Source organism: Ptychodera flava, chromosome 21 (assembly GCF_041260155.1).
Source record: "Ptychodera flava strain L36383 chromosome 21, AS_Pfla_20210202, whole genome shotgun sequence".
Taxonomy (NCBI): Eukaryota; Metazoa; Hemichordata; class Enteropneusta; family Ptychoderidae; genus Ptychodera; species Ptychodera flava.
In genome coordinates this window covers 1,171,160-1,243,248 of record NC_091948.1, presented here as the reverse complement: position 1 = coordinate 1,243,248, position 72,089 = coordinate 1,171,160, and the positions used below count along the sequence as shown (strand labels likewise).

General features: G+C 38.8%; 3 protein-coding genes across 6 annotated transcripts in view; all 3 read right to left on the bottom strand.

Annotated features, from left to right (window-relative positions):
• LOC139121038 (putative nuclease HARBI1) overlaps nucleotides 1-1,329 on the bottom strand; it is a 3,478-nt gene extending 2,149 nt beyond the window's left edge. Inside the window, exon 1 of the mRNA XM_070685629.1 lies at nucleotides 744-1,329. Within this exon, the coding sequence (XP_070541730.1) occupies nucleotides 744-1,199 (456 nt within the window). The 5' untranslated portion in view covers nucleotides 1,200-1,329. The remainder of the gene's footprint in view (nucleotides 1-743) is intronic.
• Nucleotides 1,330-44,586: 43,257 nt separating this feature from the next.
• LOC139121037 (uncharacterized) lies at nucleotides 44,587-65,390 on the bottom strand. Of its 4 annotated transcripts, none has more exons than XM_070685625.1 (3): nucleotides 64,635-65,003; nucleotides 64,184-64,267; nucleotides 44,587-46,698 (listed from the first exon to the last, which is right to left on the bottom strand). In XM_070685625.1, exon 3 carries the CDS (start codon nucleotides 46,561-46,563, stop codon nucleotides 45,298-45,300), a length of 1,266 nt encoding a protein of 421 aa, XP_070541726.1. In that variant the 5' UTR covers nucleotides 46,564-46,698; nucleotides 64,184-64,267; nucleotides 64,635-65,003; the 3' UTR covers nucleotides 44,587-45,297. The 4 variants fall into 4 exon arrangements, with proteins under 4 accessions (XP_070541726.1, XP_070541727.1, XP_070541725.1 ...); XM_070685626.1 differs by lacking the exons at nucleotides 64,184-64,267; nucleotides 64,635-65,003 and adding exons at nucleotides 51,485-51,729; nucleotides 52,735-52,843; XM_070685624.1 differs by lacking the exon at nucleotides 64,184-64,267 and having other exon boundaries at nucleotides 64,635-65,390.
• Nucleotides 50,782-51,177, bottom strand: LOC139122165 (protein PBMUCL2-like). Its single transcript, XM_070687583.1, has one exon. The coding sequence runs from the start codon at nucleotides 51,175-51,177 to the stop codon at nucleotides 50,782-50,784; it is 396 nt and encodes a 131-aa protein (XP_070543684.1).
• Nucleotides 65,391-72,089: the final 6,699 nt, after the last annotated feature.

Here is a 72,089-nt window from a genome sequence, read left to right as displayed (position 1 = left end):
TGTAAGTTTTTAACCTTACTTTAAAATTATCAAATTACTGAGGTGCACAAAGGTGTGACGGTGTGCGGTAAAGAATTCCACAGATGAGGCACACAAATTGAAAAAGCTCTCTATCTCCGTAGTAAGATGTGCGACCAATGGGTTGACGTAAGTTAATTTCCCCATTAGAATGTGAACGTAAGGTGTGACTGGTACAACGTCTAATCAAAAGCTCATCAAGATAAGATGGTACATGGCTACAGATAGCTGTGGGTCCACAGCTGTGGTGTTTTCGGACGGGATTTCCACCTTTTAGGGACTAGTTTTTACTTTTCCAATACCGGGTTAAAGAATCGGAAAAGTCAAAACCAGCCCCTAAAAGGTGGAAATCCCGTCCGAAAACACCACAGCTGTGGACCCACAGCTAGGCTACAGATAACTTTGAAAGTAATACAAAGAATTTTGAAATAGATGTGTTGGACAGGCAGCCAATGGAGGTCACAAAGAATGGGCTATGATCACTTTTCTTCTTCCTGGTGGCAAGTCGAGCTGCCGAATTTTGAATTGTTTGCAGTTTGCGTATTCCAAATGAAGGGAGGCCGAAAAGTAAACTATTGCAATAATCCAAGCGAGATACAATGAAAGCATGACTTGAGGGCCGATCTCATACATTACGGATTTTGCCTATCTTTAATTAATGCTAAATATAGTTCTGTTCCCAAATATACCATAAAAACAATACAGAAAATAGAATGTGTACTTACATCTTTCATCGTAGCAATGACAGCTTTGGTTACACGCTTTACCAAAGAATGAACTGTCGATTTTGAGAGATTGAAAATGTGCCCAACTTCCCTGATTGATTCTTGATTTACCATGTACCAAATCCACACCAACAGCTGTTTTTCCGGGCTCACTTGAGGTCGGCCACCAGGATGCTCAATTGAAATAACACGGGAGATTCTACCCAGTACAATGGTGAAGATATCTTTGCAGATACGGAAGTGTATGCAGAAATCTTGCAAAGAATACTGTGGTACGACATTTTCTGCAAAGTTTGTAATCCGTGGGACACATTTTCGGCGCAAAAACAAACAACTCAGAGCGACAATGATAGCAGTATTTGTCCGGAGTTGAATAACTGCTGCGGAGTCTAAAGCTTGGTCACAATCCTCAAAAAAATTTCGAAAAACTAGAAATTCATTAAACTCGGTCGCCATTATTGTTTACATAGGTTGCTACTCTGTTGTCGTTCGTTTCGTATCTCCCGGGTTACATTTCTGCGCATGCTAAGTAGTGTCCAATGACGTAAGCGTTAGCTACCCGGGTCGCTACCCGGGTCAGAATCGAACTCAGACCCTTTACCACGTAGGTCGCAGTGCGCCGGAGCGCCCGCACGCGACTGAATCTTTCAGTCTAACAAAGACCATACATGTTTAGATGTTTTCGAGATAAAATTCATGAAATGTGACAAAGTGTTTAATTATAGTTCTAGCTAACATTATACTAGAAAATGGATGACATTTACATGTTATTCAGTTTTCATTGAATTACCTGACAAACCTTGGAATTGGGGAATGTAAAGGTAAGAAACTAAAAAACTTAGTCCCCCTATAGGCAGTGAAAAACTTTCATATCCCTCCTCCACTACCCCTAAAATTTTCGAATCCCCTGAATTCCTCCAGCCCCCTCCCCCCGCGCTTTTTGTGTATGTAGCCTAAAGACTGTACGTTTTAAAGGAATTTGTCTCACGTTTGCCATTCCATGTTCCAACAATTTAATCGACTTGAGGGTGACGCATAGTCAAATAAATTTGGGCCATCGGTCAATCAGAAATTCATCTCCAATGTTTTTAATCTTTACGGTCTGGATATGGCTTTTGCAGATCGAGGTCGTACGGCGGAGAAGGGCCCGAGCGTGCTCGGGCCCTTACGCCGCCGGCGTACGCTGTACGAAAAAGGTCCACATTAGCCGTATCAAGGCTGTAAAGATTTTATCAAACGGTAGTGCAAGTGTACATTTCCTTCTAACTACGTGATCGGCAGCATCACGATTATCAGGAAGCTGTTTGTTTGTTCGTGTGTCTATTCCAATTACAGGTGTTCATGGCAACTTATAATCTTGTTATTCGTGAGAAATATAAGATTAGGGAATAGGGCCTAATTTATCTCCTGCAGTGACATTTAAATGACGCGTAAATATTTTTAGAATCTCAGTAACACCCTTATTAGCGAATCTTTGCTTTATCACCTAAACAATTAAGGCATGTAGGATCAGAAGGCTATCCGGTCAAGGGTCACATTCTTTCATTAGGAAAAATCCTGCACCAAATCATTTATCATTTAAAGACATGCATGACATTTTGACAGTTTTTTTGTATTTTTAAAGCCCACCCTGCAGGTTCGGAAATTGCTAAGGCACCAGGCATTATATGGAATGATGTCAAATATGTAATAGAAAGTGTAACACTACTTTAGAAAATAGCTGCACGAGGTTTTAAGAATAAAAGCCGCGGTAGTGGTAACTTTTCTGATGAATTTTCCATTTTGGGTGTAAAATACAGTTCCTTGTCTAGATATCAGTTTATTCTTCCTAGTGTTCAACTATTCAGCACGGCCTTAATTTGTTCATTGTCCCTTGTCTAGCTTACCTCTAAAAATTGCATATTTACACAAATGTAAAGTCCTTAGGGGAACACTTGAAGCTGGTTCCATTCTCACTTTTTAGTCTGTAATATTTTCTATATAAAGCACGCTTTTTCCAAAAACTCAGAGTTGCTCTCTGCTCTTAATTTACTGAATAGTTTGTTTTCAACTCTTGATCTGTCGGTTACACAAATGCCGCCTAGTAGTAGTCTTCATCCAGACGCTATACCGCAGCCACATTTTAGCTGCAATTCCGCCCTTCTCCTAAGCGCCCTACAGACGTATGTATATACACACGTCTATACACAGTATGCACAGTTTACTGCAATATACACAAGAGACGACGGTTGTGTTTATGCTTGAAGCTTCTCTAAAAATGTTGTCAGGCGGGCAGTCCTGTCTACTGTAATACCAGCGACGTAGAGTGACATTTTCACATTAAGTCGTTTAATTTAACGGATGTTTGTTCATGTTTTTCTCTGATTGACAGAATCCAAAATGAGCATAAGTTGACTTCATTTTAACATCAGTTTACCACGACATTCTATTTGAAATATGTCCCTAAACTGAAATTACTGCAACACTTCTGTACTCCCCACGAGTTATTCAACAACTTATCGAAAAACGTCTTTCCTATGTAATGGCGTCTATATATATATCTCGAAGCAAGGATAGTACTCGTAAACAATATACTGTATATTTGCATTTTATAATTCCGGCCGTTTCCTGGTGGAATATCGGCAGAATTCATGGGTCAAATTACTTCTGCCATAAAGAAAATGAAATATAAAGTATTTCATTGCTCTAACGCCGCCAACTAAATGGCAAGTGATAAAATGTTTTACAAGGACTTTTCAAACATTCAAACATGATGTTGTTTGCCGTCATTGCGTGTCATCCTCCTCCCGGGGTACGCTTTACGATTAATGAAATCACTATACATGGAATACTAAGCTGATTGCCACTCCTTTGTGTGTCCCTGGCAACGGACCAGTTGAGGAATGGCACTGGACATTGTCTGTCACCGTAACTACCGAGAAATGTCTCGAGGCGCTTAAAGTAATACGTGCATCGAAACTGAAATACTTACACTTCTGTTGAAACTTTCCGCAAAGAAACTTTCCAACTTTCTCCTACGGAATCAAGAATAAAAGTGGTCAACAGTCAAATTTTGGTGCTAGAGAAACAAATTACCTTACATTTACCAATCATAAATTTGAAATAGCCGCAATTCCTGAGTTACTCTGTGGGGGAAAAGTTATGTTAAAGGGCCATTATTTGTAACTTTTGACCATTTTTTACCTCGGAAAATTCCATGTTGGAGGCTCATATTTGTTGCAAAATGTCGTCTTACGAAGAAACAAACATGATTAGTGATGTTATAGCCACATAAAACTGCTAATTTTTGTTCAAACGTGTTGCCCTTCCGAGCTCGTTTGTTGACGTCTGGCATGCTCAGCGTGCTGGGGAGAACGCAGATAATGTTGACGCCGCGATCACGCCAGATGTACAAGTTCACGTTTATTGTGGGATCAAAACAACATTGCGTCGTGGATTGCCAGACATCTGGCTACGCAACGTGCTCGGACAATGGACTATGACGTGATACCGGGCATAAGCAATGAATATTTATTTTGAAATCGCTGTGAATGGCTCGCGCAGGTGCAGAAGAATGCCTACGTTGCAATCCGCGTGTCAACAGAGTTTGTATTTCTGTCCGGACAAAAATTGAAAATTTCGTTGTAAAATCACATGTTATTTAGTTGTAGGGCACGTAATGTTTCCGAATAATATGCGATTCTCTGTTATTTGACAGGCTATTCAACATGAGCCAGTGATCATTTCAATCAAAACTAACGGAAAAATCGCAAGAAGATACAGCTAATGGAACTTTAAACTAAAGAGGTGAACATTTTACTTACTCAAAGAACTTAAAAATGCCCTCACGCCTCTTCCCGCTAGGTCACAATATACTAGAGTTAGCTTAATGGTCACTTGCAGTTTCCAATCTGCTATTAATGCCGCGGGGTAACTGCTTATCGGTGATTTGTACGTGCTATCACTCTTATAACGCTCATATGACGACACGGTAATCTTCTGTGTAAATTCCACACTTTACAAACTCACAGGAACAAAAACAGCCGATCGGCCACTTTCTGGTGGGCAACAAAATTCTATCACCCTTCATACTCTCTACATTATGTAAATATAGCTAGGACTCGATTAGCTTTGACAGTAATTTTCACCGTGTACGGTGCCAAAGATTAATTCGTAAAATGGCTACATGCTCGAGAAATGCGAAAGACACGATATTCTTACTTACAAACAATGTATAGCGACATTACAGACGGTAAAAATTGACCCTATTCACTGTTGAAAATAACCACTACTGGTAACCGTCAGGCACTTTCGATCGTCCGTAAACGCCTATATTATTATGGATTTCAAGGCATGCCATTTTCAAATTCTAGTTCATGTTAGTATCTTCTCGGGGATAGGGTGAACAAAAAATGCAAGCATAATGACATGACTTCATTAAACGCCAGAGAGCGGTTAAAATATAGTGTTTAAAAATGGGGAAATGATCAATTGCTCAACCTACTGGTTGGTTTAACAGAATAACAATATATGTTCAAAATCAAAATTCTGTACAGAAATTATAAGGGAAGACTGCATTTGTTTGCCAATTTGTTTTTTTTTTCAAAATTTCAAAGGAATAATAACATAACTTCAACAATATTTTCAAATATTATTTTATCAAACAACGTTAAGTGGACTGCAACAATATATTGAAAATTCGTGTGCTCTATTGGTTATCGTAAAAAAATCAAAATTTCAGGAAAAGCTATGATAATGACACTGAATATTTTGTCAACGTATGCGATTGCATCACTTGAGGAAAGTATTGAAGATGTTGGGAAAGTAAGAAATTATGTTGAAACTGACGGGATCAATTAAGGAATAAACTCATCGACAGAGTATTTTGTTAGTTCCTAACACTGAGTGTCACGTATTCGATAGAAATGAAACAGAATTTCGGATTTCGTTCAGCTTAGCAGTTCTCACCTAAGAAGTCTCTGAGAACCATGAATCGCCTTTACACATGAGCTCATAAGGGAATCCGAAAAGAAATGAGTGGGATATAAGATACATCAACACGTTCACCAAGGCTTGTGTGAGTGAGTGTTTAAAATGATACTTACCTGTACGTCGCTACGATTCCGCCACTGTCAGATGCACAGAGTTACTAGTCATGTTGGGCGATCGAGACAGTTCTCCCTGCATACTGAGTCGCCCGGAAACTTCCTGCTGCATCGTTTGATTGACTTATCACGTGACAGAATCAATATGACCGCCCATCGCGGAAACGACCCCCTCCCAAAAGGCCAGAATAGTCTTGGCTCCATTCCGAGTTTGCTGTTCTTGTCAAGAAATCAAGACATAATAGACGAAGGGTACATTTCGCCGGAATATGATGATACGTAGTCGTAAGATTACAAGATTGTTTATGGTAATGTGCACCTCAAAAACCGAAAGTTTTTAAACCTTTGCTCAAATTTTCCTAAGAATCTTTGAACTATTCTTATTCACAGAGTAGAATTTCACCGTGCGAATGTTGGAATTAGAGAAACACATTACTCAAAATTTACTAGTAGCTGAAATTCACAATGGCGGCTATCCCTGTGTTAACTGTAAAGTGAAATACTAAATTTCCAATTTCCACAGAAACATAAGAGCGTATCTTTAGGGTAATCTACAAGCTTCAAAATGAGTTCTCACAAGCAGTAGACTAGGGCAACTTTATTAAAAAGTTGAAAATCCAAATATATGCCCCTGAGGCGCATTCCACCTGAACGATGAATACATTTGTTAATTGTGAAGAGAGTTGCTGACACAGAGTGTGCGATCAGTCTTCTTAATACTATTTCAATGCGACCGTACCGACAATGTTACGGACACACCGGTCAGCGAAGTCGGCCTACTGAAGTACATGTATGACATCATCAAGGTGAACACTCTACGGACTTGTTTACAGGGAGACGGTGGCAAGAAAAGGTTTGTGGAGAAGTACTGTCTATCAATGCTGCACAGCTCAGAGCGATGTGTGCAGGAAGTAATGTCCTATGACTCAGTATCATCAAAGCACACAGGCTTTTTCAGTACACGGACTACCATGGTGAGAATTTTGAAAATCGACCAAAATATTATTGTTACTAGTATCTTTCCGAATGTCATTTTTTTAATATTTTGAAAATTAATCAGTTCTGCTAAACTAGGAGATCAAAGCTGCAAAGTTCAAAAAAATCTATGTGTTCCCGTAAACTTTTATGTGCGAGAGACGGGCTTGCACTGGATCTGGAACATTGACAAACTACGGTGAAATATTGAAAACAACGCTTTTACTTACAATGTATTCGAGAATAATACTTGATCTCATATCTGCGCTTTTTTGTCGGGGGGGGGGGGGTTGCCACCATCACTGACTGTAAGAGTTCGTTGACCCAGAACGTACATGAAAGTTGCAGGACGTAGCGATGTCGATAGGAGTATAAACCTAAATTAAAGGAATCTTTCAGTAATAAGATTTGTTAACGTGCCCAAGCGTTACGATGATTTACGATTCTCCGCATGAGCTCGGTATCTGCATCTGAACGTAAGGTAGTGACGGTAAACGGAACAGTGTGAGTCCGTTCGCTGTACTGTCGGGAACAGGCTTGTGGCTGGCCATATTTAAAGTAAAAAGAAAATAATAACTGTGAATATTGCAGCCAGCCGATTCAGTCAATCAGCACATTTCATTTTGAATAGATGTAGGCTACCTGCATTTCTTTTATTCATCATCCCCGTCAGATTTCGATATGTAAGAAAACATAAACACCTACAAAGGGATCTACCTATTTACCTATTTGTAGGGCTTAAGCTTGTGATTCCTACACTGATTTTCAACTGAGACAGCTCATTGGCATCAAAATTACTGAGACAAGGATACACAACAAAAAGACTCGTTGGGACTTTCAAAAAGTGCTACTGTCGATATGACGACATCGTGGCCAAATATGACACCTCGGTCACTCAAATGATTAACGACAGCATTCCCGGCTTTGACTTATTACAGTGATTCACATCCCTGTATCTTTTCATACAATATTTAGACAATGTTGGGACCAATCCTGATGGTGTAGCATGCTAGCAGGGTATGCTTACCCATTCCGGACACCTGGTACCACCACTATCTATCAGTGGTTCAGGATGGTCCTACTTAAATTTGTAAATCACAATTGTCCCATGGACCTGGTAATATATTACCTTGAATGGAAATGATTATTGGACTAGTTTTATGTCATTTTGGTACGTAGGCCTATAGTTTCACTTATTTAATCATTTAATGTCAAAGTATATAATCACACTCAAAATAATATTATTTACATTGCATCAAACTTCTGAACTTGATGTGTAACATAGCACATCAATGTCATTGTCTTGTGAATTTGTGTGGCATGTGTGGGGAATGCCATAGCATTGTTAACATTCAGAGTACTTCTCAAGTGATAGTCATTTGAACTCAAAATATACATTTCACGGAGTTGTGATCAGAATTTACGTAGTTTATGAACAACTTTCAGCAGTTATAATGTTCATAATATCTAAGAAGCATTTTCCAAACGTACAACTTGCAAGTTTTAAGCTTATATTATCTACGCGGCCTACCACGCGACTTGTAATCATCATCTGTGAGCCACGAAATTAATTGCTGATTATTGTCAAGTTGAAAACTCGGATTGATTCATAATATCATAAGGAAAATATTAGGATGTAAACTCATGAAAAAGGTAGGAGATAAAAGTTACTCAGCGTCGAAATTTTTCATGGAACATGAAGTAGTAATTATTTGCAGACGCGACGATGCTACACAAAATCGATTTGAAGTTCAACCGATATTTAGAGTCAGACAAAAGCACAACATCGTAGTCGTCAAATTAAAATTCTTCATAGTCGGGAAAATGTTAATAAAATGGCCGACTTTGTCCCTTTAATACTCTATAAAATTTATGATTAAACCGAAACATTAAAATAACTGTGTTTGCCTAGAGTCCCCCGATCTTCGCCGTAATGCGGTATGTAAGTTGAGTTTAATTAAACAAATGCAGATTAATTCAGATTGGTTTTGGTACAGTCACTTTTGATGTATCAGGTGTACATTATATATGCGGTTAAGCTTAGTTGTTCGGTATTCTGATTCAGCGCGCTATAATGAATCCAGTTACACCGAGCCGATTGCGCTACGTATGAGACGAAAGTTGCAATTTGTAAACCACTTGTCACCCGATCAGAGACCTCCTTGTGTTGACAATAATAATAATAATAATAATAATATTTTTATGCTTGCTTGTAAATATAGGATTTACATCACATTTGTGCAATAAAAGTGTGATACAAAAATAAGTTAAAATTTTCTTCAATAAAGATAAAGTATTACAGTATAATAATAGTAGCTAATAATAAATATAACTAGGTATTTCTTTGTTTATATAAAGTAAAAATATAATCTGCAAGTTGTTCATTAAAAGATAACTCTTGTTTTGTTAGTAGAGAAATAAGCTGATTTCAGTATCGTCGTTTGGGAAATTGATTTTACTGAAAAAGTTCGTTCTTTGGACTTTGTATTTCTGACAGACTAATAAAAAGTGTGTTTCATCTTCAATACTGTTGGTGTTACACTGATTGCAGTATCTTTCAGTAATTGGGGTTTTTGGAACAGTGTGTCTCCCTTTTTCAATTGCTAGATCATGATTGCTAATGCGAAGTTTGGTGAGCAATTTTCTTTTCTCACCTTGCAACTGTGTTAAGTAGGGTTCTAATCTAAAATTACGTTTTATTTTGGCATACATTCTTAGTTTATTATTTTCATCAGAGATCAACTTTTTCAAAAGACTTCATATTGTTTGTTAAATTTGTTTTCATTAAACCAGTTATAACTTTGTGGTGTTTAAGTGATGGAGCTTTATCAAGGAGAAAGTCCATTCCATTGTCTTTAATTAAAGCACTTAAACAGTTAAACCAGGATCTATTGTTAGTGTTGTTTACCATTTGCTCCAGAAAAGCTTCTTTAGCAAGATTACAATGTGGCAGTTGTACGATATGAAGCCAGTATTTAACAATATTAAGTTTGATCTCAAGTAGAAGTGGGAATTGTCCTAGTCTCACAGCGGCATTACAAGCTTGTCTATTACACTGTAAAATGTTCTTACAAAATTTGAGGTGAGTTTTTTTCAATTGCTGATTTATCCCACTTCTTGTAATCCATGAAATCTTGTCCCCAAATCTCTGAGCCATACAGTAAAACAGGTTTAATGAAACATTGAATAGATGTAGGGAAAATTTTATCTTTTTGTTGTGCAATAAAACCCTTTTTAAACTATACAAAGATTTCGCTGCTTTATCAGCCAAATTTGTAATTGTCTCACTAAAACTACCGTTTGATTTAATTGTCAGTCCTAAGTATGTATAGCTCTTCACAGATTTGATGCATGTACTACCATAGTTAAATAAGTGTTTATCTATCAAAGGAGATTTACTAAAATTAATTGCTTGAGTTTTCTGTAAATTAACATCAAGTTTCCAATTAGAGCAAAATGTGTGTAGTGTATTTAACTCCCTCTGCAAACCTTCTTTTGAAGTAGAAATTAAGACTAGGTCATCAGCGTAAAATAATGAGTTAATTGGAGTATTATTCAACACTGGTGGTTGAGTATTTACTTTGTCTAGATTTGTTTTCAAGTCATTGACATATAAATTGAACAGACTAGGACTTAGAACACAGCCCTGTTTTACTCCTTTTTCAACTTTCAGGCTGGGCGAGATAAAATTATTTGTTTTGATGTGTATTTTTGTGTTGGTGTACATGTGTTTTATAAGTCTGTATAATTTGCCATTAATATTATTTTTGAGAAGTTTATGGAAAAGACCAACTCTCCATACCGAGTCGAAAGCCTTAGCAAAGTCAACAAAACAAACATAAATGTTCTGCTTATTGTTAATATATTTATGTATTATTGTCTTCAGGGTAAATATGTGATCTATTGTGCGATGGTTTTTGCGAAATCCAGCTTGATTATTATGTATAATATGATTGTCATCTAAAAAACTATTTACCTTTCATTTAGAATGTAAGATATGTGTTGATAGTATAAATTTTAGACCATGTTCGGAAAAAATCTAATCATGGCGAAAGTCTGTCTTATAGACCTGACAATCATCCACGAATGGACTGATCATCGAGGATTTTGTGATAGAGGTTGAACATCACGACGTCACCTCCGACGGGTTAAGTCATAAAGGCAACGTCAAAGCAATAGTTCAATAGAGATTCACTATTGTAATATCCTTACTCATTGTACTTGAAGACATTATCTTTCTGGCTTTATTATCCTAACATCCTTTCATTTGCGTCATATGATTAGTTTACCAAGGAAATCCTGCTGAAAAATTGATACAATGTTTCCACACCCGATCACAAAGAAATCTCTCTATTTTACGGATAACCCCTATTTTAATAATAACCAATAGAATTTGGGGCTATTTTTTTCACTGACAGGATTAAAATGTAAAATCAAACTGAAAGTTTCAAGGACTCATCTGGGTGGTCCCTGAAAGTTTCAAGGTCACACCAGGATAGTCCTTGAAAGATTTAGGGTCACATCTGGGTGGTCCCTAAAAGTTTCAAGGACTTATCTTGGTGGTCCCTGAAAGTTTCAAGGTCAAGTCAGTGTGGTCTCTAAAAGATTTAGGGTCTCCTCGGAGTGGTCCCTGAAAGCTGCAAAGACATCTCTATACAGTCCCTAAAAATTTCAGGAAAAATCTGTTGGTTCCTGCCGTTAATATTTTAAGGTTTCAACAGACAGATGATATCGATTACATTTATTTGCATCTACCAAACATATTTCATTTTTAATAGAAGGGCTGAAATAGTTCAGTTATTTTGTAAAATTTTCCAGCATTAATTAGCACACTCACAAGAAAAGGGTAGTTTAATCAAATTTACCAGGTCTCACTTCCTTGTATATTAAATAAATAAATGTACAAGACATTTTCTTAACATCTACCAAATCATTTGAAAGAGAGATCACCAAAAAACCATACACTACAGCAGAACTGATTTGGGTAGAGGTAGAAGGCCATTTTCCCATCGAAAATTTAAAATTTTATCATGCATCGTTCGGTGAGAATAGTAAATGCCTACAAATCAACCTTGGAAAGGGAATTTGTATTTTGACTTAAACCTAAACAAAATTGACAAATCAGTTACATTTAATGGGTTCTCCCTGAGCGTGCGAAAAGCTAGACAAAACTGTAAAATTTGTTCGAGATGTATTTGATGATTGCGCAATTATCAATAATTTATGAAATTTGCCCCCAACTTCACACAAAAACACTGTTAGATTGATGATTTTTAAATAGATTATAACAAATGCTCAAGATCTTATAATCACAAAATAGTTCCAATTGTGTTGGTTTCAAACAATACATGTCAAAACTTTTTTTCTCTCCTGGTGAAATATAAACAATTTATCCTATTATAAATATCAAATTAGCCCTTGAAATGATCATGCGAGCTACTGACGAATCACAATAACCTCAATGGCATCCAAAGGCCTTTCCTAGTTATTCTGGTCGCCGCAGACAATATCAACGTATATTAATTCCCTCCAAAATGAACGCATTTGATTGGGTGTGAAGAATGCCGTTGCAAGAGAATGACCGTATTCGCAGTTTATGCGCTTCACTCCCTTAAAATCAAAGCCCCTCAGCTCACTTGGCTTTATGCCGAGTTTCTGAAGTAACACACCAAGGAAGACGTCTTCCCAGAAAACAGGCTGTGTCGTCCTCGCAACGGAGTCCACTCTCTTCACTACATCCATGGACAGAAGATACGTCGGTGTTTCCACATAGACGGGGAATTTTTCATTGGACCAGACTTCCTCTGGTGTGTAATACTGGCTTTGGACATCGCGTATCGGTCTTGAACTGTGGATAACGCTTCCCGCCATAAGATTGGTTGTCGGTGGTTTTGATGTTTCGAAGTAGTGAAAAATCATTCGTGAATTTAGAAATGTACCATCATCGGTCTTAATGACGTAATTCACATCGCCACAGAATTTGGCCAACCACGTGAATATGGCTATTGTTTTAAACGTAGCGCTGTACAGGAAATCGGACACATTTGTCTGAACTATATCGCCATGGAATTTGGATTCCTTTTCGACGAGAGCTTGTACTGTGTGATTTGTGGTCGTTCCGATAAAGAAGAGCGTTATCATTACAGCCTGGTAATTTTCATGTAAACGCCCCCACGTGTCCCTTATCGCGTTTCGTGCTTCAACGTTTTCTGGCAGGCTACCTACAACGATTAAGACCGACTTCCTTGCGTTGCCGACGAGTGATGTAAGCGATTTATGACAAAATTCTCGATTTGCTATCGGGAATATGTACTCTTGATTTTGCCAACTGGTTTGATTTTGGTAATACAGGTGGAAGTGCCTATCCGGTAAATTAGCATCATTGCATTCAACATTCTCCTGTGAGTTTAACCAATACCAGAATTTGTACATGTCACGTGCCATAACTTTGTGAGTCGCTAGGACACTACGTAGGCGACAGACGTCACGAGCGTCGCCACTGATATCAAAGCGAGGATCTCCCTGAAGAAATAGTCCAATACTTTGCATGAGAGCGCCTATGAAGACGTCCTCATTTGTAAACCACCTTGCACTGAACGAAGCCTTGTATAAGGTTTTGACAACATCAGTGGAGAGAAAGTAACATGGTCCAGAATAGTACGGCGGGAAGCTTCTATCAGGCCACAGACGGCGCGGTGTGTAGTTTTTGTGTTTAGGATCCCGAATAGGCCAACTATTATAAAATAAGAAACCCAAAGAATATTCGTTTGGTTGTGTACCGTGAAGTGAAGAAATAACATTTTGTATATTCACAAAGACGTCATCGTCGACTTTCATTACAAACTTTGAATTTTGGCAATAATTTGCTACCCATTTTAACATCATTATAGTTTTTAAAGTCAAGTTTTGGTAACTGTCAATGAAGGTTGACTGAACGATGTCGTGGTAGTAGTCGTTCTCTTCCTTAAGCATAAACTGTGTTTCTTCATCACGTGGGATTCCAACCATGAACACGGTTTTGACATCAAAATCTGTAATGTTTTCATAATGCATGCCCCATGTCTCTCTTATCGCGCGTCGGCGACCAAAGTTAGTAGGCGATGTCATCACAGCCAACAGAACATGGATATTGTCTGATGGTTCTTTACACAGGTGGTCACTCGATACTTTGAATTCGTACAAGTCCGGTTTAATACGATCTCCTTCAAAACACGATACATTTTGGCTATTTTGCAGTTCATGATACGACGCGCCCATTGCCTCTGGCGCCGCCACTTTCATTGTGAAGGCATTTCTCATGTAGCACACATCGGGAACCTCGCTCAGCGAATCAATGATGAAGTCAGAATGGAAGCGAGGGATTATTGACAGTTTCTGCAACAGCATGCCAACGTAGACATCTTCCCATAGGAACGAGGCTGTATACTGTGACATCACATAGGCCTTGTGCACAACATCCCCGGACATCAGGAAACAACCTCCTCCGGGATAAGGTGGGTACCTCTCTTCTGGGTACATTTCAACTGGAACGTAATATGAACTGTCTGGATTTCTCACTGGTCTTGTATTCTTCAAGATATGTCCTACAACGAGATCATTTTCCAGAGTGAATGAGGTTTTCAGGTAGAGCATCAAATTTGAAACATGAATGAAAGTGTTCGACGTGGTAGTAATTATATATTTTACATCCGGACAATTTTGTGATGCCCATTTGAGCGCCATCACAATTTTTAATGTCTGGTTCCGAAAAACGTCAAGAAAATCCTCTTGCACAATATCTTCATTTTCTTCATCTTCCAACCAGATTTTTTCCTGGAGTTTAGCATCCTTGGGTCGTCCCAGGAGAAATATGTAGTCAACGCGGACTCCTTCAACAGTAGTTTCTTTTGACCAAGTCGACCTAATGGCATCTCTGTACCCTATCTCCTCAGGGTTTGACCTCACCATTATGAATAAGAAGACGCCATTCCAATGACGTCGACATCTTTCAGGGTGATTAATGACGATAGGGTAGTCGTGTACATTGATAATAGTGTGATCGTTTAATTTTGCCTGTAGTTCATTGATGATATCGTTTAATTTTTCTCTGTTGTTGAATTTCTGTAAATATTTGTCGGCAAGTTCCTTTCGTCGCTGATCTTGACACTTCTCTAGATTGTCGTTGATCACCTGTTCAATGACGTACTGCATGATTTGTCCGCTAAAACCATTAGTTGCCATGATGCTGTCTAAGCCACGTATGTCATTGTTTCCACCGTGTTGCAAATATTTTGCCATACCTTTTACGTAAAACGCAGTACTGTGCAAGAATTGTGCGCTTTTTAGATATTTGTGAAGAATTGTAGCAATTTGTATTTCAGGAAATTTGATAGGTTGTCGGTTCTTAGAGTGATACAAAACTTCTTGCACGATATCCATGGACATTATCGATGCCGTTTTTTCGTTGCAATGTGGAGGATAGTAGTCATAGGGCCAGTCGTCGACTGAAATGTACCCAGGACTTCCCTTTTGCCTGATTGGCTTAATGTTTCTCTGTACGAAGCAAGCTATATGATTGGATAGTGGAGCACGGCGTAAGTGGCTGATAACATTTCTGATATTGACGAAACTGTCGGCTGGAACTACCATGACAAATTTTGCAGAAGAACAAAAGTCGCGTACCCATTGAAAAACATTCAATCGTTTCAAGGTTGAATTTGCATCAGCTTCAAGTAGCTTAGAAATGATTACATCACCGTAGAGGTTAGCTTCTTTTTCGATGACATTCTGCACTCTTTCATTGCTGGACGTTCCAATGACAAATTTCACTTCAACACGCTCCCCTAAGACTCTATTTATCCTAGTCCACGTCAGACGAGCGGCGTTTCTATTTTCCAGCTGATCCGGACTTGTGTTGACTAGTACCACCAAGAAAATGGGATATATATCAGCAGAGTTACTCGAGCAAAGCTGTTGTGAAGTCCATGCATGATCTCGAGCGCCTGGCTTGAGTTTTTCAGCAAACAAACCATTGCATTTACCCACAGCTGTGGTGCCATTTCTCAAGATTTTCCAGTATTTTCTGAGCATTTCAGCCGAGAACTGACTCGACACAATAGCTGACTGCAATGTGCATTGTGAACGATACGCACCAGTAATGTCAAAGTGGATATGTGGCAGCGGCTGAATTCCTAATCTCTCCGCCATAATCCCAAGGTAAACGTCTTCCCATTTGAAAACATGTGTAGCCAGAGCAATCCGAGAAGCAGCATCGGCGACATCGAGAGAAAGTACATACGATTTGCTTGCATATGGCGGATATTCGCCTCTTTCCCAAGCTTCGGGAGGAGTGTACCATTTGGAAGTTTCACCTCTCTCGGGTTTCACGTTTAACTTTACATCGCCGAAGTATAAAGCCTTTCTTGGCGAATATTCGAGAAACTCTATTAAACTACGAATATTCAGGAGGACATCGTCATCTACTTTAATCAGATATGCTGCACCTGCGCAATAGGTAGAAGTCCAATGTAATATAGTAACCGTCTTTATTACCTCATTATCATATGAATCAATGAAATTGTTTTGGATAATGTCACCAAATTTTGCATCCTCCTCTAGAATAGCTTCTTGCATCTCCACGTTGTCCTCATATACACCTGTGAAAAATACAGTTACTACTCTGACACCGCTAATTTCCTGATCAGGTTTCCCCCAGGTATCGCGTATTGCCGTCCGTAATTGCACGTTCCCAGGTCGGCTGAAGACGCAAACCACTAGGAACGGTTGACTTTTCCCGGGCGAACACTTCTGTGCGTGGTTAATGATAAACGTGTTCAATCTTGTAGAACTTGAGACATTCCTGGGGATGATTACTCTGCCGTTGTCAATAATCACTTTGTCGATATTTTGGTAGGATGCCGCAATGTAATCATTTTTGCAGTGTACAAATTTACCCCATTCTTCCGTTTGCCGCCAAAACTTGTACATCAGATCTTCGTGGATATAATTTGATGACAGTGAGCCTTTTAGTTCACAAATGGTCCTCCTTTTACCAAAACTATCAAATCTGTCGCTGTGAGTTGGAACTATACCTATTTGCCTCAAATTAATGCCAATATAGACATCTTCAAAACGAAAAAGCTCTGTAGTATATGATGACGAGTATATTTTGGTGGCAACTTCATACGACATGACGTAGGCTGGTCCGTTTGGATAGGGAGGGTAAGGTTCATTCAGTGGCCATTCGTCCTCGCTGACATACCACTTATACTTTCTGTCTCGAAGTGGCCAGGTCTTTTTGTGGACATAAGCCAGAACAAACCGTGATCTTGGTTTATCTATCAGGGTTACGACGAGATCATGTAAATGAACAAATACATCATCATCGGCTTTTAAAATGTATTTCGCATTGGTACAATATAATGATGTCCATTTAAGCATCATTACTGTCTTAAGTGTCATATTTTCATAACTGTCCCTTATGTCTACCACGATGACATCTTCATGTGTTCGGCTTTCTTGCAATACATCAGCATCAAGCTGTGTATCAAATGTTTTCCCAATTAAAAATAAATGCACGATTTTCTTCCCGATCGTGAATTTCCGTGATCCGCGAGTGTTACGAATCATATCCCTCTGTTTTGAGTTTACAGCTTGAGATGGCGTTATTATCAACAGGAAAACTTCTTTCCAGTCTTGTTTATCTGGAAAGTCTGGAAAACATAGATTCCTTGGGTTGACGCTAAACTGATAAGAGAAATCGTTGATGATCCTACTCCCATTCAATCCATCATTTTGCTGTTGAAATCGAAGTTTATCTACGTAAGGGTCTTTATTATCGCACACGGTCTGAAGATCTGTTTGCAGTGCATCCCAATATTTAATCATTTGTTTTGTTTCGAATTTCGTCGACAGTAGTGACGATCTTACTTGGCATATTTTCCGATAGCTTCCTTGGATATCGAAATTGTTCACTTGCGTAAGATTTAGTCGTAATTTCTCAAGAATGCTCCCGAGGTAGACATTTTCGAATGGAAAAGATTCAAGTTTTCTGAAAAAAAGTGAAGCTCGTAGCAATACATCGATGGATAGCAAGAACGTCGATCCTCCTAAATATGGAGGGTACTTTGAAGGGGGCCACATTACTTCGGATATAAACCATGGACTGTCCATGTTTCGGACAGGCTTCATGTTTATCAATGTCCACCCTCCAGCAAACCCAGTCCGTGGGGCTTTCTCAAGAAATTTAAGCACGTTTGCGGGCACGACTAGTGTTTGTTCGTCGACTTTTAGGACATATTTTGCATTTCGACAGTTGTGACGCGTCCAGTGCATCAACACAATTAGTTTCTGTGTTGAACTAGATGTCTCGTCTCTTAAATCAACTTGAATAATGTCATGATATTTGGCGTTTTCTTCTTCTATACGTTTCTGTGAGTCAGAATTTTGGCTTGTGCCGATGAGAAATAAAACCCGAATTCCCAGTTTTTCTATTCCTATTCCTTTTGCCCAAGATAGCCTAATGGCAGCTCTTCTTCCGCTACTTTGATGCAAAGATGAGACCACTATGAGAACATTTAGTTCGTTCGCTGTGATACTGCTGCAAGCCCAGTTCTGTTTTATGATAAAAAAGTTTGGATTTTCCCGAAGAATTTGTGTCATATCCTTCGATGACAGTTGTTTATGTTCGTCTTCAGATTTCACGGTACTACCTCGATTTCCAAATGTTGTTCTTACAGCTTGTTGATGTGTTAATATCTCCCTTGTCGATGATTTTTCCTCCCTGCCATTTTTGTTTACAACATGGAACAAGATCACCAAGTTGGCGAGCGAATACACGAGAACAGCCACCATAAATTTGTGCAGTTGTGCCTTGAAGATGTCAATCGCCATATCGTCGATTGTTCAATGTCATGATCTCGCCTTATCTGTAAAATTCATAGAATAGTTGTCCCTGTTTTAGCCGTTGTGGGCACAATACCATAAGTAACTCCTCCTCGAGGCGATTCAATTCTGATATTGACCTGAAAAAAGAATAATGGAAGATAGATGGCTGACTCTCCATAATAACCAAAACACTCAGTGCATTTAATACTCTACAGTAAATTCTGCCCCTGTGACAGACTGATATATGGCGCAAGCCTGTGCTAGCTAAAGACAGGAAAAACTTTGTTGCAAAATTAGCATTTAAACTTAAGATTTTGTCTCCAAAACACCAAATACACTTCAAAAGGAAGGTATCTTATACTTTTCTACGAATAATACAGTACCACACTATATACTCCGCAAGTCTCTCTGCACGCCATCATATCATATGCAGTTTAAATCGAATGTTTCGGTCTGAGTTTCAATAATAACACAGTCATTTGCTTGAATCGCTCATAATTTTCCAGACTTTGTCCGCAGTTTTCTTTGAAGACTTGAATAATGGTGCGTTTGTCAATACCCATTTCAAACACCTTAGGTTCAATCCAGCTTTTTGAGTTGTTTTTGATGACAAAATTTGACATACTCAAACTTGACTTCAACATTACAACGTAACGACGATCGACTAAACAGTTATTGGTTTAGTTTCCATGTTTCTTTCGTAAGTTGTTCGACAGCTTGAACAAGGGACGATCGTTTCGTATTTGCTTCGCATTATTTCAGCACGAACAGGATTTGAAAAGCATGATTCTCAAAGCGTTCTTCGCTAGCCAAGAGTGTTTGTCTTGGCTCGGACCTTCCATCAAAACAGCAATAGGAAGATTATGCAGTGCTCACCTAACGACGCCTTGCGGTCAGACTATTGCTAAGACCTCCAATAAACCCTGACCTAAAACATTTCTCAAACACTGCCGGACACTTCACATTATCACGTACAACTGAAGCATGTCATGCGACCTCCCTCTGAAATTTGCCGAACTGTTACGGGTCAATAGGAATGCATCAATAGCAGTCGTTGTTGGAGAAGTCTTACTTGTGTATACAGGTGTTGTATCTAGAATCCCCCGTCCAACAACTTATGGAAATTTCAAGTCGTTATTCTGCATTTACTCGTCGAATGTATGCAAAGACGGTAACTATGATTGTATTAAATTCGATTAAATAGTAATTAATTTCCTTTGTTGTAGTTTTCAGATAGTCCTCCTGCGCTTAAATTAAAAAACATTTTTGTGTCAACATTCGGGCTGCTCTCTGAAATTCAGTTTAACACCGTAGTATCTAAACTAAAGGCCCTTTAACAGCCGCTAGCCTTTTAAAGGGATTTAAAATGTCCTATAATTCAAACGCAGCCTGTTTTAAACGAATTCGTCTCATTTTCACAATGAAATGTTCTAACAAGTTACTCGACTTTGATGGTGATGTATGGTCACATCTTGTACCATCGTCAATCAGGAATTTATCTCCTATGTCTTACAGTATTTGGCGACTTTTCTTATTCGTGTGTTTGCCAAATTCCCGTGCCAAAGTCGGTTTTTATCATCGGGAAGTGCAAATTAAACGCTGAACATCTTCATCTTCAGAAAACTTCAGAAATTTCATTACTCTAATGCTGCCGATTGAATGACAAGTGATATCAGGTTTCTCAAAGACTTTCCTAACATTCAAACATGATGTTGTTTGCAAAACCAACCGCCATTGCATGTTATCCTCTCCCCGGGGGACGTTTTACGATGAATAAAATCACTATAGTTTGGATACTAAGCTGATTGCCACTCCTTTGTGTGTCTCTGACCATGGACGAGTTGAGGAATGGCACTGGGCATTGTCTGTCACCGTAACTACGGAGAAATGTCTCGAGGCACTTAAAGTACTACGTGCATCGAAACTGAAATACTTACACTTCTGTTGAAACTTTCCACAAAAAACTTTCAACCATAAAAGTGGTCAACAGTCAAATATCGGTTCTAAAGAAACAAATTACCAAATCAGAAATTTGAAATAGCCGCAATCCCTGGGTTAACTCTCTGGGTAAAAGCTAAATTTTAGATATTTATGAAACTGAGGAGGTGAAAATTTTACTTACTCAAAGAAGTTAACAATGCCCCCCACCCCCGATTAGGTCACAAAATATCAAAGTTAGCAAAATGGTCACTTGCAGTTTGCAGCCTGCTATTAATACCACTGGTCACTGCTTTTCAATAATTGGTAGTTTTATCGCTCTTGTAACTCTCTGATCACACCACGGTAATCATCTGAGTAAATTCCACACTGTACGAGCTCACAGGAAGAGAAACAGTCGATGGGCCACACACTTCCTGGTTTACAACAACATTTTATCAGTTTGATGTAAAGTATCGATACCTAGGACTCGATTAGCCTTGACCGTAATTTTCACCGTGTACGGTGCCAACGAATTATAGGTGAAATGCGTACAACACCGAACTACAAAGATCGCGAAATGCGAAAAAAAACGCGATATTCTTTCTAACAGGCAATGTATCGCGACATTACACACGGTAAAAGTTGACCCTATTATATGTTGAAAAGAACAGTTATCGGTAACCGTCCTGTATTTTCTATCGTCCGTAAACGTCTATTTTTTGGATTTCAAGGCATGCCATTTTCAAATTCTAGTTCATATTATCATCTTATCGGGGATGGGGTGAACAACAAGTGCAATCATAATAATATGACTTCATTAAACGCCAGAGAGCGGTAGAAGTATTTCGATCTGAATGTAAAGTGTTGAAAAATAGCGTCAATGACACTGTGCTCACATTTGGTTACATGTAACAAGCCAGAGTGAGTGTATACACGATATTTAATAGCTTCTATGGACTTTAGTTTGTGATATTCATAGTCAAGTGCACTTGAACAAATTTTGATGCACAGTCTATTGAAGTATGAAATGGTTGACAACTGTTGCAGCATTTGAACACACACATTGACACAATACCATGCAACCTAGTACATAATAAACTGATTATTAGTGATACAATCTGCCATGCAAAAATGAAGGTCTCCTCTTATAATATTGTATTGCATAGAAATAATGTAGATAATATTTGGTCTCTCTAAAGCCTATGGTTGCACAATCGGAGACAATCAAAGGTAAAATGTCATTATGGGTTTTCTTTGGAGCTTCCACTGGTAACGATGCTGCCACACCTACATGATAATGGTATTTCCAAAACTTCAACCCAGTAAAACAAGCATTGCAGTATCATAGACAAACGGAGAAACTTCCAAGCACAAACATATCTATACCAAGAAGCCTATGGCATCAGATATGTACATCTGTTATAAAGCCCTTCTGACCATATTTAAAAGCATCAAACCACGGATTGTACATGTTGTATAGAAGCCATTACTTGATTTAAAAGACAAACCATTCTATGAATATACAATATGACACAATGGAAAGAAACAAAAACCTTTCAAACCGACTTTCCAAGCTTTTTTTTTAATACAAAATTCTCATATTTTCCATTCACAGATGTAAGAGATGGTGATTAATAACCTGGCCTTGCTGGATTAAGTAGCAAAGTTTACTGTCTATGCAGACGACACTTTTTGTGGATACACTTATGTTATTCTGCATCTTGTGAATGAAAGACTTGTTGTTCACAAGATCTGTATACGACAACTTATTTTAGATTCACTCACTGTGACTTCAATGCAACACTTTTTGTACAATATGGTATGTTAGCTACCAGGCGCCAAATGTAAAATAATTATTTTACACATTAGAAGAACATATTCATACGAAAAGGGTGTATTTGCATGCATTTATCAATAAAAATAAACTCTATAGCATAAGTATAAATAAATCAATACAGACATAAGTAAATACATATATGAGTGAAAAAACATACATATATGTGAACCAATTCACACAAGACCTATGAAGACAGACATATACATACATACGTGCATACGTACGTGCATACATACATACATACATACGTACGTGCATACATACATACATACATACATACATACATACATACATACATACATACATGCACTCACGCACGCACATACATACGTGCATACGTACGTGCATACGTGCATACGTACGTGCATACATACATACATACATACATACATACATACATACATACATACATACATACATACATACATACATACATACATACATACATACATGCATGCATGCACTCACGCACGCACGCACGCACATACATACATACATACATACATACATACATACATACATACATACATACATATACACACATACAGGATCGAAAAGTTTACATGAGGGGAACGAAGTACGCATGCGTATATCCAGTCGCACACACACATACTCACACACACACACACACACACACTGCTACTCGGAAAAGTTTACATGAGGGGGAACGAAATACGCATGCGTATATCTACTCGCACACACACACTGCTCTGAAAAGTTTACATGAGGGGGAACGAAGTACGCATGCGTATATCCACTCGCACACACACACTTACACACTCACACACACACACACACACAACAAACACAACACACACATTGCTACTCTCTCTGAGATACACACACTGACGCGACGATCTGCAGGCCCGGAAGTGCCACACCGGGGAGCTCACTCCTAACTCGGACTCTACGTACCTCGCGACGTCGAAGGCTAGTGACGATGACAAAGATGTGCGACACTTTTTCTCTTTCTTGCCTTTGTGTCGTGAGTCGGGTTCGTACAGGGCTTTACACAGTGGTAAAGTGGTAGCCGGCCTGAGTAATACTACACTGCTTAGAGGCCACGTAAGGGTTTCTGACTTAATGGTACCTGCCATGCCGGCGAAGTTCTGCTGGGGTTAACGGCCCAACCCAGGCCAATAAAACACTGGGAGTCGTGTATTACAGCTCTCTGCCATTCGGCTTATATTCTTTAATGGTTAAATACAGCATTCAACAGGAACTACAGCAACAGCTTACTGGAACTAAAGCAACAGCTTTACTGCTAAACTCTCTGCTCTCTAACTCTCTGCTTACTTTACTCAGGATCGTACGTAGCTCCACTCAGCAGGGAATGAATGTCTGGAATGCCAAGTATGCCCACTGGAACTAGACAGCAACGAGTACGGAGAACTGGAATTTTCAAACTATTTAAATATTAAGAGCCACTGTGTATTTTCTAATAAACTCATTTTCACGCCTACGACATTTTAGTGCCTGATCAGTGTGCGAAATTAAGAGAAAATAGCTTCAGGTCATAAGGGCCTGCACCAAGCCAAAGCTTCAGGTCCTTACAGAAAACTGCCGGTCCTCAATACATGAAGTTGTTAACGACAATTAAAGTCAACTTCTCCACCAATATTATGCTTTTGAATGTTGTAATATTTAATTTTTCATATCCTTTTATCAATAGAGTTAGTAAGTATTCTCTGAAAAGGACTATTGTTCACATAGATTGCAGAATAGTGTAAGTGAATGAATCATTCAGCTACATGATTTGGAATCTGAAAAAGATCACAGCCCTCATCTACCTCACTGTCATTTCTCAATGTTTCCTCCACTAGGGGGGGGGGGGGGACTATGGACTAACAGGCCTAGGAGAATTTGAAATTTTTTTCTAGCCATGTCAAATCCCCCACTCTCGGACTACAAAATTATGTCAAACACCAAGAGGCCGGCGAATACAGGCTCATGCACTGGCTACATGTGGCTGATGAAAGCGAGAAAGTTTGTCTCTCATGACACCTCTTAATATACAGCTGGTAAGGGAGATCCCCATTAATAATCATAATTATTATTGTTGTATTTTTAAATGTAAAAAGTCGCAAGACAACAATTACAATGTCGCGACATTGTCAACCCCCACCCCCCGGTCTGGCGTACCATAGAAATTGAATTCTCCACTACCAGGACCCCGCACTCCCACAGTGGAAATCATTAATAGGTGCATGGCATTCAAGTCTGAATCATATGATTCAGAGTCAGTCATCATCTGCATCTGTTACAGGTCTTGACGGAGAAATTTTCATATTTATTCCAAATTTCAGTCGGTCATAAGGACCGATATGTTGCTAAAAACTTTCGGCCCGACGAGAAATCTGTCGGTCTCGGACCGTCGGACCGACGTTAATTTCGCACACTGTGCCTGATGTACAAGGCAGTGGTATTTTTTTACGAATTTTCATTAGTTCTACGCGTGAATTTTTTGATCGAAAAATTGATGCTTTGTAAAGTTTGGTCAAACATCAAATGTATTCACTTTTCCCCGGACGTTTTTTGATGAAAGTCATATGGTCAACCCGGTCAATGTAGTATCATTCGACTCTTAATGGTACGAAATGTGTCAAACTGTCATCGGACCCTATCGACCCTAGCGTTTTCACGTAATGGGGGCTTTCTTTCTGCCTACTTTTAGTGATTTTCTAAAATGTGGACGCCTTATGTGAACATAGCCAGGCCGTCAGGCCTGCAGTTGAGGACCGGGGCAGCAGGTCACCTCGACCCCTGTCCGTTTCGACCCAAGTAATTCACACCCTCTTGTCGTTGTTTGTGGTCAAATCAATCCCGGTGCCTTAGTCACTTCGACCTCAGTCAGTTTTCATGTTACATGTACCTGACAACGTTTTACTGAGTACATTATGCAACTTGTTTCTGTGAGAAAAACTGCTGGCTTCGCTACAACAATCCACGGGGTAGCTGTGATATCGCAGCGGTACTTGTGGCGTGTCGAACGCGCTCGGGTCATTGGTTTGGGGTCATCGCCACAGTCCCTGTGGCGATGACCCCAATGACTCGATCGCGTTCGCCACGAGTACCGCTGCGATATCACAGCTATCCACGGGGCTGTGAACACTCTGATACTTGTGGGAGGCCTGGGGTACCCCGGCCCCATTGTCATTTACTGACTGGGGAACGTGTCTCACTGAAGTACGGATGGATAAAGCATGTCATTTACTGATTTTTGGAAATAAAGCATTCGTCATTATCGCAATTGCTTGCCATATGCGGCAAGATTGGATGAGCGAGGCCGGTCCGCTCGCCTTGGTGTCTTGACGCCAAATGAGCCTATTTCCGGTTTAGGCGTTGGGCTTACAGCAATGCATTATAGGATATCTTCCAGGGCGGCGTGGATCAGTGTGTGTGTGTGCGAGTAGATATACGCATGCGTATTTCGTTCCCCCTCATGTAAACTTTTCAGAGCAGTGTGTGTGTGTGTGCGAGTAGATATACGCATGCGTATTTCGTTCCCCCTCATGTAAACTTTTCCGAGTAGCAGTGTGTGTGTGTGTGTGTGTGCGAGTGGATATACGCATGCGTACTTCGTTCCCCTCATGTAAACTTTTCGATCCTGTATGTGTGTATATGTATGTATGTATATATGTATGTATGTATGTATATGTATGTATGTATGTATGTATGTATGTATGTATGTATGTATGTATGTATATGAGTGTGTGGGTTTGTGTGTATGTGCGTGCGTGCGTGCATGAGTGCATATGGGCTATGTATGTATGTATGTATGTATGTGCGTGAGTGCGTGCATGAGTGCATATGGGCTTGTGTATGTATGTATGTATGTATGTATGTATGTATGTATGTATGTATGTATGTATGTATGTATGTATGTATGTGCGTGCGTGCGTGAGTGCATGTATGTATGTATGTATGAATGTATGTATGTATGCATGTATGTATGTATGTATGTATGTATGTATGTATGTATGTATGTATGTATGTATGTATGTATGCACGTACGTATGTATGTATGTATGTATGCACGTACGTATGCACGTATGTATGTATATGTCTGTCTTCATAGGTCTTGTGTGAATTGGTTCACATATATGTATGTTTTTCACTCATATATGTATTTACTTATGTCTGTATTGATTTATTTATACTTATGCTATAGTAGTTTTTTATTGATAAATGCATGCAAATACACCCTTTTCGTATGAATATGTTCTTCTAATGTGTAAAATAATTATTTTACATTTGGCGCCTGGTAGTTAGCTGCCTCGCCAATACAATCTGACCAAAGTTAATGAGATCTAAACTAAGTTTACACTTTTGATGCTCATTAGCATTTTTTTTGTAATGTTGACTTCATTTGAACAAATACTTATCTACCACAAATACACAGGTGAAATGTGCGGCAATTCTAATTTTTTTGCAATTGGACCAGGGACTTCAAGAATATACGGATAGTTTTCAATCGGATTCGAACCCACAACATACGGCATCAGTCGCCTAGCTGAGAGGCCACAGACAGAACCACTCGGCTAAATCTCCACTCCCAAAAAAGAGTGGTTCAATAGCCGGCTAAGTTGTTACATTTTTCTGACTGAGACCGCTCAACACGTTGTAGAGTTCGTGAAGCACTCACGCACGCATGCTCAATATCATACATCGCACATACACACTTTATCGAAGCGAAGAAACGAATTTCATCGCTTTAACTGGGCGAACGATAACCTCGGGGACAATTCTGTCCACCAGCAGTGTTACCAACCCAGGGTAGAAAATACGGATAGTTTTCAATCGGATTCGAACCCACAACATACGGCATCAGTCGCCTAGCTGAGAGGCCACAGACAGAACCACTCGGCTAAATCTCCACTCCCAAAAAAAAGAGTGGTTCAATAGCCGGCTATCATGTTTGGCTTTCCATTGATAGAACCGGCAAAACTTGGCCCAAATTACTAGATCTGTATCCAACACGATTTGAACTAATTTGGGATAATTTGATGGTGAAGTGATGTCGATTTAATCTACAAATATTATCTCATCTGCTTTTCTCTTTATATTACACACTTGTTTTTATGAGTAATTTGCAATATTGCAACATTCAGCTATATGACACCTAACACTTTTGAGAAATTTGCAAAATATGAAAATCAAATTATCCCAAATTAGTTCCAATCGTGTTACCCCAAAACTTCTTCCATTCTAAGTTTTTGTAAAACAGTTTGTAAGCAGCACTGGTTAATATTAGCAATAAAACACTTTTGTCTTCCAATTCTCTCATATTAACTTATCCAAATTTAATCAATATTTTGATATATGGTAATAAGATGATCCTCAAGAACTTAAAAATCCAAATTAGATACCTACTATCTGAAATGTCAGAACACTAAATTTTCGACCAAAAATAGAAAAAAAACTCAAAAATACACATATACCAATTAACTGCTTTTCAACAAAAATATCGCATATATTGTTCCTCTCAATATATGTAGAAAATTACAAAGAAATAACTCTCTTATCAATAGAAATATTGCAGATTATGAAAAAAATTATATGTTTTTCTTATTTTTTATCAACATCTACAATATTCCATTCTATTAAGTCAAAAAACAATAAATTGTGCTGTTCCGATAACATGGTTTAAAAAATAGGGTGGGTAGGTCGGCTGGAATTTCTTTTGCAAAACTATTTTTATTTTTAAATATGCATTTTCAGGGGTTCAGGGCGGTCAAACACTGGCCACATTATTTCCAGAATAATGAAAGGAAAATAAAAGGATAAAACCATAAAAGACATCCTCGTTCATGCAAAAATCAAATGCCAAGTAACGAACGCGTGATTTTACGGGTTTTTTCCTTTTTTTACTTCTGTGTTTACGTAGCTCTAAAAAGTTTGGCGGGTAGAAAATAGGGTAGGTCGAGTTATCGGAACAGCACAGTTTTTTGGTCGGCCTTATAGATAACAATCTAAGCATTCCAAATTTCAGTTATGAGCTTAACGAACTTGGTTCTGGCCTCCTTGGCCCATGAACAGTGATAAGAGATAACAAACAGCTGGGTGTAAAGGTTAAATAGTACAATATACAGGCACTCGGGGTGAATACATAATATCAATCTGATTAGTTTCTTGTCCTCTTTCTACTAAATGTGCGATCATTTTAAGGCAATTCGTAAGGCAGTTTATATTATTAACAAATACGTTATCTTTTACAAGCACATAGAGAACATTTCTCGATTTTTCATGAATAAAAGATGACATTGACTGAAATACATAACATGCAACCAATATTCACATTTTGCCCGTACGCCAGATACATGGAGAGATATCAAAATACAACCATTAACGCAGAAACCCTACAGGGAAAAGTAAACATTGTTTTCTTCCAGTACAACTGATGCATCCACTTTTGGAATAACTTACAAAACTTACTTACAAAGGATGATGACATGGAGATCAACTTAAGAATTTTAACCGTGGTGAACTTGACTAGTCTTTTCAAATCCTTACCTAATTTGACATTTTCAACTGACATACACTGCATTGTTAATTGTGTGCACAAAGACATCAGAATTACCCATTTGATACCCGGGGGTTTCTAGCAGTTTGATGAGGTAGCATTATTTTTACCTGATCCATTATACATTATTTTTCCCTCTCACACCTTCTCTTTTTTCAATCCTTCTCTGGCTGTTTTATTGACATTTGCTGAGAATGTGTTTTTTCCGAAAATCTTCCAGACCGCCCCAAAGACATCAAATGGTCCACCCCTTGGTATCGACCATGTTTACATAAAGGGATAGAATGGCCAGATGGCAGGAAGTGAAAATAAGCGAACTATTTCCAACCTTGATACTCTTCAACATTGAAACCAAAGTGAGTATACTTAAATAAGCTTACCCCTTGGAACATACATACCAAGTTTCAATGCAATAGGACAGACAATTTTAGAGAAAATGATGTTTTGACCAAAAATGGGACATATTGCCCCGAAAATACAAGTATGAAAAATTCACCATGATTTGAAGACATCCATGTAAGGTGGCCTTCATGTACATGCATATTAAATTTCAAAGCAATCAGAATAGTTCATTCAGAGAAAATGATATTTTGACCAAAATGCAAAATATTGCCCATAAAGCACAAATACTAAACATTTCACCACAATTTTTTTAATCCAACAGAAGACAAACCTAGGATGAAGATTATCAAGTTTCAAAGCAATGCAACAATAACTTTGGGAGAAAATGAGTTTTTAACAAAAATTGAAAACATTGCCCCAAAAATGCAAATATGAAAATTTCACCACAATTTGAACAAAACTGACAGAGGTCAACCCTAGGATCATGCATATCAAATTACAAGGCAACGGTACGAGCGCTTTCACAGAAGAAGTTTTCTTGACCAAAAAATGGGAAAAATTGCCACAAAACTTCAAATATAAAATTTCACCACAAGTTCAACAAATCCAACAGAGGCCATCCCTAGGATCATGCATACCAGGTCTCAAGGCAATGGGACAATCACATGCAGCATACATGCATGCATGTATGTGCGTACGTGCGTGTGTGCGTGCGTGCATGCATGCATGCATACATACATACATACATACATACATACATACATACATACATACATACATACATACATACATACATACATACATACAGTTTCCTCAACAATCTTCAGTTTAAACCATTCTCATTCACAGTGTAGACTTTAGGCTCCGTTCACAAATAACGATTAGGGGGCTGGAGGAATCTTGTTCTAACTCTCTACAGCATGTTGAACTGTCCAGTATTCAGCTTGCTATCACAGCCTGTGTATATGTGTACCATGCATTTGTATCACTGACAACTGACTGTCAGTCTGGACTCTAATTAAACTATCACCTAATACCTATTTATATATACAGGCTTTGTCGACAAACTGAACATTGTGTGTTTGAGCATGCTATAGGGAGATAATATTTTTGCTCAGTTCATACAACTGCGTTCTTGTTCTACTCCCTACAGCATGTTGAACTGTCCAGTATTCAGCTTGCTATCACAGCCTGTGTATGTGTACCATGCATTTGTATCACTGACAACTGACTGTCAGTCTGGACTCTAATTAAACTATCACCTAATACCTATTTATATATACAGGCTTTGTCGACGAACTGAACATTTTGTATTTGAGCATGCTGTAGGGAGACAGCAATAAACTGTAGTTGATATATTGCATAGAAATATTGCAAAATCATCAACAGTTGCAGCTTCTGCCCTGTTACTAGGCTCAAGTTTGATTTTTTTTACGACAAATCACACATGTTTAGATTTTTTCGAGATAAAGTCATGGAATGTGACAAAATGGTTCTAGATTCTGTTAAATTATTACAAACATTACAACATTTGGATGACAAAAAAATGGTATTCATTTTTCATTAAATACATACAAACAACTTGGAATCGGAAAATGTAAAACATAAAAGGGAAAAAAAATTCAAGTCCCCCCTACTGGTAGAGCAAAATTTTCAAGTCCCCTCTCTACTACCCCCAAAATTTTCGAATCCCCCTGAATTCCTCCAGCCCCCTAACGGGTTTTTTGTGTGAACGCAGCCTTAAATTAGGGTCACCGTGCGAACTTCGGAAGTACAGAAACTCATTACTCAAAATTTACCAATAGCTGAAATTCACAATAGCGGCTATCCCTGTGTTGTTAAAAGTAAGGCGAAATACAAAATTTTCGATTTCCACAGAAACATAAAGGGTATCTTTCAGTAATCAACAAGCTCCTAAATGAGTTAACACAAGCAGTGTACTAAGACAGCTTTTACATACTTGAGAGTCCGACTATATGTCCCTGAGGGGCATTCTTAACGATTGATAAATTGAGATGCTGACACAGTTTGTATGTGCGATCAGCCATCTGAATACCATTCACAAATGCTACGGACACGCCAGTCAGTGTGTGGGAGAACTACTTAAGGTAGAACTCAGCGCCTCGGGGACAGATATTCGGAATTTCAAACTTTTACATTTTTTTTCTTATCTACCACTAATGGGATTTCATTTTAAAGCTATTGCTTTAAAAAACTCTACCGTCTTAGTTTTTCGAAAATTCAAACTTTTATATAGTTTTCATAGAGTTAACACTCATAGAGTTTGTATAAGTACTTTGGCCCTGAACATGAATTACTTTTTAACATACAACGTGAGTGCAGGTTAAGAAATTTTAGCATGAAGCTAGGAAGGGCTGAAGATTACTGATTTATGAGCTAAAATTAAAAGATAAAACGAGGTAAAAAATAACAGTAAAATGTACCTTTTTTGAAATGGTGCTACAAGTTTGGTCTAGTCGTGATGTCGTGTGCAATGGGAACGTCTTGCAGGAACCTGGGCGTCTACACAGAAGCATAACGTGCCTAACGTCGGTCAAAATCATCACTATTCCTGCGAATAAATGTAACATGTGAACTTCACTCGAGCTTTCAGTCAGAGCAAAATAAGTTTTAACAATTTATGTTAAAACTTCTATATACCGTTTAATATGATAGCAACAAACCACCCAGGTGTGGTATACTACTCGGTTTTGACGAGTTTGTTACACGTAGGTTCTACTCACGAGCATTTATGAATAGTCTTGCTCAAATTCCCGTGCACCTGTGATGTAGGTAACACTAACCTAAGGGACATGAGGCAGGTGCAGCCAACGAACAATGCACTTTTAAAGGGGTCTTTACTATGACAAGATATATTGTGCATGACAAGTAATGTGAACTGACTAATTTTAAGTCATGAGGGTAATTAATTAGCTGTTCATAATTTGCCCTCCCACTGAAAATTTTTCGACTTACCCTCCCGCACTTAAACTTCATTTTTACCCACTCCCCACTTATTTTTGCCTATTTCCCCTCCCCACTGTCATTTTTGAAGCTCCCCTGCCCTGTGGCGAAAAAACTTGCCGATTTCCCCTGCCCTCGAAAAAAATTCCCTTCAATATTTGTCATTCCATTTCCCCTGCAGACATGAAGCTACCCTACCTTGAGATGAAAAAACCTGTCGATTTTCCACTGCCCTGTGAAAAAATTTCCCCTGAAAATTAACATTCCCATGCAGACACATACTGCAGTGGCCTTCTACCGGAAACACCATGGCTCAACTTCCCCTGAAGCTTCCCCTCTCTCCTCGTTTTTCGCCAAGCCCTGTCCCCGGGACAATCAACAGATATCTGCCCTGCCCGACAAAAAAACTAAAATTTGCTCCCCTGCCACCTAAAAATATGTCCCCTGCCCAAGCAAAATTAAATTTCCCCTGCCCTCAAAAATTGCTCCCGGAATAGCTTTTTCAATGAATAGCTCCGTTGGCTGCACCTGATGAGGCCTGATAATACAAATGTCAAGACATAAAGAATTGTCTCCAATTAGGGATGCACCACGACTCCCCCTTTTCATGTTTTCGAACGTCCGTTCACGATCGTTTTGTGTTGTCGACGTGTCCTTCAGTCATTCTATGCATAGAGATTTATTTCCGAAAATTATTTTTAAAAGATCCTAAAATCATCTGAAACGATTCAAGTCAAAGCCGTTATGCTTCTTTTCCCCTGTGTATTCATGTGTGAACAGTGATGTCTTGAATATAGTTTGTTAAGAAAATCGGAAGCTTGTCAATATTGTATGCCAGAAGAAGTGCTTTTGAATTTAACAAACAACGGCTTGAGCACCATAGATATCCTTTATTGACACGATGAAACAACTAGGCCATGATTGATGGCGTGTGTGCCAAAGAACAGTGATGTCTTGACAGAGGCCATCCCTGGGATCATGCATACCAGGTTTCAAGGCAATGGGACAACCACATACAGCATACATACATGTATGTGCGTACGTGCGTGTGTGCGTGCGTGCAATCATGCATGCATACAAACATACATACATACATACATACATACATACATACATACATACATACATACATACATACATACATACATAGGCCTACATACATACATAAATACATACATACATACATAAAGACATACATAAAGACATACATAAAGAGAGACAGACAGACAGACGCTCTCTTTGGTATATATACATATACCAAATGCGAGCTAAAAATCAAAATTTCAGAAAACGCGATTAAAAATTACACTGGATATTTTGTCAATGTAAGCGATTACATCACTCAAGAAAACTATTCAAGGTGTTGAGAAAGTAAGAAGGTCTGTTGAAACTAAAGTGATCAATTATGGAATAAAATCATTGACATAATTAATATCTTGTTAGATTCCAACATTGAGTGTCACGTATTTACAGTCGATAGAAATGAAACAGAATTTCGGATTTCGTTCAGCTTAGCAGTTCTCACCTGAGAAGTCTCTGAGAGCCATGAATCGCCTTTACACACGAGTCCATAGGGGAATCCGAAAGAAATGGGTTGGACAGAAAATGTATTGAACACGCTCACTCAGGCTTGAGTGAGCGTTTAAAATGATACTTACCTGTACGTCGCTACGATTCCGCCACCGTTGTCAGATGCATAGAGTTACTAGTCATAGTGGGCGGCCGAGACAGTTCTCCCTGCATACTGAGTCGCCCGGAAACTTCTGCTGCATCGTTTGATTGACTTATCACGTGACAGAATCAATATGACCGCCCATCGCGGAAACGACCCCCTCCCAAAAGGCCAGAATAGTCTTGGCTCCATTGCGAGTTTGCTGTTCTTGTCAAGAAATCTAGACATAATAAACGAAAGGCCCATTTTGCCAGAGAACGATTATACGTTAGTCGTAAGATCGTTTATAGTATGCGCCTCGAAATCCGAACGGTTCAAACCTTTGCTCACAGTTTTCTCAACAATCTTCAGTTTAAACCATTCTCATTCACAGTGTAGACTTTAGGCTCCGTTCACAAATAACAATCAGGGGGCTGGAGGAATCTTGTTCTAACTCTCTACAGCATGTTGAACTTTCCAGTACTCAGCTTGCTATCACAGCCTGTGTATATGTGTACCATGCATTTGTATCACTGACAACTGACTGTCAGTCTGGACTCTAATTAAACTATCACCTAATACATATTTATATATACAGGCTTTGTCGACAAACTGAACATTGTGTGTTTGAGCATGCTGTAGGGAGACAGCAATAAACTGTAGTTGATATATTGCATAGAAATATTGCAAAATCATCAACAGTTGCAGCTTCTGCCCTGTTACTAGGCTCAAGTTTGATTTTTTTTACGACAAATCACACATGTTTAGATTTTTTCGAGATAAAGTCATGGAATGTGACAAAATGGTTCTAGATTCTGTTAAATTATTACAAACATTACAACATTTGGATGACAAAAAATGGTATTCATTTTTCATTAAATTACCTACAAACAACTTGGAATCGGAAAATGTAAAACATAAAAGGGAAAAAAAATTCAAGTCCCCCCTACTGGTAGAGCAAAATTTTCAAGTCCCCTCTCTACTACCCCCAAAATTTTCGAATCCCCCTGAATTCCTCCAGCCCCCTAACGGGTTTTTTGTGTGAACGCAGCCTTAAATTAGGGTCACCGTGCGAACTTCGGAAGTACAGAAACTCATTACTCAAAATTTACCAATAGCTGAAATTCACAATAGCGGCTATCCCTGTGTTGTTAAAAGTAAGGCGAAATACAAAATTTTCGATTTCCACAGAAACATAAAGGGTATCTTTCAGTTAATCAACAAGCTTCTAAATGAGTTAACACAAGCAGTGTACTAAGACAGCTTTTACATACTTGAGAGTCCGACTATATGTCCCTGAGGGGCATTCTTAACGATTGATAAATTGAGATGCTGACACAGTTTGTATGTGCGATCAGCCATCTGAATACCATTCACAAATGCTACGGACACGCCAGTCAGTGTGTGGGAGAACTACTTAAGGTAGAACTCAGCGCCTCGGGGACAGATATTCGGAATTTCAAACTTTTACATTTTTTTTCTTATCTACCACTAATGGGATTTCATTTTAAAGCTATTGCTTTAAAAAACTCTACCGTCTTAGTTTTTCGAAAATTCAAACTTTTATAGAGTTCTCATAGAGTTAACACTCATAGAGTTTGTATAAGTACTCTGGCCCTGAACATGAATTACTTGTTAACATACAACGTGAGTGCCGGTTAAGAAATTTTAGTATGAACCTAGGAAGGGCTGGGGATAACTGATTTATGAGCTAAACTTAATAGATAAAACGAGGTAAACATGACAGTAAAAATGTACCTTTTTTAAAATGGTGCTACAAGTTTGGTCTAGTCGTGATGTCGTGTGCAATGGGAACGTCTTGCAGGAACCTGGGCGTCTACACAGAAGCATAACGTGCCTAACGTCGGTCAAAATCATCACTATTCCTGCGAATAAATGTAACATGTGAACTTTACTCGAGCTTTCAGTCAGAGCAAAATAAGTTTTAACAATTTATGTTAAAACTTCTATATACCGTTTAATATGATAGCAACAAACCACCAAGGTGTGGTATACTACTCGGTTTTGACGAGTTTGTTACACGTAGGTTCTACTCACGAGCATTTATGAATAGTTCTGCTCAAATTCCCGTGCACCTGTGATCTAGGTAACACTAACCTAAGGGACATGAGGCCTGATAATACAAATGTCAAGACATAAAGAATTGTCTCCAATTAGGGATGCACCCCCTTTTTTCATGTTTTCGAACGTCCGTTCACGATCGTTTTGTGTTGTCGACGTGTCCTTCAGTCATTCTGTGCATAGAGATTTATTTCCGAAAATTATTTTCAAAAGATCCTAAAATCATCTGAAAGGATTCAAGTCAAAGCCGTTATGCTTCTTTTCCCCTGTGTATTCATGTGTGAACAGAGATGTCTTGAATATATTTGTTAAGAAAATCGGAAGCTTGTCAATGTTGTATGCCAGAAGAAGTGCTTTTGAATTTAACAAACAACGGCTTAAGCACCATAGATATCCTTTATTGACACGATGAAACAACTAGGCCATGATTGATGGCGTGTGTGCCAAAGATTTTCAACTTTTGGATTTCAGAGCCAACTCTTGATGGCTTTCCATACTTTTACTGTTTCATACCGTGGACGAAAACGACAACTCTCCGCGCTGTGCGAAACTTATCTCGGACCGCACTGTAAAAATCTCCGCGCTACATAGCGGAGATTTGTCGTTTTCGTCCAGGGTAGTTTCAACTGCACGTTGTTGCTTTTCTGTCAACGTCATCTTTAAACACTGAGGCTGACGCTTGTCAAGAAATAGCTGTGTGTTCATGGCTTTGGTGGGGTTTTTGACGGGTTTTCTGTCATTTACATGCAGATTTTGACCTCAACAACTTTTTCGCGCCATCAAAGCTATGGTAGAAGTCATAACCGTATGAGCAACTTATGTGCCAGCAGATAGTTGCGCACAACTTTACGACCAACAATTCACACAATTTAACACCTGCCAACACTAATCGATAGCCTGGTTTGTAGGGACTCACGGCGACCAAAACTCTCGCCAATATTCACCTATTAAAATACTGTTTTTTCTGACGTTTTCCAACGTGACTACCCGGAAACCTTACTTTTTTCCATGAAATAGACTGGACGTAAATTGGGGGGGGGGGGTGTTGAGGGAGGGTAACAAGTTTTTGAAACGCTGTTTGGGAGAGGTTCACAAATTTTTAGGCTCTTTGAAGGTGGTTGGACACAAATTTTTGAGGAAAGGTAAAAAGTTGAAAAAAACTGTTTGCAAAGACAGTTTGCTCACATGAAAATAATCATACTCTGCCTCCATCACTTTCAAATCCTAGTTGTGAAGTTTGTAGGGGTAAAAACCCAACAGTGGGGTGGTAATATGTTTTTTTTTTAAATGATGCCTATACAACATACAGACAGACACAAGTGTTGGGGGTCAAGGTCAACAACTTTATTCCAATGTTGATTGGCAATGAGCCGATTTCCGCCACTCTAGGCGTAATAAGATACATATCTAAAGACAACAAAGCACAAAAGAAGGAGAAAAAGAAAAAAATCAATTTGCAAGCTAGTAGGATAGGGAGGGAGGGTGGGGAACGCTCTGAGGTCGAAGCCAATTCTGATAAACTATTAGGTGACCTCGTTCGGAGACCGTCCCACTCACAGCCTCGAACCCGTCCCATTTAAACTACAATAAAACAAGTATTATTGTTCACAAACATATTACCACCCCACAGTTGGGTTTTTACCCCTACAAACTTCACAACTAGGATTGTCTCCTTTTTCACCGTTCTTATGGCCACCATCATCTTGACCAATGTGTTTTGCCATTGATGTTGAAGTGTAGTCATCATCATCATCATCGTCGTTGTTGTTGTTGTTGTACTTGACCAGAGAGGGACTATTGAAAGTGCATATGCGTGAAAGAACTGTTTATAAAATGCCAACCTTGCCATTTATAAATGAATGCAAATCAACTGCGCATGCTTATGAGTAAAGCTCGTTAGCTGTGTCAAGGTTATCACTATCAAAAGCTTTTACTTGCATACGTTGCTCAATCCCTCCTTCATATAGGTTGAGACAACATCAGTGTTTATGAATAAACGCTTACCATTATACTGCTGCTCAGAAACTCCTGATGAGGCGCTATTTCCATAGATTATTTATTCATTCATTCGTTTTCCTTTCATAAATTGAACGTTTACCCAAACTCAAAATGATAGTAAACTCTGAAAACCGAAGAAAACGTCTTCATATGCACGTGTCTTTTATTGGCCTTAAATTACAAGCTCCCTTACTGCAATATGTTAAAACCTGACCTTTTCTTGTAACACTGATATTTGTGCATGTTGCTTTCTCATACTGAATTCTCATAGAGAAAACAGAAAAGTATCAGGAATTTGTCATGCTTTTCATATGAAATGCAGATTTCATAATAGTACACTTTCACTAAGCAAACATCAAGATATTTATGGCATATATCTCTGATTTATTAAAGTATGGCGCCCGAAGGGCGCGGAGAAAAATATGAAACATCCTGATATCTCCCTATATATATGTCTTGTATAATGCAAATAGGAAGGTGTGCTGACAAATGTCTGATATATTAAAGTAATGCGCTCGAAGAGCACGCTGAAAAATATTGAACATACATATATCTCTGATATATGTATGCCTGATATGTTAAAGTTGGGCGTGCTGAAAAATATGTCTGATTATTAAAGTTACGCGCCCGAAGGGCGCGCCGAAAAATGCAACTGGATGAAATTTGTGGCTGACACGATGCATTTTAGGCAATGATGAGCCTGTGTCGAAATTCAAAAACACACTGACCCCCCCCCCCCCCTATTGGGCATTTCAAAAACATGGTGACCCCCCTTATCACCAAAGTCAAAAACAGGGTGACCCCCCATGAATCCACCGGCCCCCCAGGCCGAAGAAACTGACCAGTCCCTAAGTTGCTGTGAATACTAACAATCGACCAATCAGATATAACCTCCAGAGCCAGCTGCACAATAGCAGGTAAGTTTTGGTCTCATTTTTCCCACTTATCCGGCTTTCTATTTGCATATTGAGTGGTTTCAAGTTAAAAAGTGTTTTCAGAACTGCGTCTGTACGAGTTTCTGTCCACAAACAATGTATTCCATGCGCAATATCTAGATACATCGCATCAACATGTCTGAAACATTTAAATTTTACGATTTACATCAGGACAAACATGTTCTAATTTTCATCAATCGCCAATGAACCGTGGATACAGTGTTTACATTGGTTGTAAGGGTCCCATGCGACGTTGAGCATTGTTCCGACGACCCACTCACTTTGATTTATGGAGAATTATCGATCAACAAATAATTTACAATATAGTCAGATTTCCGAGTGTACTTTTTACATGCTTCTGGATATAATCGTGGAGTACAGTGCTCATGTCTTGAAACTAGACTGAAAGAACTGTCCCTTCTCTTAGAAAAAATACTTTTGGCTGCGCCAACGAATGACGTATTTTCCAATCTACAGTCTGAACAACCGTAGTGGTGATTTTCGTACGTGGCTTAGAGGCTATGTAAGATGATGTCATTTGGGATTTGTTGATCCACGGTCACTCACTTTGTTGAGTGACCTATGTTGACCATAGAAAATACAAGACCCGCGTGAGCTTCAGAGATGTGCTGATGCAGTAATGTGTATTTAGTACATGTAAATGCCGTTCGTATCAGTGAACGTCGTCGTTAGGGACTGGTCAGTTTCTTCAGCCTGGGGGGGGCCGGTGGATTCATGGGGGGGTTCACCCTGTTTTTGACTTTGGTGATAGGGGGGTCACCATGTTTTTGAAATGCCCAATAGGGGGGGTCAGTGTGTTTTTGAATTTTGACACCGGCTCATCATTGCCTAAAATGCTAGTGTCAGCCACAAATTTCATCATTCAGTTGTATTTTTCGGCGCGCCCTTCGGGCGCTTAACTTTATTAATCAGTCATATTTTTCAGCACGCCTAACTTTAACATATCAAGCATACATACATCAGAGATATCTGTATGTTCAATATTTTTCAGCGTGCTCTTCAAGCTCAATACTTTAATATATCAGACATTTTTCAGCATGCCCTTCAGGTGCATGACTTTAATATACAAGGCATATATATCAGAGATATCAGGATGTTTCATATTTTTCGGCGCGCCCTTCGGGCGCCATACTTTAATAAATCAGAGATATCTTGATGTTTGCTAAGTGAAAGTGTACCATGATGAAATCTGCATTTCATATGAAAAGGATGACAAATTCCTGATACTTTTCTGTTCTCTCTATGAGAATTCAGTATGAGAAAGCAACATGCACAAATATTTCATAATATATATTTGATACAGTGACTTATTTTAGAGATAGAAAAATGACAAGATATCTTTCCTTTTCATTGATGCAATTATTTTCCTTTGTGTCACAGGTTTTCTGTAGAAAGATGTTTTATGAACAAAATAACAGTTAAAAAAGGCAATTTTTGTCATTATTAGCTGTGCTTTTATGGTTTCAATGTTACAAGAAAAGGTCCTCTCAGACACTGTACACATCAAATTTGGCTAAAAAATTAACATCAAATGCTAAAAAGCTCTCTATGGCTCCTCAGGAGATTTAATTAAATGGTTGGCAAGTCTTAACACCCATCAAAGTTTTTGATTCACTGCTTTTTCCTCTTTGATATTAATGATTGACATCCATTTCTGTACAACAGTTCAGGACATCTGGTTAAGCATAGAAAGTGTGATATATTCACAGCTCATTCAAAATACAGCTCATTCAAAATGTACTGTATTCAAACTTTAAGATTGACACTTTGAAATTCCTATCTTACAACTGACATGTCAACAATTTCATTAAAACATAGAATGACTATTTAAAATATAAATATATGTAAAATGTAAAATATAATATATATATATATATATATATATATATATATATATATATATATATATATATATATATATATATATATATATATATATATATATATATATATATATATATATATATATATATATATATATATATATATATATTTAATTTATGTCAACCATTTATTTACCTATGTCGCGCGCCGGGGGGGGGGGGTCACCCTGTTTTCGAAATTTGGAATAGGGGGGTCACCCTGTTTTCAAAATTTGGAATAGGGGGGGTCAGCCACTTTTTGACGTCAGCAAAAAATAATCCACCGGCCCCCCCCCCCAGGCCAAAGAAACTGACCAGTCCCTTATATCTGTCATTTACACAACGTCATAGAGGCACTGTATAGACGCACTGTGACGTCAATTCCATGTCAGCTCATAAGTCTGCCAGTGAACTTCTCCTGCTGGCGTACGACTGGTGTACGGTGATATATGGCTAATTCACCCACGTGAGTTGGATTCCTGTTCGACCTCGGACCTGACTCTTCGATGTCGCCCGTCATTGTTGGGACAACAGATATTAAAAAAGAGAAGAGACTCGCAGCGGCTGCATTCATCGAACAAGTAGAGTTCAGTGGGGTAACTTCTCGAATGATACTCTTTTGAAACGTCAGTTTTCTTGATTTACGCCAAAGTCAATTTAGCATAATTTGACCGTTATTTGGCATAGCTACTCATGAACATCCCTGGGATGTTTTGTCAATTTATGTTTCAGAAAAAGGTTGAAGAGCATGCATGCTGTTTCAGGAAAGGAGTGTGGCGGTGTGATGCAGACACTCCAATTTAGGCTAAATATTCGGATTCTCAGACTTTTACAATTCTTTTTGGGGTTACCATATGTGGGGGCTCATGAAGCTCATGGAGTGAATAAATCTGAAAATCGAAAATTTTATTACAGCAGCCTTTTTGAATAGCAAGAGTCGGTAAATACTGGGTATTTTGTTTCAGAAGAACCAAATTTCGCAAGGTGACCCCCATATTTTAATTCTTGATTTCCAAAGGGACTGGTTTAATGTTTCTTTATGGAAATTTTAGCAAAAGTTCAGGACTTTCATTTCCGAGGCAGGCACTACCTGAAGGTGGCCATGAAAGAGTTAAAGTGCTGTCAATATCTAGCTATGAAAAGAAAAATAATGGAGGCACTAAAAATAATGGAGGCACTTAATTAAAACTCCTTTGTTAGTGTAAGAAATTGGTGAACAAGTATGTTCAGTGGCGTTCCAGATTCTTGGAAATGCAGGCCAGGATTTCATTTCAGTGACTTCACACGGCATGTTAGCAGCATCGATGGTGATGTACGCCTAATTTTTCTCTCTAATTTCTCACTCCCATATAGTAGGCACTGTTGGTTTCTTTTACCAGCAAAAGAAATCTTTTTCGACTACAGGAATCCAAACTCTAAGCATTTATATGTTGTTTAGTTGTTTAAACGGTCGAAGGTTGAAGCTGACAATGGTAGACCAAGGGATAGGCCTCGTTTCACGACTATCCTACGTACAGCCTCGAACCCTCCCCATTTTAACTAAAAAAATACGATTGGAACTAATTTTGGATAATTGGAAAGTGAAGTAATGACTGTTTAATCTGCAAATGTTAGCTCATCTGCTTTTCTTTTTAAGTTATACTCTTGTTTTTATTAGTAATTTGTAAGTAAGTTGACATCAGATGCAACGAGCAGTGTCAGCGTCCGGCTCTCGCTGAATTTACCAACACATACTGCACAACTATTCATCACAATTTCAGTCACGCCACTTCTGGACTATTTCAAAACTGGTTCAGTTAACCACATTATCCTAAAAAAGGGCACGTGTGACCTCACTCTACCCCCTTTGAAGATTGCCGACGGTTGACGTGTACGGTGCAGAGTGAGACAAAAGCTATATTTGTATGGAAAAAAAGTCAGGACTATTATTCTTATGTAAATTTACGGAAAATGATCACTTTTGCTTTGAAGTCTTAACCCTGTGTCTGCAGCAGCTCGTTAGTGTTCGCGTTGCAATATGAATAAAATGCAATGTTAATGAACTAAATGTGTGTGTCGTCGTTGGATACTGTGTGCGTGTATTGTCAACATAATCCCAACCACAGACAAATAGAAACAGACTGGCAACGGGTATTGTTCAAGGCGTGAAGCGGTTACGTAAGTCATCCATGTTCGCCTCGCCTCAGGTAGCTCTCGCCTCGCTTTTCCGAAGAGTGCCGACCATGCACCCTTCGGTAGTTTCCGGATTTTCGCCAATTTTTAAGAGAAAGTATGTTCGGCATCATGTGGTGATGAGTAGAATCGGCATGCTGGCGAAAACGGGAAAGTTTTGAGCTTCGGTAAAGTGAGTTTTACCATTTTAAAAATTCCTCTCACATTTTTATGAATATATAATGAGTGTGTTTCAACCAAATTTGAAAATCTTCTATCGATACTGTCTGATTTTACTCAATGGTTTACGGTCAGTCATATCGCCTATTAAAAGTTGGTCATTGAAGGACGTGTTTATGAACCTGCGGGCGTGTTATGTTTTGATTGGCGTGAAGCAGTGTTTCTGCCCTGAGAGCTAACAAAGTAAGTATGGTTGCTACGCGACTGGCAGCACGATGCCATCTCGTCGTACTTTTTGCATAATCTCGTGCAATTATCAACCACGAACAAAGGTCTCAAAAAAATCTAACACCTGTGAAGCCCATTTTAATATGAAAAGGCCATAGTCCAGCGAGACGACCATGGAACAATAGCCATGCCGCGTTGCTAGTCTGTTTCTTCTATTTGTCTGTGTCCCAACTTATAAAAATGTTTAGTCGTGCGCGCTGAATTTTCGTCCGTTTTCTGCACGTAAAATGTCGAGTGCCCAGTAAGACGACAGACAGGCACACAATTTGATATGTAATATAATAGCGATACCCTTCGCCGCAGGCGATTAGGCCTATACACATGATACACGAGATTTTGGTACAATTCGCGCTACATAGCACTCGCCGACCGCCTATCGGCTAAATGTCGAGATTTGTACCAAAATCTCGTGTATAGCAGCCTGCGGTGGACTTATTGCTTAATTATTGAACAATTTGTTGCCGAAAAGCCATAGATTTTATTGCAAAGTGGGTAAATCGAAATGATATGATCCATACGTGTAATTATAGGGTTCAGGAAAATTTTACAATATCAACTACTATATGAGCAAGTCATGTGAAGTATTATCATTTCTTGAGAGATGTAATAACGCACAACTCAGTGTTTCAAAAAATATTGGCAATCATATACAAGAACTACTGTTTACAAGAAATCCAGGGATGTTGCACCTTCGTTTAATTACAGCATGTGATTTATAGGTATTTTCTCAGTTCAAAAGTCCTAAACAGCTCCAGGCAATTCCTTTAATTTTATGTGTGTTTGTTTGACTTGTTTGTTTGGGGTTTTTTGAATGATGTGAAAATGAGAACGAAATCTATAGCTATTTTGTACCTGTAATCACAGTTTTTATATTCATAAGATAATGATAAATGAATTCCAGTTGTTACTTCATAAGTACTCAGAACAAAGTCAAAGAATGTTTTCGTCCCATGCAATCATCACAGAATAGTTCCCTGTCGTTTCTACTGCTTATAATCGTATTCACTCTTACAATGTATACAATTTACTGATCTTTGCTGTACTTACCTTTGATTGCAAACCTTAGACGCCACGTCTGGAACTTTTGGAATAATTAAATGCTAACTTCTAACCTGCTAACCTCTTGTTTACAAACACTAAGATGAATGACTCGCATGGCAACGAATACGGATTACAATTGCGTCTTTATTTCGAAAGTATAACAAAGAAAATGACTTCATTACATAAACTGTGTAATGTTGAATGTGTGATCAGTACAAGTTTCGTGCGAATTAAGGAATAATTTTTCGGATATGCATTTTGAAGACAAAATATTTGCTCATTACAAGCAGGTTATGTTAAACTTGTACTACGAAATTCAAAAGATGTTTTTGGAAATGCTACATAAACCATCTCAACGAAGTAAAGGCGTGGCGATGTCGGAGTGCGGTTTTGGGAGGGATGTAATGCTGCTATTAGAACGTCAACATATATCGAGCTTGTCTAACTGATAGTTATAGAGCCTTTGTTGTCTAATAGGTGATTTAAAAGCAGCGGATGACATCAACGCATTACAGTAACTTTAATTTAAAAAGAAGTCCCTCGGAAGAAGCAAAAGTAACGTTCAGCAGCAAATCTTATCGTCTCCAGATTCTGTCTATGAATACGTAGAGGGCGCTGTTTCCAAAGCTCGCTCTCCCGTACGTGCGTAGGATCTGTATATAAAATCTTCGGTTTGAGTTGGTTCATAGAAAGTAGAACGGAAGGCTGTCTATGCATACATGGAAGGGGGGTTTTGCAGCACTTTCTCAGTCAGAGTCAGATATTCATATAGTTGTTCAAGGTGTATATTATGTCTCGGTTCCTTAGAAGTGACTCGCTGCTATAGAGGGCGTAATCAGAGTAAATTGTGAGTTAAACTCTTTCTCCAAACCCCCTGCACCCTTGTTTGTTCTCTGACCAGAGTCACAACTCCGGAATAATCTTCCATTGCCTTGGGAATTCTCAAGTAACGACATTTCCTTAGCTCCTTGACGTATTCACTTATTCGCTTTGAGTAGTCTTCATCACTTTCACCTTCTTTCTTTTCAAGGTCAAAATGCGCCGTTCTGTCGAATCGATGGAGCAGTCTGTGGGCTTTATCCTCGCGTATTTTCCGCCGGAGCTCTTCGAGTTTCACCGTCGTCTGCTCGGTCTGGTCAGCTCGTATTTTGGGGGTGAAGGGTTTTATATCTCTTTCTCGACCTCGGTCGACTAGTTCGTCGACTTTCTGTAGAAATTCCTCTTTTCTTTCCTCAAGTTCAGCGGCGAGGATAAGATTTTCGTCGATAAGCATCATTCGTTGCTCTTCAATGAGACGAGCATATGTGTCACTTATTGCCATATCTGACGCCGCTGTGCTCACGGGCGAGGAATACCGGCGGCCCTGTTTCTCGCTGTTCGCCGATGACGCTAGGGTTTTATCGGTGAAGAGGTGCGAGTCGAATCCGAACTGGTCGCTGGTGGCAGCTGTGCTGGTTGGCTGTAGCAGAGTGGCTGGAGAATGAAACCGAGGGAGCGTCAGACTGCCGACACCCAAATGTTCCCGCTCACGGCTCGCCCTGGATACGCTTTTCCCGGTATTCCCACCGTTTTCAAGACTTCTTCGTGCAGTGAGCGAGTTTGGTGTCGATTTCGGCCTTCTGACTTTTGAAGCTGGCAATGCTGCCAGTGCTGTGCTCGGGCGAGGACGATAACTCGCAGCTGAAGAAGTTCTACCATTGACCAATCGTTTCCTGGTTGGCCCAGGAGTCACCGCTCTTCGCTCGTGATTGAAGCTGACTTTATTACTCTCCTTCCCACCACCATTGATATCTTCCTGTGAATCCGTAGCATTTAACTGATTCCTCTGTGAAGCCATCGACCGAAACTCTTCTTCATTTATTTCTGCTATTTCGTCATGCGACAAATGTGACTTGATTTTTGAAACTCGATCTTTAAGTTTTTTAAACCTGATTTTCAGCATCCTTTCATTAATTTCCATGAGTTTAACGGAATAAGTCTTTTCTATCCCAAGCTTTTGGTGTCTTTTTTCTAACATCTTGTCTTCTCTTTGATTTGTAGTGACAGCCGAGGTTTCGTTTGGACTTCTCGGCGCGTAAATTACATCAACAGCAGCAGCCATTTTCAAAATTTGTTCATTTGTGGCGTTGTCACTTGGATATTACTTCAATTTTTCAGCCAAGTAGTGTCGAATACAGCACCTATCACTTTGGGTGGGGTCGACCGATTCATACTTTAACGCCTTTTCCTCAGTGCCCTTTCAAAACAAAAAAGAAATTATAGCCAATTAAGATATAGTGTAAACTAGACTTTTGGTGATGTCTACGATTGCCTAATTTCTCTAAAATATTATGTATCACCTTGACTAGTGGTCGTACACAAACTAAACTATGAGCCAGGCGTTGGCATGCCGCGAACTGGACATATATGTGTTATCCACTCAATAGAACGCGTTGGACGTGAAAGTTGATAAAGCATACACGTGAAACATTAGGTACACGATGTTATAAGCGGAGGGAAAACCAATAAATCATACAATTTATGCTTCAATGAAATATTTCAAAATTTTATCTTCTCTGTAACATGGATGGAAAACCGTTGAAATTTAATATACCTGGGTAGCATACTTCTGAACTATCTTACAAAGTGACCACAAGCCTTCGCATACTGAAGGGCAAAATACTCGAACGCTGTGTCGGTTACAATGCCGTAAAACCCTGCCTTGGATCCTACTTTGAACCGAACCGTCACGTTGAGGCTGAACATTGCATCACAGTCCCACCCACACACATACACATCCCTCCACTACACATACACAAACGACACAGAGAGACAGACAGACAGACAGACAGATAGACAGACAGACAAGGACACATGCACATTAAGACGATGAAACACGGAGAGATAGATCATAGAGGCATCATAGATTTTACACTGTGACAAACACACGCGAGCAATACGCGTGATTATATGCTGTAGTATGCACCACAAAAGAGAAAGACAAACTTTTGCTAATCCTTTCCTGGGGGAAACTTTCGAAGCCCAAAATGAAAACTGGACGGACACTCTGCAAATTGTGGTACTAGGAAAAATAAATTGCCTAAAATTTGCCAACCTTTGAAATTCAAAATGGTCGCATATGCATCCCATTGTCAACTTTATGTGGAAAAAATAATTTTTTAATTTTCACAAGTGAGATGATGAAAACTTCAAAATTAGTTTACACAAGAGTTAGAACAGAAACGTTCTGTAAAATTTTGAGAGTACGAAAATCTGTCCCCGAGGTGCATTCACCTTAACCCCCTTAGAAGCTATTTATCTATGTCAAGGTAATATTGATGTCAATATTTGGAGAAGGCCTGTCAGCTGATCACCTAGCCCACTGTGTACACATTATGATCACCTTATCAAGCAATTTCAGAGAAATTGTTAATTCAGTCTGTCAATATTAGAGCGAGGTAAATATATTCAAAAGTTCACCTGATATAACATTTCAAGTTAATCAAGACGCCCACCACGTCGCCCGTGGCAACCAAGTGCGTAAACACAGATTCGATTGCCAATTTTTTTCTAATTTTCTAAAGTGTTCAGAATGTTAAAACGTCAAACCTAAATTACGAAACACAGCCACAGGATTTAGGTAATTTTATTACAATCTGGTTAAGGTTTCGCTGAAAACAAAATTAGCCAGAAAGAAACTAACATTGAAATTCGCCTTGACTTCAGGTTGAAGCGATAAACTTAGGTTAACCTGTCAATGTTTATTGATGGTGTTTTATATACGTGTATCACCACCACCACTGTAGTGTTCTTATATTCACAAAGTCACCCGTCATTACCAGTGTTAATTTACTTCAGTTATCTTCATTTCCCTTTCTGATCACCTCAGTAGTATTTTACGGTTTGTCTACGTATCGCAACTTTACACATTGTCTGAAATAACCCTCAATAATAATTACAATGGCCATTGACACAAAAATTGTCTACCTTTAAAGAGCAGCAAATACCTACATGCGTACTTTTCAAATCCTCTAAGATTTTGTAGAGAAACCATGTGACGCTGGTAAATTTCCCATTCCCTGACTTACAAAGCCTTAGGACATCTCGTCCCTTGCCGCTCTAATAAAACTCCCCATCAAGTTGATTGAATGTGACTGATATGTGCGTGACGGTTTATCAATAAACAAAAGCCTTAATCCCGAGGGAAAAATTTTGGTTCCTAAAAGGCCTCGAGCAAGTCTTTGTCTTAGTTATGTCCATAAACAATTGGTATTTCAATATTCACAGAAAATATGTCACAATGATAGCTACAATATCATATATGGTTATGTCTATTCTGGGATTATTGTTGTGCGAACTGTACGTTTTATGTGAAGGGAGCTGCCACATTAATTTTTGTCACTTCTTGCCATGCGTGTCATATTTTCAATATAAGAACGGTGACTTACATAGAGTAGGAACCTCTGGGTCATTTATATGAATAAAAATTGAAAAAATGTATTTAAAGTATTCTTTACAACTGTATCTTGACTAAGCAAATATTATTCAGATAGATTTGGGATTAATGAAATTAATAGGTCAGAACTATAGGTTACGTAGTGTTCCTGATCTAAACCAGAGACTTTATGAACTCATATTTGAAACGCCGCTTGTCAACTGTTTCCCAGTAACCCATTTTTGAATTTTACTTTGCTACTTCTCGGAGGGACATCCTCGATTGTTATGCACGAACTTCAAATAATTCAAATCAGGAAGACACGTGTTCGACTGAGTATTACAAATGTATACGAATAGGGGGTGTTGAGCTGGTGTAATACCTTAGACAAACCTATTAAGAATTACGAGTTTAATCGAGTGTTGGCCTGATTTGAAAATTGAGCATTCCGAAAAGGCTTCAACAACCGAAAATTATCAGCTTTTATGTATTCTTGTGGTGTTAGTGCGACATGCTTGTAACACTGACCAAATATATCTATGTCGATTGTAAAGCACATGAGTTATAGCCTCAGTATGTTATTTCGGTGCTTGAGGTTTACAGTAACTGCTCGTTTGCGTTAGACTCTGAAACCATTCTCTGCAAGTACATGTCAAGCCAAATTAGATGGCAATGGGCAAAAAAAGCAAGCATCCAGTTTCCGTTCGAGTCTCTAGGACTGATAATTCATATGCATGTAATAATTACTTCCCTGGCGTAGTTGCGATCATTTTCGGGAGACTTATGATGAAAAGCTCCGTGGACTCTCCACCATACGAATTACCTTACTCTACATCATACAAATTAACTTTAAGTTCAACTTTACAGTGCAATGAATATATTTCATTTTGTATACATGTATGTATTACAAGCTCAAAACACCAATAGTTTGAAATAGGTCACATGAGGTCAGGGTTGGTATTATAGGGCTTGTGTTATCGTCAATGTGATTGCATATATACGATAAGAAAAGCCCTGTCACATGTTACTCAAATCTTTCCCACAAAAATTATCGTTTTTGAATTTTTTTAAGTGGGACCAAGCTGTCAATCACTTGGTTAAAATGGCACATGCTATCGACTGTGTTCGTGCTAATTTGGGTCAAAGTCGGGTGCAAGAAAACGACATGAGTTGAACCTGATATTACAGTCTTGGACGAGACCTAAAATAGTGTACATCACCCAATGTAGGTAGAAACAAAAGCACGGCGGCATAATCAGAATGTTGTTTGTGAAAGACCGAGTACTGTGTTGACTTTTATGGGGTTGGACATTCATATATTCGTCACAAGCATTTAGTAGAGCAATAAATTCGATCTTTTGCAATATTTCTTGCGCCATCGTCTTGTCAAGTGTAGAGGCTCAGATCAGCACAAGCTTGTGAACACATATCGTTACGAAATCGAATGATATAATTACGCAGTAAAATGTGACGCTGGGATTGGATCATTGAAGAGTAGATCCTGTAGATTCTTGTTCTCGTAGATCAGTTTTGACGATTTATGCGAAATTTAAGGATCTTTCATCCAATCGTCATTACATAAGGGAACAGAAATACACCAATTATTAAATTATAACTGAAATTGGGACAAGTGAAAATTGTCGAAAAACACTGGAAAACTTGTTCCTTATGACAGTATTCAGAATCTGGTTAACTAGACCCTCACCGGTGAGGGCAGGACCGCAGAAACAAAGACAATCATGCGATAGTGTAAAAGACCGACCCATCTCTACATAGGATTTTAATCAGATGCTTATCTGTAGGTAAATTAAAGGGTAAACAAATAAAGCTTAGTACACGCAATATTATAAAGTTAATGTTTCTTATAAGCTTGGCCCTGTATTGGCCCTACATTTTTAAATCTTGCTAAACTGTCAATAAAAGCAGCATACACGCCATCATATCATGTCTGGTTGTACCTATGTACGCCATCATATCATGTCTGGCTGTACCTATGTACGCCATCATATCATGTCTGGTTGTACCTATGTACGCCATCATATCATGTCTGGTTGTACCTATGTACGCCATCATATCATGTCTGGTTGTACCTATGTACGCCATCATATCATGTCTGGTTGTACCTATGTACGCCATCATATCATGTCTGGTTGTACCTATGTACGCCATCATATCATGTCTGGTTGTACCTATGTACGCCATCATATCATGTCTGGCTGTACCTATGTACGCCATCATATCATGTCTGGTTGTACCTATGTACGCCATCATATCATGTCTGGTTGTACCTATGTACGCCATCATATCATGTCTGGTTATACCTGTGTACGTATAGTGACACAATGCTCGTTTTCTGACTGAGGAAAAATGTAAACGATGTAATCTACAACTGGCAATGCAATCACATCTGCTATTTATGGATGAGAAAGCAATAGAATCCACTCTTGTTACTACCTTCTTGTGTACAAGAGCTAATAATGGATTTAATGTTTATCTTCATCCGTACATCAAAATCAGCTACAAACCGCACGTTTGTAAAACTGTTCTACTACTAGTACTGCTACTATTAAATTTCGCAAACAAAGGTCAAGAATAATACTCTACTCACTTCAACGAGGTAACCGGAATCGTTTCGCCGTGTGGAAGAGGGTAGGTTTGACATTGTACCCGTTACTGGATAGGTATCTCTGCCTACTATGGATTCATAATTGTCAGGCATTCTATAAGGTTTCGTGTCCACAAACGGATTGGAGCAACGACTGTAGTTGTAATTACGCCATTTGTACGTTTGGTAGTACATGGATTTATGTATCCAATCAAATCTCCGACGAGGAGATAGAAAGACGTCTATTTCTATGGAGATGAAAGAAGGAAAAAGCCTTCATTCATCACGTTTTCCCATAACGACCACTTCTGCACTGTAATCGATGGCGAACTCGTCTTGCCGACTTGCCAATCAATACAAAAGGACTTGACCGAGTTTAGTAAGTTAAAATAATGACCATGGGAAACAATAGCAACGACAACCGTGAGGAATTATGCTGTCATGATTTCAACAATTATAGTCTTTACAGAATACTGTCAGATTCTGTTGTTTATGCACTGGGTAACAAAATTTTATCGGGAATTAATCTGTAGTATAATGTATATCAACGACAGGGTAGCTGACTCGACACTGCAGGACGCAATGAAATATTATTGTTGAAATAACGCAACCTTCGGATAGAATCGTGCTTGAATTAAAAGCCCAGTTTCACTTGTTTTTTCAATCATTTTTATCAGCTGAAAGTGATTCCAGACGCGTTCAATTACAACAATTTGGAATAGAAGTAAATATCATTTCGAATCGTAAAAGCACTCGTTGACCACTAAGCATGGTTCTTTTATCAGTCAAAATGAAATAAGTATGAATTCATATTTGACAAGTTCATAGTAAAGACCAAACAATTTCCTATTTAGTCACCATGCAGCGTGCTCGTTGCTGGCCATATGTCGTCATCAGTTACATATTGCGATGAGTGCAAGCACATCGTTTTTACAACGAAGACATCAGGAGGGAAAAGGAAAACAGTACATCATCGGCAGAATCTGATTCGGATGTTTAAACGTGCAGCTCAATTGATATGCATGAGAGACGTGAATTGATGGCGTACGTTACAATTTCATTTTCTAATATGGTTTTTAGATCGATTGCTTGCCATGATACGAGGGCGTGTATTCTCTCGATGCTCTCAAGGCAACGTTATGAGATAATTTGATAAGCGAAGACGATCCATACATGACGGCTATCGATGACATACCATCAACACACCTATAGCAATCTAACGTTAAATTAAGCCACTGTTTGATCCAACTCACCAAAACGGCTCGTTCACGTGTTCCAATTCATTTGTACACTTGGAATCAACAGGAAACACTCCCTTCAGATACGAGTTGTCAACACTACAAATACTGAGCTAGTGCTTGCACCGCATCATTTCCCAAAATGCTCTGCGGCGACTCTCTCCGTAAATCAAATCTCAATGCGGGGAAAGAATTGTTACCATGGTAACTTGGTGATCTGGCGAATGAGTTTCTATTTCTGGGTGAGTCGAGTGTATATCTTTTAAATCCTCGGAGCTTTGAAAATCAGAGGAAAGACTTGAATTGCATGTTCCGATAACGGCCGACAACTAAAATTTTCGGCCGACTCAACATTATTATCTCTGACAAAGACTGAAGGAGAACAAGAAAACGAACGTTTTTAAAAAGATGAATATCAATGAACCCGTGTATTTTAAATTTGAGATTTCTAAAGTTCGTGTCGCAGATTCTGTGGTCATCACATGAAGGTAAATTTACGTGGTTCATATCTGTGATTCCAGGTATTGTGCGGTGGGTAGGTTTTCGTTAGATAAGACAATAAAGCTGCGGCTGAGCTGCCATGTACTTCAAGTGACAAACACATTTGGTGAAACTACCTCAATGCCTTTGCAATGCATATGCTGAAGACATATTCGCAAAATGAGAGCATTTTTTATGAAATGAGGTCAACCTGAACAAAATCCTAGCTAAATATCTGTGGACTCACTTTTATAAATTAACGGTGTTTGAGTCACGTCATACTCGATTGTTATATAACGTTATATCACTGCTTAAGTTTCCTCGCAAAAATAACAATAAGCAATTAACAGTGTATCTGTTCATCCGTGAATTTCATAACTGGGTTGGTTATTAAGATCTCGTTCCGAGTGAATGTACATATTAATATTTCGTAATTGCATCGTAGAACTATGTTTGTTGTCAGAATGCAATACGTAGTCGTCTCAAAGAAAATAATATAATAATGAACAATTATTTGTGAAAGTATTTGGCAGATTTTTTATCTAGACTTTTGAGTAATCTTCATCGCGAGAAACGAAAAGCATAGTAATTATCTTTCTTTCATTGCAACTTCAAAGAAATGCTGTGTTATCCGTTGCAATTCAGACCTTGCAAAGACAGACGGCCACTTTGAATCTTTTCCGCATTACACCTCCTCCTCTGATACGCTTCCTCAGTTGTATCTTAGTAGATGCATTTATCACACATTAAATTGCTGACTCAATATGGTTAATCGCTCAATGCAGAGAATCGAGTTCCTGTTTGGAGGGGATGTAATAGCAATGTACTATTGAAACGTTATGGATTCTCGCAAAATAACAAGGAAGTTAATCTTTCCTAGCGACACGAGACACAATTCAGAAGTTATTACCTCATGTGACGCATGCTCTTGAAGTGGATTAATTTGAACCTCTTATGACTGGTTTGAAACCACAAAAAAGGAGAGAAATTTTAATATTGGTCATTTACATCATCCAAACTAACAATTTAAATATAATTGCGATTTGACTGTACTACGCGCGGTAACGAGAAGGCATGGACACACATACATACATACATACATACATACATACATACATACATACATACATACATACATACATACATACATACATACATACATACTACAGATAGACAGACAGACGGACAGACAGACAAACAGACCTGATCCCTCAAATCTTTACCCTTAAAATCACAAAAAGATGTAACCTTGATGCTTTGTTTATGAAGATAAACACGCTAAATTCTGAGTTAATGCTCCCTAACGAAGGCAGACATCTGAAATTTTCCCAACGTCGTACATGTAATATAGGCTAGGAGACGTTTATTGCCCTAAGCCGTCCCTTCGTAATGTACCCATTTATGTTGAGTCATAAATGATTTGCATGTCATTAAACCAAGGCACTAACAAAACCAACAGAGTGCATTGCTCGAGGCGCTGAGTACTTTGGTTATTGTTAAACTTTACCATAAATGATTCCATATCTATCATGTGTGTATATTATCAGTTTCTGGTGATTTAAAAAATAAAAATTTACGACAGCCGTATTTCAAGCGTTGAAAATGTAAGCCTCCCTATTATTTACAGCCTGTCGTAAATTAACAGTGCAGCGATTCATATAAGTTTATCTCCGGGTTGTGACTGTATGTTGCCGGGAATAGCATACTATGAACAGGATTGGAACTAATTTGGGAAAATGGGATCTTTTAATCATTCATATTTATCAAAAGTATTACGTGCCCTATAGCTGAAAATTGCAATATTACAACATACTCATAAAAACGAGTGAATTGCCAAAAAAGAGAAGTAGATGAGTTTAAATTTGATGAATAAACCAACATTACTACAACATCCTAGTCACCTAAATTAGTTCAAATCGTGTTTTAGTGTTATGTTGAATTTAAGCAGAACACCCTCCCCAACCCCGGCCTTCATGATGTTCTGAGATACCGAGATGTTCCCCGGGAACAAATCTGAACAGGGTAGTTTTAGCCGTACATTTAGTAAATTGATCCAACTTTCCAAGGCAGTGTAGATAAATGAATCTATCGACTACAATGATGCTAGTCAGGCTAGTGTTCACTAGATTTTTTTGTTCGGCATAGAGTGTACTCAAGATGTACAAAGGCTGTGTCTCGTTCGTCGCAGAAACATAAACCATCAGTCATACTGCGAGACAATCCATCAAACGGCTCTGGGCGGAATTGAAAAAGAGGGGACAGATACTGACGACAAAGTTGGGTGTTATTAGGCAACACTGAATGCGAGATGTAGTGGTCAGGAAAGCTAATCAAACAGAGAGGAAGGCGAACAAGCAAAGATGTCCATACATATGGACACAAAGTGGCTGAACGGGAGGCCAGACGTTAGTTAGAAATCGATAACTGATACAGTTAGACTAGGATCAGCCGTCACAGTTGCATACCATAGGACGATGCTTTCTGCTTAGTTATCGGGCTACTGTAGCTACGAGTTCGTTTATTCACGAGGCAATTTACGAGTTGCTCACCATAGAGCAGACTGTAACAAGGTTATCTTTCAAAGCTCCTGACGATAATCATTTCACGGTTATGTCATTGTTTCTGATCATTGCCAATCCATTCAAACAACTGCAAAGACATCTATATGCTTTCACCAGTTTTACTGCAAAGTTAAATCAACTTTCTTTTATTCGACCTTTATAGCATTGTATAGCGGTTTACATGGATCGTTTGATTCGAAAGAGTTGACGGTCGTATCCGTGAAATATCTTGAATAGAATACTTTGTATCAACTGTAAACTTCTTATTCTCACGAGACTCTTAAACTTTTTATCGTCCAATTATCTTAACAATAGATTAAAATAGTATATTCTTGATTTGAGAAGTAGATTATCCTTGCTTTTCGCCTTGAGAAGGATAAAGTTCGGTGCAGTAAACGATGGGTTGGATTAACGATTGATTTGTTCAAGTTCATACGTTCTTGTCAAAATCTTTGTTAAAACCAAACCCTTGCTACACGAATTTTTGAAGTTATGATCAGAGCTATATTAGTTCGCATCAAAAACTGCATATTAAATACGGTCTGAGTTTTGATAAATGGGCGCAGTTTCTAAAATCGATCGGCGGTTAAATCGAAACGCTGCAGTCTGATTCGGCAGAGTCAGAGCGTTAGTTGAAAGTTCTCACCTGCTAAATGGAAAAGTGGCAAGATGGTCGAACAGGTAAAAACGACTTCAGGTTCACTTGGTTCCCCGCGGGAGACTACTCCACATGGACGATAAAAATCTATTCTTGAAATTCAAGCCACCTCACACGCAGATCCATACAGCTCCTGCGAAAATTTTACACGTCAGCCAGTGGCTATGCTAGCCTTTCAACTGAGTGATAGGTTACCCAGTCTTATCATTAAGTCATCGATCAAAGACAATCGCAAGTCACTGAACAATGCAGATACACAGGGGTCAAGGTGCAAGGGTCACCTCTTATGGGCAAGTTGTCAAATGAAACATTGAAGCACTGAAGATAAAGTCCCCGAGTTTACTATGTTTGTGTATCTTAATTCATTCCATTTCTGAGTATTCGACAAGCTGTGATATCTCCGTGATTAACCTTTTTTGTAATTTTTAGCCATAATATTAAATTTCTCTCATTGAAGAGTACAGACTAACTTTTCAAACTTGTTATACTAAATTCTATTTTGATTTTTTTATTTGTTTTATCGGTAAGTTTTGATTTTCAATTGGTAATTTTTTTATTTGTTTGTTTGTTGGTCGGGTTTTTGACCAATGATTTTATACCACACTCTTTAATCATGAAATTAGATTAAGTGTGATGGATAAATAATCACAGGAAGCAAATAAAAATTGTTATAATCGATCAGTTAAGTCAGCTTAGTTTTGAAAAAAATAGACGTGTTTCTGATAAAGCAGTCTGTGCCGTTTCAAACTATCCGATCCTACTGTTTTTCTTGTCTCACAACAGATTTGTAAGTAAAAGAAAGTTTATTGTCTTATTTAAACGGCTTCGCGCATTCTACCCTATGACTTCATGCAATCCAAAATGATGGCTTCCAAATTAACCTCATGTGTTCTCAATATCGTATGAATAATGACCTTCTCGAAAAAAACTGTCAGTCGCACATGTAGTTTTTTAAAAATTTATTCGAAGACCTTAAACATATTTCTTACAAAAAATACAATATATTACGTTTACATGTATTACTTTTTTCTTACAATTATTATATTTTTTTCGCGACGGACTACAACATGCACGATTTTCGATCAACTCATAAGATCATGATTAATGACCAATTATTCAACGAGCTCGTATGATTGTTAGCAAACAACCAGCGCAAATAACTCATCCAAATTCATATTATGTCGTACTGAACTGCACCGTTAAGTAATGACTTTGCTCTATTTATACAAGAAAGAATTCTGTTTGAGCTGACTGGTTTGTTTTTCTATATTCCCTAGAACAAGTTTTGGGATAATATTATGGAAAATGTGCGACAATCTAATCACATTTAATTAAATAATGTAGAATAATCTAAATGCTCCCTTCCAAGTAGCCACTTCTGAGAAAGTCCCGACATCTTAATAATATTCTGATATTTTTATCGGGAGTGAACCCACAATCAGTCGATGGTGCAACTCACCTTAAGGAAAGACGTCGGTGCCATGTCACTGAGCTATAAGCTTTTTATCCCTCACCCAGTTTACAATTGCAAAGTCTCATTTAATCACCAAAACCTTGTCAAACTAGTTTACTATAGAAATGAAATCTTAGCTGAATCAAAACAAGTTTAACCAATGTTCGTCTCTCAGTTTCGTCCTTTCACTTGTCAGCGAAAATAATGTATGTAGGCCTAATGCATGTATATGTAGGTCATATTGACAAGATTAATACTACTATATTGGCTTTGGGAGATTGTACTAGACTGTGTGATTGGTACAGGAAAATATGTTTTGAGGAAATCTATCCATGGCTTCAGATTGCCCCCTTTTGACAGTTGTATTGCCGTTAAATGACCCTAGTCCACCATGAACCGACGCTTATCTTTCATAGTAAAATAAAAATGTGCCAGTCGAAAGCTAGAGTGTATTTTGTACTAATATTTGTATAGCTGTCAGAATAAACAGCTAGACTATCAGGAAAGCTGGCGTGCGGTGTCAGGCAGACTTTGGCATCTCCATTAGATGGATACTGCAGCCAATCAACTGTGGAGAGGCTGTAGTGTTGAAACGTGACAAGCAAAGAGTAAATGCAGAGTTGTTTTGAGATTATGATAAAGGTAAGCACAAGAGGTCATGACCCTTTGAATGCCTAAACCCGATATCATCATCTCGTGTTACTAGGAACAAAACACAAGCTAAAAATACCAACACTAAGTGACATATGGTTATAAGATAAAAAAAATCGAAAAGAAAATTCGAAGAGACTACTTTCAGATGAATTCACCTGAGTTCATTTCGTGTGCGTTTGGTTGGGACCAGCTGTTCCAACTTCAAACCTGTTTATTTCAGTAAGATTCCGTCAAACGTCCGTTCTTTGTCCTTCTTTGTTCTGTCCAATGTTGCTGAGCAGCGGAACTGGTTTCTGAACATGAGCCGACTTGCAATACACCCGATGTATACTCACCGACCCAGTATAGTTGTCAGTAATTTGAAACTTGTAAAAAGCTCTTTGTGTAGTGTAATTTGGGGAATTATGGCGAAAGAAAACTCGCATGGTGATTTGCATGAAGCTCGACGTCAATGATATTCTCGGGGAGAAAAACAAACAAGTACGACCAGAGCAATACTTTCCAATTGAGTTATACCATTGCTGAAGGTGTATAAACAAGCTAAAAGGAAGAAGTACGGTAGAAATGTAAAACTGTGGAACAATAACATGTCCAATTTTTGTTGACTACTCGGTCATTGCATTCAAACCACAGTTATGATTTAAAGTCTGAAATTAATACTACAATATTCCTGCACCTTGCTGATGAAAAAGTTTCCCTCGGATAGTTGTACTTCTGTGGAATTTTCACTTTTATTTTACAATTCTTGCCGGGTATTCGACAGAATGCAACTCAGAGACAGATTCGTCAAGATCTGCAAAGTTTGGTTTTCAAGTTCGTGATGTGTTTGATTTCAGCCTTGTGGATTCATTTTGAAAGATGGGGGAAAATTATTTTCCACATTCAGGCGTTTGAATTGTCAACATTAATATCAAATTGAGTAACTTTTGGATGATTTACTTCGCTTATAAATGAAATGTAGGTCGATATGCATTTTTCTCCCGTGGATTTTAAAGGAATTTGTTCAAAGTTTCCACCCGCAAAGTACGAGTCAAATTTCAGAGTACATTTTCCAACCCTTGGAGTTAGAGTTCTATTCATATATCTCGATTTATTTCTTATCTTATGCTAGCCGCCGTGTCAAGCTATGTTCGGAACGACAACGATTGCGTGCTGATCAAATTTATTTTGCGTTGACAGTTCGAATACCTGGTATTTCAATACGCTTGAGGGTGTACACAGTAGACAAATAAACTTTATTCGAGTGACCAAAGTTGAATGTCACAAAACAAAACAAAAATCGTCACAGTTACAATCTTATCAATTTCAAGAGTTGCCTATATGTTATGTTACGTTAGTATTTGGGGTTTCAAAACAAACAGCTTTACGTGCTGTTGGTTTGCGATTCGCCTGAGCGCCATTAATCTCTATACTTTTAAATACTGTAAATTTATCGGCTTCGTCGAGAACGATGAAAAAATAGAATTATTCGGATGTCAAACTTATGGTAAGATCAAGTAGTCGAGTTTCTATCATTCGCTTGTCATAAATGTATATACTGCTATGCAACTGGCTGGCGCAACTTTTATCGTGTACTTGTAACCTGTGTAACTAAAGGCGGGTTTACACGTGTATTTTTTTAAACCTGAGGGAATCTGATTAGTCGTTCTGTAAATATTCCTTATCAGCGATCTAAGCGATCTCACGTTTACACGTCATATACAAGGTATGAATTTAGTTCGGGTCAAGCGCCCTCAGTGATATCTGGGCTAGAGAACAATCGCTTGCTTGCAATGGCGGACCCACACATCATGCAGCTGCTGTTCTACGCTCTTTTTGTGTTCTGTCAACCAATCGAGACGCCTTCGGCGAAGAAATTTACTAGGAGAGAATATTGTTGGCCTCGCCCCGTCTGATGTCATTATCTATTTCATGTTAAGATGAAACACCTAGACAGACACCTACAATACAGACTCTTATACGGAAAATTGAGACAATCAAAGTTCCGGCCAATGCGACACTAGTAACACTGGATTTCCATGAACACGAATACACCACATTATGAGGCAATTGAATCAGTTGTCAGAGCATTAAACCAGGAAAGATCATCAAACAATTACATAATCAAGTAACCAACAACGAAATACATGATAGCTCTGCTAGAAATAATCTTAATACACAACACATTTGAATTCAACGATGAATTCTACCGGCAAATATGGGGATGCTCTTATACGGAAATAATCTCGATGGGTTGTTCGCCAGAAATAGCAGATATTAGGCCTCCATTTCACGAGACAGAAATGAGAATAATACTGAAACGCAAACAACAAATACCGACCTGGCTGAGGTTCAGGGACTATGTTTTTCTGATTTTCATCGGAACACAACACGAACTCAATGAATTCATATCAAACATCAACAAAATGCATCCTACTTTCAAATTTTCGTTTGAAAGCTCCTCTCAAGAAATCACATATTTAGACCTGACTATCTACAAAGGTCGTCGGTACAACAAAGAGAATATTCTCGACATCAAGACCCACACAAAACCAACAGATATTTTCCAGTTCTTACAAAGAAACTCATGCCATCTGGCAGCAACATTCAACGGTCTGATCAAAGGTGAAACATTACCATACATCAGAACACGTAACAACGAAACGGATTTTACACAGAAAGTCACACAATTTAGTGAAAAAAAATTAGTGAAAAATTACAAGATCGACAATATAAAAAAATGAAATAGAACACATTATCAGAGAGACAGATCATAAAAGCAGGAAAAGGCTGCTTGAACAACAAAAAGAAACCAATAACGCCACCAACAATACAATAGTCTTCATAACAACGTATAGCCCGTACATCGACACGACAAAAATCAAGAAGGCCCTGACATAAAACTGGAGTGAACTTGAAAAAGACGAAACACTAACAAAACTGTTCCAAAACCAACCAATAATCGCATACAGATGGAACAGAAATATAGGCGACACACTTATAAGCGCCAGACTTCATCGGATACTTTCTGTAACCATACTACCCTATACAGGCGACGTACGGTTTCTATTCCCACTATATCGTACCCGCCATGGCTAAGCGACATTTTTCATAAAACAGCCAAACATGATGTACACTTATATTATACACAATATCATACACAAAACGCAAACAACCCAAATATGAACGATGTGTGGAGTTGCTTTCCCTTTACTATCAGTTGCTTTCCCTTTACTAACAACTCATCGTAAAATGGCATCGTTTTTCTAGCTCTGCCACTATGACGGTTGTTGTCGGACACGGACTTGAACTGAGCTCGCAACCGTTTGATTTTGTTGTGGCATTGTTCCGCTGTCCTCTCGAGTCCCTTCTCCCTGGCCTTGGCAGCGACGTCTTCATACACTTGCCGATCCCTCGACGTGCCGTCCATCATACGGATGACGTTTTCGTCTCTCCAGATTGAAATTAGTAGCCTGATCTCTTCCTGTGACCAATTGTTGCGGCGATCGCGAGAGCTTCTTACTTTAACACCGTCCATTGTGGTAATGACCGAACCGAAGACAGGATATAGTTCGGCGTTTAGTTCGGTGTTCTGGTCACACGTGTAAATAGGCCATTGTTTAGTACGGAGCACCGAACCTGGACCAGCCCTCTGACACCGAATTAATTTAGTTCTTTGTTAGTTCGGTGCTGTCTGTTCACACGTCCAACTGACACAGGTTTATATTTATTCCGGTGTCTACTCCGGACTTAACTCCCACGTGTAAACCCGTGTAACTAACAGCCGAAATGATTTACTCCCGTACAGTTAAGTTTACTGGTATACAAAACATTGGTTTGTCTAACAGATAGGCTATGTAAACAGCTACTTATAATGGGATTAGGAGATTAAGATTTGGATCTCAAAATATTATGTTCTGATTTTGTTTGTATTCTTGCTCGAAGCATCAAATGGTTCTTTGACCCCATAAGGTGAAGGGACGACGTGTCAATTATTCAGGCGCCGAGATATTCAAGTGAGGCATTTATTCCGTTTGTTCAGTGACTAAAAACATCAACCTGTAGAGCAAGTTGGTCAGCCTGCGAACTTGTCAAGAGTCAGTTACAGCCGCATATTTAGCCGATCTGGCCGACAGCCATATCAAGCATCGAGCAGGTTCGCAAGCAATTTGTCCATTATTCTGTATGTTAACTGTCGGTCAGATATAGAAATAATCGGCATGCAAGGTGTGAAGCAACAGCAATACAGAAGGACTGTCAACCAACCGGCTGCCATCAGTAGGCTGATCAGCAAGCAATTGCTAGCGAGCAGGGTGCGAAAAATTTGGTTGTTCGGTCAGCAAGAAGAGCAGAAGTTGAACTGTTCCTTCATTTATAAGACACTTGGTAATTCAGTAGCGAGTTGTGCTGTATAAAATTAGTCGGCAAATGTAAATGAGTCCAATATTTCGTTTTCAAAGCAGCAAATCACTTAGGTGATATATCACATTAGTGAAAACATTAAAAATGATGAGAAAAATAAGAAAGTAAAATAAGTTGACAAAAAAGCATTTAAAAAGCATGGAACCTATTAGCAGTTTGAAGCAAGCCGTTGTTTGTGTATGGTACAAATAAGGTCGTTGGCGTAACTTTTTAAAATAAATGACTTTTAATATTAGTAGTGAATGCTTTCCCGTTGCACTCTATCTTTCATATTTTGAAAATGAAAATTACTCGATAATAATGATGTAGCGATGAAGATGAAGATGATGATGGTGGTGGTGGTGGTGGTGGTGGTGGTGGTGGTGGTGGTTGTGGTGGTGGTGGTGGTGGTGGTGGTGGTGGTGGTGGTGGTGGTTATAGCTGTGCAGACTATTTATCATTTCTGTTATGTCATGTATACATTTGGCTAACCAAAGTTTAAAGCCACGATATCTCGTCATATTAACATTAAAACTATTTTTTAACAAATTTCTCTACGATCACGACCTATCCAGTAAAAGGTCACGTGGCTGACAGTAATAATCAACAATTACACACAAGAGATCAGAAACGTAAGGTACATCACAGTGTTACATTCATCACACGTAACAAAATCAACGCTAATAAACAATTAACTCGCTTTCAATTGCTACAAATTAGTTTTATCTTTGTGGTTCGTTTGTATCACAAACTGCCATGGCATTAAGGTGCAATGCTGCTTTGAACACAGTGAATTCGACTTGCCGAAAATTTAATTATAGGCTTACACTATCGGATATAATTGAAGAGAAGAAAGTAACAGCTTAGAATGAAAAAGTAAACGACATTTTTTGCGTTCCGAGTGTCCATAGAATGAAGGGTGTTCTTCAAATTATCGCCGCACGGTGCGGAAGGCTTCAATGATTCATCTAATGAAAGGTCGCCGGTATCGCGCATTTTCAACGCTGTCCGTGCGACAGGAAACAAAGAAAAGGACCTGGTATGTTTTTCTCTGTTCTCAGCGCTAATGAAAACGAGTAGAGTACACCTGGTGTGGTTCATCTAAAACTTTGCGATTGGAGCTAAATACAAGACTAGTGTATTGAACTCATATCCTACACACTGACGTCTCAAAGTTTTGAATCTATCACAAGTTGAATAGTCATATTAAAATTAAGTTTGTATATTCAAACTCCTCTGTTTTGGGAATGCTTCGTGTTCATGTTAAACCCTACTCACTGCGATTAGTGTCTTCTTTGTTAAGTCTCGTTGTCTCTTCGGCCAGCTTTCGTCCTTACTTTGGTCAACCTGTATGTAGTTCACCTGAAGAAACCCAGGTATGGATAAGAGTAACCTATCTGACTCCCCTGGTAATGTGTAATTTATCTCCGCGGAGAGGTTTTGGTTGATTATCAGTTTTAATGATGGACACTCCGTTGGTCTAATGTAGATCGACTGAACGCGGAACTAAATATTGTTTAAATTTTGTCGCACCCAAGGGTGGTGGACAGCCAAACAATTTTGTGGTGACGCTGAACTCTGGGATGAAGTCCCGCCCCGTGGTTCTCAAATACACAAACACCTGTTTCAAAAATTAATTTAACTTAGTAACGGCACTCCCATTCTGTGTCCTGGCATATCTTCAAACCTGGTAATGATTTCATATTTTCCGTTGTCAAGACAACCTTACCTGACTACGACACAAGAGCTCTTGCAGGTACACAATGCAGCACTAATGTACTTCGATAAGTCATGGCAACTGACATTCATCATGTCCCAATACGACAGAATCACTCGAGCTGCACAGTCCAGTCATCAAATGTCAGACTCTGTCCGTGGTTGCCGCGAGCTACACCGTGAATTACGTAGTTACCTTGCCGTCGTATCTTCTCTTTGCTGTGTGTTTGATCGTTTCTTCCCTATACATGCGATACTTTACCTTCGTAGAAACACTAGGACAGTGAACAGTTCACGGCAAATAATAGACTCCGGCTCAGCCACTCCATCGACAGGCTTTATCAGCGGCAGTATATATCTGGCACAATATGCCTTCCAAGACGTCAACAGGTGGTTCGTCAACATTAAGTCGAGTCTGTGGCGTCATTGGGCGTCACTAATTATGCTGGTTCCTACTTAAACAAGTTCCAGCAGGGGCATCGACTATCACTTACTCATTCACGCATGTGCTCAATTTCTAGAAGCGTATTGTGGCCTTATATCTCAGTACCACATTGGTTTGCACAAATACGTTACTGACGAAAAATGAAGATAGCTGAAGCGAGGCAAAGAGGTCCCCTAGCCCAATAGCAGCAATTTACTCCACTTGTGGTTTTGTAAAGAACTTGAATGAGGACGTGATGACTTCATCATGATTGTAATCAACACAACATACAGAGCTGTACTGTTCAGTTGACAGGGACAAAACCGGACGTCGAAAACTTTCTACTGAACCTGCACGGTGCAGGCAACTCGATGTCACGTCGGACTACACTGTTGACAACCAGAACGGTGTGCATTCACACATGAAGCTATGAAACTATCATCCTGAATTTGATTGATAGCCTAATTGTGTATTGGAGAGTCTCAAAATTCTAAAGAGGTCATGAAGTTCCTGCAATTAAACCATTCGTGAGTGTAAACAACCATTTACGAAATGACGACAAAACATTACCTTACGTCACGCGAAACGGGGGATACATTCTTTTGCAGATTGAGGGGCATCGTCCACCGACTCCAGTCCGGTGGCAAAGATGAGACTTGCCGTAGCCACAACGGACCGACGGTGGTACATATGTTAGCACTACGTTCTCGAAAATAGTTGAACTTGTTGGTTTTAATAATTAACGAGGTAGCTAAACGAATAGGTGAGCTCGTTGAACTTCTCCACTTTTGATTGTGACCCTGGTCTCTCTAAAATTTCCCACTTTTTCACTGCTTTTTGTCGTATGTTTTGCCACCAATAAAATACTTGGAGGTAGATGTGAGACCATTCAGTTAGTGAAGATGTTAAAGCAGTCTTCTCTCAATCACACTTTTGAAAATTATTTATAAAATCGGGAATCTAAGGTTTTTATACTAGGTTCTAAGCTTATGTCATTTGGAGAACTTTCAATTGTACAACACCTGCCGTATACTTCATCATACACGTATTCGATAAGCATTTCCCCCACTTTATTTCACATTTGAGACTACCAGTGAAGTACGTGAGTTGCACCATATCATTTACGGACAGTACCTATTCCCTCATTCGTCATCCCTAAAGTATACTATATCCCCAGGGGCCACTATTAAAAAAAGAAGATAGTCGTACTGAGTACACAAATGGAGTCGTGTGTCATGCTGACGAAATGACCTGATTGTTTCCTTCGGGCTTTTACCAAGTTAACGAGCAAGAACTCGGAAATTAGTTGAAACCGCCTAGGGCCCTGTACACGACACAACGTACATTGTCCATCCTGGATGCGCGTCTTTTATCACAGCTTAGGGGCCTCAAATGAATACATGCGGATGAAATCTTCACAAATTGCAAAAGGTTTGGGCAGAGAAATGGGACATGATCGTCATGAAAGTAAGTCAAAATGAAAGTTTCTGTCAAAGTTCACTCGGTATCACTGTCATGTCTAACAGCGTTAGTCGACATCACTCATGAAGTCCGTCTTCCTGTAACAATGGTTAAAAATGATAAATGATTATGATAATCATCATAATCATCAGCATCATCATAACCTCCATCATTATCATCACCATCACCACACCAATATGATATCATACGTGAATCAGCTGAAAATATGTTCAGATTTATACTTTTCTAGAATTATTCTGCAAATGTTATACTTGTCTGACTAATCAGAGTCTGTTCGGTCAGTGTTTTGTTTATTTATGCACCAACATCACCAGTTTTCATAATGATCCAGTCTCAAGGCTGATTATTGAGACGTTGGTCACCGTCAGCCAATCGAATTGAAAGACTTGCATTTTCAACTGAAAGGGGGTCACGTGACATCGATTTATTTGAAAAGTTGAAACTAGCAGTGAAGTGATAAGTCCTTAAAACGTACAAAAGTAGGGTTAAGTTTTGCTTTGGGCGTGGATATGCGGACACTGGAGAAACTCTGTCACACAAGTAACTCGCTTATCCTCAATTCTGATTTATCTACATACGTTTAATCTAATTTTCAACTTTCTCCTTCAACTTACGTTCAGTAACCATCAAGCAAGAATCCTGCATTTAGTTTACGTTTCTATAGTGTTTAAAACTAGCTTATCTCGTCATGTTCAATGTCTTCCTTCTCACTCGCCATTGGTTGATTGAGTGTAGCAACCCGTCCACGTAACATGCATGAGTTTCAGAAGTCTTTTAAGAGTGTTTTTGATCGGAAATATTTTCGCTAACGTCCCAGCATGCTACTGATTACGTCATTGAGCAAAAAGAGCTCCTTTATCGCTTTCATGATGACGTACATGTTACACATTAAGCTGCATGTAATCTGTCACGCTCCGTCAGACGAAATGAATCGTTTTGCACGTCAACCTGGCAAATTTACATAGGAACTGGCACACTGTAAAAGACCATCACACGTCAGAAAGGGAATCTCAAAGAATTTAATAGGACCCTGAAGCTTTTAATCTAAGATAATGTCACTATGATAATTGTAACCTAAGCTTTTACCGTTTTATGCAGGCTAGAACAAAAGAACCGCATTGTTGCCTTCGTTAGAGTCGTTAAGTCATATAACTGCCGAACAATACAACCAGCAAAGCCTTAGCATTTAACTAGGAGTTGTCCTTCGGTGTCAATAATGAGTCTGTGATTCTTTTTCATGGATCCTTCTGCGGATACATTACTTTGTGTTTGTTTGCGATGAAACTGGTTTCCATATTCAGGATTACAACCTATGACCTCATACAGCAATTTACTCTGTCGAAGGCAAACGTGGCGTGTTTGAAATGTCTCCTTCGCTTGAAAGCTGAAGAGTTGAAAGATGAATGTTTGCATTATAGGTACAGTCATGAGCTAATACACTGCGGTTATTCTTACGATTGATTTCATAATAGCGTCACCAACACTGTTAAACGACATTTTACCTTCGTGGAAACCGGAATCAGACTTGATGAGTCCCCTATTTCTGTCCCGTCAAGAAAAATTGTTTGCCACATACCTAGGCAAAATCGATGTTTCATTAAAAGTGTATACCCTGTACAAATATCAGTATTTTATCGATGGATTGATATGGTGCCGATTATTCTTATGAATCCTCACGAATGAACCCATGTGCACTGGCTGAGTCACTGCCAATCTCGGTGGTGGCGCTCTCTGGGAAAGTAAGTACCCATACGTGTTCCAAAAAACGCGGAAAAGGGAGAGTTTTTTGCTCATCATCTAGGTCCGTGAAAACACGAAGAAGGGGTACTTTCTTTTACAAAAGCTTATCCCTTTGGAACCTTGAAATAATTTTCTTAGATATACAGCCATGTCAGCGCTAAACTGAAAATTAGATTTTTTAATGAGGTCGTCATCATGTACACTCTTTTCCGAAAAGTTATCATGTTGTTCCAGACTGTAATGGAGGTGAGCTGGTAGACAACAACAATAAACTATATCGATGTGTCAAGAAAATCTCATTGCTCTATTCAACTCACATGGGTGTTTTAGCAATTATATCACCCACTCCTAGATTTTATAAACCTGGAGGTGTGTTCCGGGTATATTTTTCTCCTATATTTCTCACGATAATTGTGTTATTTTTGTTTGAAAATCACAGCTCAGGGAGGTTTTGAACAAGCATGGGTACCCAGCCTTTCCTGTAACTTCCACCACTGGGCTTTCGAAGCGGTATGAATATAGGCTTTCTCTCATGAGTGGAGTGCGCCATCTACGGCATAATATCCCCACACCTAATTCCGCCCTTCTTTCCATCAAGACCATGGAAATAACCGCGGTCCCTCCAAGGGCGGACTGTGAAATAACTCACGTATTCAAGGCAGTCTCTCCGAAGTGAATATTCCAGCTGGGAAAGTCACTGTCTCATGTCACTGAATGCACCTTTCTATTCAAACTGCACCCACTGCATATGGATGCAGGGCAAGGGTCAATGGAATACCCTTCTTCGCTTTGTACTAGCATATTCCAAAGGGGGTTAAGTGGTAGTCTGCTCAGATTATCCGTAATTTGGTATTGTCTATTACCCACAATGCATTTGGTCTTGTGCTTCTTTGTCCATTCTGCAAGTGCATCTGATGAAGGAAACTGTTGTCTTTGAAAGCTCATGCTACAGTAAAACAGTTGATCAACAGTGTGCTACCCTAGACAATATTGGTATCAGTCAAGATCAACACGGTTCTACGTAAACTTACCGTAATTTGGGAGAAACTCTGCAATATTGAAACTCATTATGGGAAACAAGTGCCACAAGCGTATAATTTGCGCTTAAATTGTTTCATTTCAAATGAATACAATTTGTTTATATCATTTCAGTGTACCATAAGAAGAAACCATCTAGAACTAGAATAATAAAAAACTTTCTAAAGTCTCAAGACAAAATGTCAACGTCGAGTTCAATGGATAATCAAAGGCAAGAAATGGCAAGAAATGAAGAAAGGACCCGGATGAAAACTACCTGATGCACATATAGTTTTATTGAATGTACTATCAGCTACCGCATGCATTCTATCTCTCACATACGACGACGACGACTACGACTGCGACTTACGACTGCTAAGGAGAGCAGCGGCAATTCTGAATCAACTGTTTTCAGCCGTTCAGAAGGGGCCTCTTGTGCTGTATAGGCTAATATATAGCCTTTACTTGTATCAAGAAGAAATATTTTAAGCTGTAAAAACATACACGCTCTGATTCTCTACAGATCGCTGTGAATTTTGTCTGTGTATATATCTTCATATTCAACCTAAAACATGCTTACTTCTCCTGCATTCTCCTCTTCAGATGGGCAACTGTGCTTTTTGTGTGCGAAAGCGCCCTCACACGTTGATATACAAGTTTTGGAATCTGATTCCATTTGCTATTAAAATCGGTAAATTCTCAACGGGATCAATCAAGACTCTCTAAGCGAAACCAACTTGCAACAATTTCTGTGTAAACTCCCTGAAAACATTTCCCTTCAAATTATTGATAACATTTTGTGATTGGGTGAATTGTTGGAGAGGGAATCGCCAATAAAAAGTAGACAACTTTGCAACAATTTAAGTTGTACACACAAGGGCAATCCAAGACCACACCGCACTGTTGCCTTATGTTACTAACATCATCAGAGTGTAACACGAGCTTTCCAAACAGAGTCAACTCGTGCCATGTATTAATATCAGCAGGATTAAACACTTCAATCTATCAGACGGTGTAATTCTTCTCTCAACACTTCAGGTCACTGTGACAACGTTCATTATCCCCAAAGTTGGTTTCTTGGGTTGAGCGATCGACCAGCGTCTTGAATTGAATGGTAAGACATCCTGAAAGCCCTCCCTCTAACATTCTTCATGTTTTAATTTAACGCTAACACTAAAACTACTCCCAAAGCCCCGTTAGCCCTATCTTTTAACATGCGTGCCTCTAAAGTTATCATCTAATCTTTGGAGAGATGTTTTGGATTTGCATTATTCAGCTATATTGTCAAAATTGCGTCAAAAATTCATCGGGTGAATTGTCAGAGAATTCAAGCCATATTTAAAAATGTCAGTTTCTTGTGCCCTACATTTGACTTGCATTTTTTAAAATTATTTCCAGGAGTTGTAAGTTGTACGTTCCGCAGTTGAAAAAACGGTCTGTGGTCACTTTTCGGTAAAGTTTAACTTATTTACATGCGTTGCTTTTTGCCTTCAACTCATCTTATCAAAAAACGCAGAAAGATACAGCAAACAGGGCTTTAGCTCTAAACCGTTCAGATTTGTGAGAAATGTCCCGAAATACTGGGGAGGATACTAAAAAAAGGAAGTCTTGCTATACATTTATATAATGTATCGTTGAATATTGCTACTTAGATGTCGTTAAGGTAACTTAATAAAGCCATGTGTGTCATAAATAGGCTCGATGAAGTTTAGCGATCCCAGAATTCAAAGTACACCTCGCTCACAAAGCGTTCGTCATGGCAACTCTATCCATACGCTCACCCAGCTCAACCACTTTCGTATAACTGAATTCTTGGAAACATGGTAAGTAGTTGCAAGAAGTGACTCAAAGTGAGTCACTACTGATTGTCTTTTACGCAAGATTATTGATACCGAAAAATACATGATGCAAGAACCTTTCCCGATTCCCCCTCTGTGTCAAAACGGAAAGAAAAGTCATGTTTCGTTAGGAAAATTATTCGACATCTTGATGCAGCCAGTCTCATCACGTACATGTTGATTTCTATGGATGACAATAGCTTACTAATTTCGTCGATTCAATTGAAACCACTATTCATAATAATAGTGCCATTAATGAGGAGGCGTGATCATGGTCTCATTATGTTAAGCTTTTCCATCACCGCGACCTCAAAGTTAATTGTGACAGAGCAATCATATTGTGTTTGCATGGTTGGTATGAATTAATTGATCATACAAAAGATTACTTCGAAAGCGAGCAAATTATCACACAGAAAGCGAGAATAAATCTTTCATGAGTAATGAGTTCACACATTGTGAAAATCCAGCCCGTCCGTAATCTGAATTTCCGTCTATCACTCATGAATCGTTGCAAGTGCACCAGCGTAATTTTACAAATTTTCACTTGCTCCCCTTGAAACAATATCAATTGTAGTAAGGATGAAATGTTCCAATTAGTAATTGGAACTACCTCTTTGATAGCTTATTTGGTCAGCAGTGTGGAGCCGGGAACAATGTCGCCCCCTGTGAATTTTTTTCGAGTAAGAACTTGAAGTGATCCTGACTTTCTCTAATTAAAACAATGTCTGCTGTGTGTGGTTAAGGTCGCATTGTTCAGATAAGGAATCCAAATTGACCGTTATTTTCATATTAGCGTCAGGACATGAACAATGTCGCCCCTCACTCTGCCAACTTTCTTCTTAAGGTAGTATTCGCCCCGAAAGCGAAAGACTTAAACTTTTGCTCAAACTTTCCTCAAGGAATCTTTCAACCATACTCTTTCAAAATCAAGAATAAATATGCGGGGTCACCGTGCAAATTTTGTTTC

What these genes read in the sequence shown, in the direction of transcription:
- LOC139121037 (XM_070685624.1), bottom strand. Translation starts at nt 46,563, where the DNA reads ATGGCTGCTGCTGTTGATGTAATTTACGCGCCGAGAAGTCCAAACGAA.
- LOC139122165 (XM_070687583.1), bottom strand. Translation starts at nt 51,177, where the DNA reads ATGGCGTACATAGGTACAACCAGACATGATATGATGGCGTACATAGGT.